The following is a 72,089-nucleotide window of genomic DNA, read 5'->3' as shown; positions in this document are numbered from 1 at the left end:
GGCCTCCGATATGGCATATGCTTTGTTCGGAGACCCCTTTTAAGGTGTTCACGGACATGGAGTTCAAGCTACCATTGGAGAGGCACAAGGAGCACAACATGGTGGTCCACGGGTGGACAGATTTTATCTACGACAAAGGAAGTTGGACGAGCCTGAACACGGGCGCATTCCTCATTGAACAAGCTCTTCCCGGAAAGCATCCACTTTGATGGATTTGATAGACTCTCTTCCTCCGGCTGAAAATCAGAACAACTCCCTATTTTGCTTTTAGATCTGTCTCCGACTTCCCCTCCCATTCCCAGAATCCTTCAGAAACAACTTCCCCACCAGTGCATAGTGCTCCATCACCTTCACAGCATGTCACCTTCTCAACCCTCGTATCTATTTCTCCATTCCTACGTAGTTGTCGGTTATGTTGTTCAGATTCCCAACGATCTCCAACCATCATCCTTCGAAGTAGTACTTCTCCTCCAAGCAAATCTTGTCCGCCCTTTTCTCCTTCTCCTCCAGCAGCAAGTACTCAAGGGAGAGATCAGAGTTGAACGCCATGGTATTAGTGTGTTCAATTGAACGAGAGGGAGGAGGGGGGAGGCAGCAGAGGAGAGAAAGACGAACTAGGGCTTTTGCAAAATTCATTCAAATATCTAACAAACGACATCTGTGTAGTTGGGGCGGTTCTGGAGAAAAGAACAAGAGGGACGCCATTGTTAGGTGGGAATAAGCTACTGTGAAGTTCGGCCAACGTCAGTTGCTGCTGTAGTGACAGTGATGTCGAAGAGAACAGAGGAGAGGTCTTCTCTGTTTTAAAACTCAAACGAATCGACAGTGATTTGGATTTAGCACCTAAAGCGGACGTGGGGGAAGCCAAAGCTAAACCATAAGGTTTACAGGGTTCTGAGAGAGTGCTCAGATTTTACAGTCGTCTTTAGACCATTCTTCTGATTAACTCAAAATTTGATGCAGAAGAGAGAGCGCTCTGAATTCGTCTGTAGACCGTCTTTGTTTTTCCAACTAATGTTATAAATTCTGAATTAACCCTGTAAATAGGTTTCAAGGTTTTATTTTGAAAATTTGAAAGAAAATAAAGGGTAAAATGGTCTTTTTAGTCTTTAGTCAATTTTTTAAGAAATTTACCCTTCTTTTTATTGCTTGCTATCCTTTAACAAATGAATATGTTTGTTAAATAACGTTTCTAGTTTGTGTTTTCATTCCAATTAACGGAATCTTATATGCACATCTTAAACGAGGCTCACTCAAGGGGTGTTCTAAAACATGAATGTTTTTGTTTTCCTTTATTTATAAAATCATAACATCAGCAATAAAAAAAACAAAACAAAATAAAACAAAAATATATTCCTGAATAGTACTGCTTTTGTTTTTCAAAATGAAAGAAAAAAAGTTAGTTTTGTTTCAAAAAAACAATATATGTTTTAGAAACCGAAAAAATATTGGTTTTTAAGACGAAAACAAATTTTTTAATAGTTCAACTTCAAATCCCTTGTGCTTAAAAATATCCAACTCACAGTTGAATGAGTAAAATCTGATACAAATTTGAAAATTTCATTTTCCCCCACCTAACAAATTATAACTTAATTTTACTATACAGTTAAGGAAGAAGAATTGAGTGGGTCTTGCTGTCTTGCTGCAAAATCCGAACTGCGTCAAAATATTAATGTAAATAAGAATTCCAACTCTGTGATGGTGAGGGTCACAAAGTATTTGTTGTGCCAAATAAATGAGTTTACATATGCTGCGCTGCTGCAATGTAGCTGGGGAGATTCGAAGTATTTGTTGCTGAATAACAAGTTCGCCACGAAATTCTGAAGTACTTCTACAACATTGCAAGAACATTAAGAGATAATTTAAAGAGTTAGGTCGACGTTTGTTTACATTTTTCAAACATCTAACGTTTGAAAAACTTACTTTCTAAGCATTGGAGGCATATATTTGATGTCTAATTACAATTAGATGCATTTGAAAGATGATTAAATGATGTCATTCTCCCACTAATATAGTTTCATAATAATATTTTTATTTAAATATTATCTTTAATATTATCGAATAATGTATTTCAAGGGTAAAATTGTAAATTTCATAGATGTTGGAGAATTACTCCAACTTAAATAATCTTATCTTTTCAAAGCCTATAAAAGGTAAAACTGTGAAATTTACTATTTTACCCTTGAAATAGATTATTTGATAATATTAAAAATAATATTTAAATAAAAATATTTTTAAATAATAAAAATATAATTTAAATAAATAATACAATTATATTATTATTATTATTATTATTATTATTCATACTTGGTCTTTCACATATATATACATGCTTTTAAAAAGACAATAGAATCAATAATTTTAAATTTTGTTGAATTTGTATAGGGGTAATTTTGTCTTCTTGGTTTTTCACATACTTGCAAGTTTCAAACATGCAACTTATCCAAAATGATTTGAAATGGTTTTCTAATTTTAATTTAAATTTTAAATGACCTTTGATCACTAATTTACTCTAAATGACTTTTCTCTTTAAAGTGCCTTTTCACTTAATGTTTCTTTAAACATGTCTTTAATTTAAATTAGTAACCCTTAATTGCTTCATTTAAAAATGTCCTTCAAACATGTCTTTTATTTTAAAATAGTGATTTTCCATTTCAAAATTTGCAACCTTTTATTTATAACCTTTTTTTACGGAGTGTCGTTTGATTTTAAACTTGGGGTGTCTTTTCTCACGAAATACCATTGAGTCTATATATATACTTAGACATTTGAAATTCAACACATATAGACACAATTATTCTTCTCACTTACTTTTTCTACAATTGTTTTGGGCATTTGCTCATTCTCATGTATTACATCAATCGGTCTAAAATATTGTTGTAGTTCATGTAACCCAGTATTTTCAAGTGCACGGTTATTGGGACTCACCAAGGTTGTTGAATCCTAAAGAAAAATGCCTACATACCTGTATGCATGCACTAGATTTAATCTAGATGAGGTGAAATTTTGCTTAAGGACAATGGCCTAGACACTTGTAAGCCTATAAGCCCATTTTTTCTTATTTTTTTGTTACTTTTTTAACCTTTCATGTTCTTAGTTGTTTCTTTACTATATTTTCAATCAAATTCAACTTGATTTATTGTGATTAAATTATTCTCTCTTAAATTCTACATTTATGTCTTTACTTTGTTATTAGTAGTATCCATATACATTCCTCACAAACGACTTAGCAAAACTTCAGTCTTTTTCCTTCTTTCAAACCCATGGATATTGATGATGCTCAATTCGACCACTCCTAGCTGGAAGTGACGAGGCTTCTAGCTGGCGACGAGCAAGAGATACCTATAGGAAGAACGAAGGAACACAGGGTGGCTCACCCGATGAGAACTCTCCGATGCTTAAGTTAATACTCGGTTGATAGATGGGGAAGAAATCAGTATGCAAGAAGATAAGAGAGCTAGAGAGCGGTGAATATGCGATACCTTTGCCCCTGAGGGATCGAAGTGCTTATATACTGGCGTCTGATATATTTGGTGGGGCTGACTCCAAATCCCTGCTGTGGTGATACGTTGCCAGGTGGTGCCTCGGAGTGATTGATTGTTTCCGTCAGGACCGGGGGGTAGGTGAGCCAATGTGATTGTTGTAGGGTACGGTCCCGCTAGGGAGGAGACAACCTCTGGAGTCGGTAGGCATGGCGCCGCCAGGCAGGAGACCATGAGTGCAGTCTTAGAACTGGTAGGTGTCGCACCGTCAAACGAGATGTGGGAGCGGTGTGGCAGGTACGGTCCTGTTAGATAAGAAGCTTCTTGCGGGGCATCGAGCTACTCCGTAGCGAGCTAATCCGTAATGAGCTACTGGTGGTGGGACGGGGTGATTCTTCTTGAGGTGAGTTGTCTTCGAGGTGGCCCACTTGCTCGGGCCTAGAGAGAGCTCGTTGCTCTAGTCCGCGAACTGGGATGAAAACTTGGAGTGCATCTCGGGACACCGGTGTACTCGAGCCCGCTCTAGGGCGAGCTGATACTTGCTGAGTTGTCGCCCACGTCGAGTCATGTCCACGTGCCGGTCTACTTAAGCCGAGCTGTCGTATATGCTGAATCACGTACACGTGTCACCTAGTTAAGAGGTCGGGTCAAATCGCCCTTCATCAATTGTCCCCCACTCCTCGAGCTAGGGGTCTTGTCCTAGTGCGGGGAGTTCATGAAGTGACGGGGTGGATTTGACCCGTAATTCAAACTGTCTTGTCAGACCATGTGAGGTGTACGCACGGACGTTACGCGATTTATAGATCCTGCGAGCGCCAAAAAATGCGCTAAACTGCCTTCAGTCTCGGAGGATGTGCAACCGGTTTTACTGTGAGCCGTCGGATTGCTTTAATCGGGGCCATTGTTTCTCGAGCATAGTGGCTATAATTAGGGGGGGCCAGGCCTCATTTTTCACATCAACCAGCTCTGCTTTCGTCCCTGAGATCGTGCCTTCGCCTCGCTTGCACAAGTTTCTCTCCATTCGTGTCGTTTTTTTCAGCTCGTCTTCTTTGGTTAGTCCTTGTTGCTCAGCCAATCTGTTACTGGACTCAGGAGCCTCTCTCCTCTGCTTCCCCTGTCGATCCGCCTGACTTTTATTACTCTTCTGTACAAGTTCTTTAAGTACTCGCAATAGATGAGTTCCTCAATCTCGTCGCGGAGACTTTTACAGTTTTCGGTACTATGACTGTGGTCTTTGTGAAAATGGCAATATACATTCTTATTCCTTGTGGCGGGGTCCCCCATCATCCAGGGTGGCCACCTTACAAACGGTGCATCTTTAATTGTCATTAAGATTTCCCCTCGCCTTGCGTTAAGAGGGGTGTAGTTCATCCTCTCAACTAGGGAAGCTCGGAGGTGCCAACCTGACTTGTCTCCCTTGGCCGAGGACTTGCTCTTCTTCCTCTTACTGTCTCCATGGCGCGCCTTGTCGTCATCTCTCCTTCTCTTCTCCATTGTGGCTCCGGCTTTCTGGTTCATTTCCTCTTCAATCTCGATTAATTGGTCAGCGAGCTTGAGGAAGGCGGTGATGTCCTTGCGCTTGTTTGCTACCACGTGCCACTTGAACTCCCGGTGAGTGGAGAGTGGAGAGTGCAGCACTGTTCCTTGTAGCCGAGGGAGAGGTCCACTCTTGTCGGGCAGTGCTTGATCATTAAGGGCTGAGAGGTTAAGTGTAAGACCATTTATGATAGTACCTGATGGGCTAATCTTGCACCTGCCCACAGTCCCTGGGTTTTTATAAGATGGCTTGGCCCAGGGACCACTTAATGTAAGTGTTGGGCTCATAGGGTCCATGTGATGGGCTCAGGGGTTCACTGAGCTTTTCAGTGAATTTGGCTAGGCCTTGTGATAAAGGCTGGGCCGAACCCATGTGACTGGTGTGTAGATCAATGCTTGGGTCCCACGCCATACAAAGAAGCCCAACTGGGCAGTAGATTGGAAACTAGTTAAGCACTGAACACTTAATGGGCCAAAAGCCCATTTTGAGTTGGGCTGATATGATCACCCATCTATGGGGAGAATCTGGGATTAAAGTTAGCAAAAGGATTGGGCCTTTAACCTTATCCACTCTGGGAGACCAAATTCAAATCGGATTTGAATCTGGTAACCTCCTGATAAGATCAGGAGTAAGTTCACTTAATCTGCAGATAGGATTAAGATCATCCCCTATCCAAATACTGATTTGGATTGGGGAACTCCTAATTAGGAGGTTTCTTAATCAAGAAGAAAAGAGGAGAAACCCTAAGAGATAAAAAAAATCAGATTTCGAACCTAGGGTTGTGTGCAAGAAAACATCCTACGAATTGAGATTGCATCTCATACACACTCCAGAGAGAAGAGAAGCAATTCAGCCATCTTCGTATCAGGAGTTCTCCTCCAGCCGCCCCCAATCTTACTGACAACATTTGATCTTTAAAGAAGAAAGAAATCTAGAAATCAGTTCTTGACATCAGTTTAGCAAAAAAACTGAAAAGGATTTGGTGCTCAGAGTTTCTAGTGGATTCTTGTGAAGGATCTAGTGTGTAGGATGCACTCTGCTGGTTCCATTCCACATACAGCTGTGTCATCTTCAGCAGGAGCAGATCTTGGTGTCCTCTTTGGGCGTGAACACCAACTTTGGGAGATACTGCTTCTCTGGATCAGGTATAATTCCTCCCTTCCCTTTTGGTTCAGATCTGGTTCGATTATGGTTCAAGTAGGATCCTTGAATATTGTATTCTAAATTTAGGGAATACGATTCCCAGTTGGAAGAAGGTAGGAAAATTTTTGAAATTCGCCCACCCATTCTGCAATCTTCATGGCGTCCATTAGATGAATCCTACCATTCTTTCAGTGGTATCAGAGCCACAGGTTCGAATCTTGAACCAAAAGAAAATCATATCTGAACCTGCGCAGATGAACAGAAGATGTTCTGCCAAGATTTGCGCAGATTGTTTTCTTTATTTCAAGAAATTGTTTCTTGTTAAGGGCGATTGATCTGAAATTAATTTTTGTTAAATCCAAAATTTATTTAGAACTGTTCTTTATTTATTTTTATTTAATGGACTGTTCAAACCTGGAGATCGCAGTGCAGATTTGGCGCAGATGGTCTGCGCACCCTTTTTCCTTTTTATTCATTTATTTTATTCAATTCGGTTTGTAAATATTTTTTTTTATTTTCTAGACTGAATGTATAGGATTTGATCAAGAATGTAATTAATTAATAGAAACAGGATTTCTGTAATTTTTATTTTCTTGATTGAAGAAGAAGGAAGAAGAAGGCGGCGTTGGAGATTTGCAGATGGAGAATTCGCTTTCTGCGATTTGCAGTTTGTGAAACTACAACCCTAGTGATTAACCTCTGTTTTGCAGGTGGTGTGAATAGTCCATATTTGATTTGTGATTGTCTAAAATTAAAAATGTTAATTTCAGATATTTCATGAATTAACTCTTGAATTGAAAATCAGTTTCGGACAATTTCGAACTAGATTGGACCAAAACTGTTTGGACCGAATCTAGGGTTTGAAGGGGAGTGTTTTCAGTCCATTTTTCCTCACACTTGCTGTTCCAAATCTGATGTTCAATTACAGGGATTAATTCGGCCCACCTGTAAAGCCCAGTTTTAAATGGTTAAAACTGCAAAAGCCCACTCTCGTGAGAAAAGTTGTATGGGCCGAACTGCTAACTGCAATTCAGCCCATATACCTAGTCAACATTAATTGTTAATGTTATGGATTTTAAATGGGTTGTTCAATGGGCTTTACAGCAGTTAATTGATTGGATCAATTCTTCCTTTACATTGATGTTTGGATGATTGATGTGTTGCGACCAAGGGCCATAAGCACTTGGCCCATGATGACTCATTAGTGGCTCTTGCGCACACCATGGCTGAATGCACATCATTGCCATAGTGTCCCTTAAGATCATTGGATGACCCCTCCTTACTTGGTGGGCCCCACAACCCTGAAAAGGGATGCGTGCGGAAACTCTAGCCGATTAAGGCCCACCAGAAATCTGACTTTATGAAAGTCAGTGGGAGCCACTGTGATTTGACCTAAAATTAGAACTAGGGCGTAATTTTTGTTCCCTCCAGCAAATATGAGTGCATGTGATAGGGAGATCCATATGATAGACTCTCTAAAGGCCTTCCGTCATTAGCACAATGATGGGTCCTTCAATAATGAGGAAATGCGCCATAAAATTGGGCTATCCATTTGCTGTTGGACCTGTCAGAGTGTTTCATAAGATGATAGGGGCGTCATAGACCGATGTGGGAGGGGATTCACCAGAAAATGGGAACTCTCTCACGGTACCTTGGCGTAACCTGAATATGATGGGTGAGCACTCACTGGACAGAAAGGTTTACCTGAAAATGGCTCTGAACCTTGTCTGACAGAGACGAAAGGGAAACTCATTTGATGAGTGGATATGATCCGTCACAGAAAGGTGGCGGGGTTATGCAGCTAAAACAGTTGGCTCCACGCACCCTATGTGATTTCCCACATTTCCAGAGACATTTCACCGTCTCTGTCACTGAGAAAGGAGGGAAATCTCAAAGATGAACAAATGGGAATGGAACATAGATTAAAAACCATATCTATGTAGGTAACATGAATCAAACTAAGGTTGTGGACTAACATCTTTGTTGTTTTATCAGAAAATGGAAAGCGGTCAAGTCGCAAAGCTTCTAGACAATAACAAGCTTAAGGGCCCAAACTATTCCGACTGATACAGAAATCTTATGTTGGTCCTAACTTCTGAAAAGTTAGATAAGGTGGTGAAAAATCCTGCTCCAGAGCGTCCGGGTGATAGGGCTTCTGAGGCCCGTAGGAGGGATTACCAAGATTGGGAGGATAAGAACTCCCTAGCCCGTTGCTTTGTCATTGCCTCACTGGACAACTCAATACAGAGGCAGTTCGATCAGATCGAACTAGCCAAGGACATATTGGACAGTCTAAAGAGAATGTATGAAGAGCAGAACCGTTCTACTCGACAGAAGGTCTTGAAACTGTTCATGACCGCGTAGATGTCCAAAGGGCAAAAAGTTCATGACCATTGTCTTCGGATGATGGGCTACATTAACGAACTTGAAGCTCTTGGATCCGGGCTAGATTTTGGCACGCAAGTGGATGCCATCCTGAATTCTTTGCCCTCTTCCTTCAATGCGTTCACAATGAACTACAACTTGAATAAGCTGAATGTCAGCGTCCAGGAACTCAGCAATATGTTGTAGAGGGCCGAGGATCTACTCAAGAAGGATGAGCCTGTGGTTATGCTTGCTGAAACTAACAAATCGGGCAAAAAAAAGAGAAAAGCAAAGAAGCCCTAGAAGAAAGCTGCCAAGCCCAAGAAGTAGAAGAAGAACAAGGCATCTGATGTCAGTCACTTCTGCAAGCAGACCGACCACTGGAAGATGAACTGTCCTGCCTACCTGGAATCTAAGAAAGGTAATGTCGAAACTTGTGTCATAGAAACTAATATGTTAGTTACTTCTGTGTCCTGGTGTGTTGACTCCAGGGCTTCAACTCATGCGTATAACTCACTACAGGGGTTCAAAGTTAGCAGAAGGTTGAGTGAAGGCGAAGTGACACTATTCTTGGGAACGACTGCAAGTGTTGCAGCTGCGGCAATAGGAACCGTAGAATTAGTCTTTAGAGAAGGAGTGCTTGTACTTAAAGATTGTCTTTATGTACAGAACTTGAGAAGAAATTTAATTTCTGTTTCTAAATTGTATGCTGATGGATATACTGTTTATTTTAGTAATATGATTACTGTTAAACGTAATACTAAATTCATCGCATGCGGGGAACTGGAGAACGGTCTCTATGTTCTACATCCTTCTCTGGAAACTAACTTAATCGAAACTACGTCGGTCAAAAATCCCAAGAAAAGGACTTGTGATACAGTAAATCCCACGTGCCTCTGGCATTACTGACTTGGCCATATCGGTGTTGACCGAATCACAAAGCTGGTAAAGGATGGTCCTTTGGATTTTCTAACCGTAGAAAATCTTCCCACTTGTGAGCCTTGCCTCCAAGGTAAGATGACTAAGCGACCATTTGGCGGTAAGCCTGAAAGATCTACAGGCACATTTGACCTAATACATACTGATGTATGTGGTCCCTTAAGTGTTAGGACACGGAATCAACACATTATTTCATCACCTTTACAGATGATTTTTCACGATATGGTTACGTGTACCTAATGAGACACAAGTCTGAATCCTTTGAAAAGTTCAAAGAGTTCAGACAGGAAGTCGAGAAACAGTTAGGGAGAGAAATTAAGGCCCTTCGATCGGATCGAGGTGGCGAGTATCTCTCTGACGAATTCAGGGACTACTTAAAGGTCAATAGGATAGTGTCACAATTAGCTCCTCCTGCTACACCTCAACTCAACGGTGTTTCAGAGAGGAGGAATAAGACCTTGTTGGACATGGTCCAATCACTTCTCGTACGCTCAGAATTACCCACATCCTTTTGGGGATATGCATTAGAGACTACTATCTATGTGCTAAATCGAGTTCCAACCAAATCGGTTCTGAAGACTCCATATGAATTATGGACCGGAAGGAAGCCAAGTGTGAGACACTTTAAGATTTGGGGTTATCCTGCTCACGTTAAAAGAATGAGTGCGGACAAGTTGGAATCCAAAACCAGTCATTGCCTATTTGTAGGCTACCCAAAAGATTTGGTGGGTTATCTATTCTATGACCCAAGTGAGCAGAAAGTGTTTTGCAGTCGAAATGCCCAATTCTTAGAAACCGAATACATCCTGGACACCCATCGTGAGGAAATAGTTCTTGATGAGGAGAGCTCAAGAGCTCAGGAAATGTCCTACAAGTTCCAGGTAGTGACCAACCTAGAAGATCCACTCGGGTATCCAGGTCACCAGTCCGATATGGTTATGACCAGGATAGCTACCTGGTGGAAGCCTTGACTAGTGAGGAGGATCCCGTAACTTACGCGGAAGCTATGTTAGACATAGATTCCTAGAAGTGGGTGGAGGCCATGAGAGCTGAGATGGACTCGATGGAGACCAATGGGGTCTGGACTCTAGTAGATCCGCCCTCTGGGGTAAAAGCTATTGGTTGCAAATGGATCTACAAGAGGAAGAAGGGCCCCGATGGCAGGATTGAGACCTACAAAGCTCGTTTGATGGCGAAAGGGTATACTCAGAAAGAAGGCATCGATTATGAAGAAACCTTTTCGTCTGTGGCCATGCTTAAATTCATTAGGATCTTGCTAGCTGTAGCAACATACCATGATTACGAGATTTGGCAGATGGATGTCAAAACCGCGTTCCTGAATGGAGATCTTAGTGAAGATATCTAAATGCAGCAGGCGCAAGGCTCCATTGCTGCTGGTCAGGAACACATGGTATGTAAACTTAATAGATCCATATATGGACTTAAGCAGGCTTCTAGGAGTTGGAACATCCGTTTTGATTCTGCAGTCAAAACGTTTGACTTTGAGCAGAATCCGGATGAGCCCTGTGTTTACAGGAAGTCCAGTGGGGATAAGATCACTTTTTTGGTGTTGTACGTGGACGATATCCTACTCATTGGGAATGATGTAGGAATGTTGAGTTCGGTCAAGGTATAGCTATCATAGCAGTTCTCCATGAAAGATCTTGGAGAAGCTTCATATATACTGGGTCTTTGACTCTATAGAGATAGATCGAAGCGGATAATTGGATTATCCCAGGCTGCTTACATTAACAAAATTGTCAAAAGATACAGCATGGAGAACTCCAAGAAAGGAAACATTCCTTTCAGGCACGGAGTCACTCTCTCCAAGAAGATGTCTCCCAAGACTTCTGAGGAGATTGAGGGCATGAGAAACGTTCCCTATGCCTTAGCCGTAGGGAGCATCATGTATGCCATGCTATGCACTCGCCCGGACATTGCTCAAGCGGTGAGTGTGGTAAGCAGATTCCAGGCCAACCCAGGGCAGGAGCATTGGACTGCTATGAAGAACATACTCAAATACCTTCGAAGAACAAAAGAGTTTTGTCTGGTGTGCGATGGTAGTTCACTACAAGTTCTAGGGTATACTGATGCCGATTTCCAGTCGGATCCAAATGATAGAAAGTCTACATCTGGGTATGTTTTCATGATAGGATCGTGTGCTGTTTGCTGGAGGGGTCCACTACAAATTCCACAACCGAGGCTGAGTACATTACCGCAAGTGAAGTTGCCAAGGAAGCTGTGTGGATGAAGAAATTCTTACTCGAATTGGGAGTGATTCGGTTCAGCACATCATCCATCCCGTTGTTGTGTGACAACAATGGAGCGATCGCCCAGGCTAAAGAGCCTCGGCCCCACTCGAAGTCAAAGCACATCGAGAGGAAGTATCATGTACTGCGGGAGATCGTTGGTAGAGGGGATGTCCTAATTCAGAAGGTAGCATCAGCGGATAATGTGGCAGACCCATTGACTACGCCACTGACACAGAAGGTGTTTGAGAAACACGTGGAAAGTATGGGACTCCGGCTTGTACTAGATTGGACCTAAGTGCAAGTGGGAGCTGTTAGACAGTTTTGTATGCCCTTAGCTTCAACCCGATTTGATGTACTTTTGATATTTAGTGTAAATAAATAAAGTGCATGTTTGATTCATGTTGTTTGGTATAATTCTGTGTAAGACCCTAAAACTGGACACTTGATGAGACATGTGTTAGTTTTAAATGTTCACAGCCATTGGATAAGTCTGGGGAGATTTATCCTGCCAAGGCTAATACTGGTGTGTCGCCAAGTGTTGGGATGGCCTGTCTCGGCCACCAGGGTAAGACCCAAGGCACATGCAGTATGGGATTACTCGAATCCTTGAACCGGACCAGATTTCCAGTATTGCCCTGGACCTTGGAGACAGATGGGCAAAACTGGAAAGTTACACCTGACCCCTAGACTCGATTATGATACTTCACTAGGTGTCAGATCGGGCTGTCTTTGATATGCCAATCAGTGAGATCCTTAGTGAGGGTCAAAACCTGGGCATGTTGGGGCAGTCTGAGAATTCATCTGAGTGGGTGATCATAGTGACAGGGTCAGCCCCTTTGTTGGACAAAGGTAATGATTGGGAATGCACTCTCTCTGATTGAAACCAAACTGCCAGCAGTTGATTTCAATCGTTGGAATTTTGTTTTGCAAAATTTATATATGAAATATATATATGTACGGTTTCAAAGTGTTTGCAAATGGTTTTAATTCCTGGGATCCATGTGAGTGGAGAGTGCGGCACTATTCTTTGCAATCGAGGGAGAGGTCCTCTCTTGTCGGGCAGTGCTTGATCATTATGGGCTGAGAGGTTAAATGTAAGACCATTTAGGATAGTATTTGATGGGCTAATCTTGCACCTGCCCACAGTCCATGGGTTTTTATAAGATGGCTTGGCCCAGGGACCACTTAATGTAAGTGTTGGGCCCATAGGGTCCATGTGATGGGCTCAGGGGTTCATTGAGCTTTTCAGTGAATTCGGCTGGGCCTTGTGATAAAGGCTGGGCCGAACCCATGTGGCTGGTGTGTAGATCAATGCTTGGGTCCCACGCCATACAAAGAAGCCCAACTGGGCAGCAGATTGGAAACTAGTTAAGCACTGAACACTTAATGGGCCAAAAGCCCATTTTGAGTTGGGCTAATATGATCACCCATCTATGGGGCGAATCTGGGATTAAAGTTAGCAAAAGGATTGGGCCTTTAACCTTATCCACTCTGGGAGACCAAATTCAAGTTGGATTTGAATCTGGTAACCTCCTGATAAGATCAGGAGTAAGCTCACTTAATCTGCAAATAGGATTAAGATCATCCCCTATCCAAATACTGATTTGGATTGGGATAACTCCTAATTAGGAGGTTTCTTAATCAAGAAGAAAAGAGGAGAAACCCTAAGAGATAAAAAAAATCAGATTTTAAACCTAGGGTTGTGTGCAAGAAAACATCCTGCGAATTGAGATTGCATCTCATACACACTCCGGAGAGAAGAGAAGCAATTCAGCCATCTTCGTCTCAAGAGTTCTCCTGCAGCCGCCGCCAATCTTTCTGACAAGATTCGATCTTTGAAGAAGAAAGAAATCAAGAAATCGGTTCTTGACATCAGTTTAGCAGAAAAGACTGAAAAGGATTTGGTGCTCAAAGTTTCCAGTGGATTCTTGCGAAGGATTCAGTGTGTAGGACGCACTCTGCTAATTCCGTTCCACATACAGTTGTATCATCTTCAGCAGGAGCGGATCTTGGTGTCCTCTTTGGGTGTGAACACCAACTTTGGGAGATACTGCTTCTCTGGATCAGGTATAATTCCTCCCTTCCCTTTTGGTTCAGATCTGGTTCGTTTATGGTTCAAGTAGGATCCTTGAATATTGTATTCTGAATTTAGGGAATACGATTCCCAGTTGGAAGAAGGTAGGAAAATTTTTGAAATTCGCCCACCCATTCCGCAATCTTCATGGCGTCCATTAGATGGATCCTACCATTCTTTCATCGGCTGCGACGAGTCTCAACGTGGGGTCCAAGTTTGGAATCAGGTGGCTGGTGTCATTAAAGCGCCTGATGTAGCTCTGGATGGACTCTCCCTCTTTCTAGATGATGTTGAAAAGGCTTTCCTGTGACCTCGGACACTTCTTGCTGGTGACGAAGTGCGAGGTGAATGCTTGCACGAACTGCGCCCAACTTCGGATTGTTCCGGATGGGAGATTTTTGTACCATGTGCGCGCTACTCCTCTAAAGGTCGTGGAGAAGGCGATGCACATGCAGGCTTCGCTAGCTCCGGCGAGGTGCATCTGGGACTGAAAGGAGTCCACATGGTCATTCGGATTGAACGACCCATTGTACTTGTCTAGAGGGGGAATTTTAAAGCCTTTTGGCATGGGGTCCGTCAGGAGGTCAGGGGAGAGGGAAGCGGCCTTTGCGACTCCCAGGCTTGCCTTCATCTTACCTTTTGGCCACTTGGGCTGGTCGAGCTCCGTGAGCTGTTCAGGGATTATTGCACGGCGGGCTTTGGGACGTCACCTCCACTACCTTTTGGCTGAGTTCACGTTGGCACTGGTTGTTTCGGTATTGTCGGGTTGGTCTTTGGCCTGGTGAGAGTCTGACTAGAACTGGCTTTCGCGAGCTGAAGGATCTCGTTCAGAGTTTGCTGCCAGGACTTCGAACCGATTGCCCGTTAACGAGGCTTCCGGTTGTACGTGCTGGGACTGGCCGGCCTTGGTAGGGCGAGCGCTTTCCGATCTGCCTCGTCGTTGTGAGGCGGTGGGAGTTGTTGGTCCTCTCCTGCTATGGGATGAGGCCTGGGAGGTTTCTCCCCCACGGGGAGGACAACTACTTCGGAGGCGGTTGAATGGTTACGGGTTCAACGTTGTTATCGGGCACCGCGGTTGGGCTGGTTGCTGGCTCTGTTAAAGCATCGGGAATTGTTGCTGGTAGAAGTGACACAAGACTTGTTGTTGATAGTGTTGGAGCTGTTGGACTTGTTGCATTTGGGCTTGCATGACTCGCACGCACTGCATTAGGTCACCAAGTTGGCTCTGTTGCACTGTGGGGGGAGCCACAGCGTGCTCGGCGAAGGTGGGGTTCATCGCAGGAGGGAGTGGGGAACTCACTGCTTCAGCGGTCTGGTGTAGGTCTAGCGTGGGGACTCCGAAGGTGTTGAGGAGTTCAGTGAACTGTCCTATATGTACAGTGGGAGCTTGGAGGGGCCCCCCGGAGGTGTTTGTTCCATTGTTCTGCCTGACATTGCTAGAAGGCGCCATTGATGTTGGTGAAAGTTTTGGTAGAGAAAGCTTTTCGAAATGTTTCCCACAGATGGCGCCAATTGATGATGCACAATTTGGCCACTCCTAGTTGGAAGTGACGAGGCTTCTAGCTAGCGACGGGCGAGAGATACCTGCAGGAAGAACGAAGGAACCCGGGGTGGCTCACCCGGCGGGAACTCTCCGATGCTTAAGTTAGTACTCGGTTGATAAATGGGGAACAGATCAGTATGCAAGAAGATAAGAGAGCTAGAGAGTGGTGAATATGCGATACCTTTGCCCCTGAAGTTTCGGAGTGCTTATATACTAGCATCTGATAGATTTGGTGGGGCTGACCCCAAATCCTTGCTGTGGTGATACGTTGCCAGGTGGTGCCTCGGAGTGATTGGTTGTTGCCGTTAGGACCACGGGGTAGGTGAGCCAATGTGACCGTTGTAGGGTACGGTCCCGCCAGGGAGGAGACAACCTCTGGAGTCGGCAGGCATGGCGCCGCCAGGCAGGAGACCATGAGTGCAGTCTCAGAACTGGCAGGTGTCGCGCCGTCAGACGAGATGTGGGAGCAATGTGGCAGGTACAGTCCAGTCAAATAAGAAGCTTCTTGCGGGGCATCAAGCTACTCTGTAGCGAGCTACTAGTGGCGTGCCGGGGTGATTCTTCTAGAGGTGAGTTGTCTTTGAGGCGGCACACTTGCTCGGGCCTGGAGCGAGCTCATTGTTCTAGTGTGCGAACTGGGATGAAAACTTGGAGTGCAACTCGGGACACCGGTGTACTCGAGCTCGCTCTGGGGCGAGTTGATACTTGCTGAGCTGTCACCCGCATCGAGTCATGTCCACGTGCCAGTCCGCTTAAGCCGAGCTATCGTATATGCTGAGTCACGTACATGTGTCACCTAGTTAAGAGGTCGGGTCAAATTGCCCTTCATAAGATATTCTTAAATTAGTAATACCTTATGATTTTGAATAGAGCCTTTTAATGGGGATTCTTTATATAACTATATATATATATATATATATAATAGAGAGAGAGAGAGAGAGAGAGAGAGAGAGAGAAGAGAGAGAGAGAGAGAGAGAGAGAAAGAGAGATGTACTCCTTTTTTTGAAATTTTTATTCTTTTATGCTGTGTCATTTTTGAAACAACCAATGAGATGTTTTCCTTCCCCATAAAAAATTACCTAAAATCTTTGTCTCTCACTCTCTCTCTCTCACACATAGACATTCCTAATAACATAAATAATCTTCTCTCCTAAAAGTTCTCCTAAACTACCCCCCCCCCCCACTTTATTCTAAGTTATCTCTAATGCCTATTTATTCTCTACCCCACTTTTTATCTATATTTATCTAAAGAAAGTTTGAATTAAAAAAATTAAGAATTATTTAAATATTCTAACAAAATTATACGTAAATTTAAAATAATTATTAAAAACACAAGATAATTATAATACATTTAATAATATTCATATTACTGATAACTTTATATTTTTAAAAAACTCATCATGAAATTATGTACAAACAATATAAATTATGATGTTCTAGATCATTCAATTTAAATGTTATTCAAATAATAAAAATTTAACATTAAAAAATGAAATATTATTTAAATATCTCAATAACTAAATATCTTAAATAATAAAGTATTAAAAATATCTAAATAAATATATAACAAAATATTTAATATTATATAATAACTTTAAAATAAATAAAATTCAAACAACAAAAATTTTAAATATTTTACAGATTATGTAAATATTTAAATAACTATATTTTAGTAGACTAAATAAAAAAATTTATGTAATGATAGTATAAATTATAATTTTATGGATTATTAAATTTAATAAATAATTAATATTTTAAAATTTAAATAATTATATTATTTAAATAATTAAATAATATTGTTAGTAAAAAATTTCACTTATATCAATTAATAATTATAGAAAATAACTTTAAAAAAATTAATATTTATTAATAATAATTTTAAATCTTAATCTATATTTATTATATATTTATTTATACAAAAATTAATGTTTATTATATTTTTGTAATTATTTTATGTATTATATTTTTATTAATTATTTATAGTATTGTCTTTACCAATATATTTTCAATAATTATTAGATATTAAACTATTGTTATTAATAGAGATTAGACTATTACTTTAGCCGAAATCATGAGCGTTCACCGGTTGGTTCAGTCCGGTTGTAAGCTATATGGACAACCAAATCAACTTGGTCAAGTTGGGGAATTGGTCAGTCGAAAGCGACTAATCATTAGTGAAAACTGACCAACTTACGTTGGGGAATTGGGTTGGTTTTTGGTTTGCTCGATTAGTTCAAAAGATTTAAACTTAAAAGATTAAATTTAAAAATTAAGTTTAGATTAAAAAATTATAGTGGCATTATTAAAAAATAAATTTATGATATAAAATATTTTAGACTATGAAATATGGGAATATTCCCACCTTCTCGTATTAAAAATATTAATATAAATCTACAGTTGGATCGTTCGATTTTGATTGGTTTGCAAATGGCCAAAGCAAAACAAATCCAACCAAGTTGAGTTCGGAAATTGTTGAACTGAAGCCGACTAGAAATAGTAGAAAACCGACCATCGAGTTGGTCAATTTCATTAGTTTGATAAACAACCCTACCTGAAAGTAATTATTGTTATTTTTGTATTGTAAAAAAATTATTAAAAATAGTGTATAAAATATAAATAGTTATTAATTATTTAAAAATTTAAAAATATAAAATAATTATATACTCTTATGTGTTTCTATTTATCTTTTGTTTAACAAATCTCGTGCATCGCATTGGTTCTCATTTATATATATTGGTAATGTATTATCTTTTAGACATTTATTATGTTGATTATGCATTGTATGATCTTAGTTTGAAAAACTAATATGAACATGCTAAAAATTATTGTTTTAAAGAATGTGTCATCATGTTTGTTTAATGCTATGATTAATCAATTGTTTAATATCCCATAATTTCTAAAGTTTAGAAAATCCACTTAACACCGCTTATCAAAAAAAAAAAAAAAAGAAAATCCACTTAAGACCCAATACTTTTTGAGAATGGTAAGACAAGGAATATGCTATCAATAATTTTCTTTTTCCTTTGGCCTTTGCCATGATAAAGGGGAACTTTGTGTTATTACATATTTATAGTTAACATATAATTTTAATTATCAGGAGTAAGGTTGCACACATCGTCCCTCCCTAAACCCTGCATTGGTGGGAGCTTAATACACTAGGTTGCCCTTTTTCATATGGCTTACAAATGAGAGGTCATGCTTAATTTTATTTCATTCTAATATGTTCTATGTCCCTAAGATCCATAGAAATTTCAAATTTGGTTTTGGGTTCTTTACTAACAAATTGAGAGTTAAATTCTCTTTTAAATACTAAAATTGAGGTATTTGTTGGAAATGATTTTGCAATAGTGATTTGTTTGCATTAAATGTAATTATATACATAAATGTTTCTAATTTGCTTACATTATTGACTCTATTAGAATACAACATCGTAGACAATCATTTCATCATCTTCAACTCCTTTTCCCCAAGTTCTACATCCAAAGATGATTGATATTCCAATTTGTACTCCCACTCTCAAATGGGGGAACCTGCAATCTTGTTCTCAGACGAAGAGATTGAAAAATCATTAGATCATCTGCAATTTACCCTCGTAGGAAAATGTGTGTATGGTCATCCATCTATGGAAGAGATTAAGGAGTTTCTTGTAAGGATGTTTGCTCTCTAAACTGCAATAGCTGTTACATCCCTAGATTTGAAACATGTGCTATTTTGGTTTCAAGATGAAGGTGAGTTTCTCCAGGTTTGGTTGTGTGAAGTGGTAATGATTATAGATTTTTTGTTTCATTTTCTTCGATGGATGCCATGATTGGAGTTGGATTGGGAGCCTTCTGTAGTTCCCATTTGGATCAGTTTCCCAGGATTGCTGGTCAATCTTTACAATAATCAATTATTTTCTCTATCGCCTACGTTGTAGGGAGAGTTTTAAAGGTTGATCTGGCAATTGTTCGACTTACTCATACAACAACTGCTAAGGTTTGTGTGGAAGTTGATTTGTTGAAGGAAAACCTAAATAATATTTGGATTGATGTTGGCAAGGAAGGATTTTGGTAGAAGATTGTGTATGAGTATCTTCTCAAATATTGTAGTTTTTTCTATAAACATGGCAATGATTAGGATGAATGCCATTAGAGGATCAAGAAGGAAGGAAAAGAGTTAAAGGGAGAGAAGATGACTCTAACTTCCAAAGGTAAAAAGTTTGTCGAACCAAAGAATATGGAAATCAATCGACTATAGGTAAGCAGATCTTTCAGCATACAAGTCGTTTAGTTCAAATGGATGTAACTCCAATGTAGATGGATATAGCTCCAAAAGTTCCTACCAATATACCAATTCGGATCCAAATGAAGTCGAAGATGTAAATAATGGAGGTATTCATAGTGATCAACTTACTACTATTGTACTAGATTTAGTTATTCAAACCTACTGGAAGAGCAAAAGTCAAGATTTACAGGTAAATCCTTGGACAATATCCCTAAGGATTAACTTGTTATGCATGGCACTAGATTTAGTTATTCAAACCTACTGGAAGAGCAAAAGTCAAGATTTACAGGTAAATCCTTGGACAATATCCCTAAGGATTAACTTGTTATGCATGGCATGATAGGTGTTCGGGAAAATGAAGGTATGAGTAATGGTGCAAATTAGGGCACAACAAAAACCTTGATACAATGCAAAACAAAACCAAATATTAGTACAAAATGTATTCGACAAAATTCTGATAAGGACATAAAGAAGGAATAAGAAGACCAAACAAGGGAAGGTAATCATATGCTTTCTATCATGGACGAGCAAGAGATGATGTGAACAACACAACCAATTGAAGAAGGCCACGTTGATGAAAGGCCATATTTTCCTTGGCTAAGGGTTAATTAATAGAGTCATGACAATCAAGAGATTGGAATCCATGATAATGACCACTTTCCTTTTAGTAGATCTTGTCGTTATAGAGTTGAGGGTGTTCTTGAAATATGGGTGCAATGACCTTAGTTCATGTGGCCATTTCTTAAAAGAAAGGCGATCTTATGGATGAGAATCCAATTATAACTGCTATACCCAAGGAGACAATGGTTCAAATCAAGATTGGGTGATAGTGGAAAGCAAGAAGAAAAAGAACTCTAAGTCCAAGAAGACCCTAGAAACATCTCGGTGAGGAAATGTTTGCGGATCCTCTAGAATAAACAAAGGTTACCACCCCCATTATTCTTAAATTACTTTTCTTTCTATTATTTTTAGTTTATCCTTTGTATTGAGCTCTGACTCCTAGTTTTGTTTTGAGGGTAAGGTCTCTTTCTCCCCTCTCCTTTTAATTATTAAAAAATTTTCTTTTTCTTTAAAAAATTCACAAGCATTTTGTATGAATCAACCTAGGATCTCTTTGTTAGTTTGTTAAGGCTCACAACAACTACCTATAGGATAAAATCACAAAGTATTTAAAATGAAATAGAAACTAATAAAATTCAATAGCAAAAGAATAAGCAAATCCAAGCAAAGACAAATAAAAACAAAGACTACCAAAAACACAAAGGATTTACATGGTTTGACCTTGTTGCAAATGTCCATGAGAGAAATGAAAACTATGAAAAATAGTACAAACACCTTGTGACTTGCAGTCCAAACAAACTCTTAACCCTTGTAAACTCATTCTTCCTATCCTCTCTCAACCCGAAGAACAAAATAAGAGGAAAAAAACCCACTCTTACACTAAGGACATCCTCTTTCTCTCAACCTATTTTATACTTTTTCTTCTCCAACAAGAAAAAGAACACATTGTTCCTTCTAAACCTAATATACCAAAGAGGCCTTTTATATGTAAAATCCACCTAAACTAAGGAAGGGACTGCACCAACCATTAAATTAAAGCATAATCCAATGGTTAAAAAATAAGATACAGTCCCATGATAGGTTAGGAAAAAGAGGGAAGATTTACTAGAACCTCATTCCCTATGTTTTAATGTGGGTAATTTGGGGTGAGAGAAATAATAGTATCTATGAAAATATCTCAAGATCTATTGATTTTAGTCTTACCTTATGTTCTTGTGTTTTCTTTGGTTTTGGGTTTTTTGAAGTTTACCTCTAAGATCTAAATAGATGCCTCAAAGAGATTTCTCAATCACATCCTCCTTTGAATTGGCCTTACTTAGTTACAAGACTTCAACTTGGATTAGACTTTAGATTGCTTTATATGGAAGTTCTTTTGGCAACCTAAGGAATGTAGTAGGGTTGATCATTCTTGGCTCATTCCAACCCAAAAAATTCTAGGCCAGAGTCTAGGTTTTTGTGTGCAAGCTCGACCAAGCCCGCTCTAGGCCCAACCCAACATGCAATATAATATGATATATTTTTAAGGGGATAGACTGGTATAATACCATGGTATTATTTACAAATTAACCGTAGCCATAGACTCCAAATACTTGTGGGCATCCATCCCACAACAACAAGCAAACTCAAGATGAGAGTTGCAGATTCTCTCATGATAGACACTATCGTGGTTGCCTCTTTCCATGAGAGATAGGGTCGTAGTCCCCAACCACAAGCCATGTAAAGAACCATAAGTGAGACTAGTACAAAAATGTGATCATCTAAAAAAAGAAAAAAGACTAAGCATATGGGCCGACTTGCATGATTTTAAACTTTGTGACGCAGCGTGGAAGCAATAAACCGGGCTGGCTATGCAAGCACCGGACGAACACAAGCTTCGTAGCGAAACTAGACGTGAATCTCTAGAGGAGAGAGAAAAGTTGGCAAAAAACTTGAAAATGTCTTTATTAACTGGTAATGACAGTATTTATAATACATCTGGAAATTGTAGAGTAACTAGGAAAGAAAATTGTGATAGATCTTAAACATCTAATCTTCTAGCTAGGATCGAACTCTTCTTTGATGTTGCCTTGATCTCCACCATTTGATCTCCCTGGGTCTATCCATGCATGAGTTATCCTGTCTTCTTGGAATTACTTTGAATCTTGGGATTATCTTGAATTATCTTGAATCTTGATTTATCTTGAATTCTTGAATTATCCTAAATCTTGAATTATCTTGAATTATCTTGGATCTTGAATTCTTGAATTATCTTATCCTGCATGTGCTTCCTATCTTATGAGCTGTCGCCCATATGATGAGATGGGCCTCCATCATTCTCCCCTACTTGGAAAGAACTCGACCCCAAGTCGTGACTGGGATATGCAAGTGTCGTCTCTGGTAGGTAGAAATGAAGGTTAGCAACATTAAATGTCTTAGAGACACCCATACGAAGTGGTAAGTCCACGACATAAGCATTGTCGTTGATTTTCTTCATGATCTTGTATGGACCGTACTTCCGAGGCTGCAGCTTGTTATACTTTTCCACGGGAATCCGTTCCTTCCTCAAGAACACCATAACTTCATCACCAACGTAAAACACTTGGTGCCAACAATGCTTGTCTGCCGCCATCTTGTACTTTGCATTGGTTTGCTCCAGTTTCTGTTTTACGGCGTCTTGGACGGACTGGATCTGGTCTGTCATTTGTTTTGTAGAGCTATGGACTGCATTATTGTATGCGAACTCGGCCTGTGCTATGGCGAAATCCCACTGCTTCGGTCTCTCCCGATAGATACTGCGAATCAAATTACCAAGGGTCTGACTCACCACTTATGTCTGTCCATCCGTCTGCGGATGGGCTGTACTGTTGAAATTCAATGACGAGTCAAATAGCCTCTACAGGGTCATCCAAAAGTGACTTAAGAACCTAGTATCTCGGTCCGATGTGATAGTCTTAGGTACCCCATGTAAACAGACAATTTCTCTGAAAAATAGCCTGGCTGTCGTTGATGCGTCTGTTGTCTTCTTGCAAGGGAGGAAGTGAGCCATCTTAGAGAACCTATCAACCACTACGAAGATGAAGTCCATATTTCTTGGGGTTTTTGGCAAGCCTAGCATGAAATCCATGGACAAGTCTTCCCAAATTGCAGTAGGGATAGGTAGCGGCATGTAGAGGCCAATGTTCTGGGTTTGTCCCTTAGCTGCCTGATAGATATAGCATCTACTCACAATAGTGGTCACATCCCTTCTTAATTTCGGCCAGTAGTAATGCCCCTTGACTGCTTCAATTGTCTTGTCTCTTCCAAGGTGTCCTGCTAATCCACTCCCATGCAGATCCCTGATGATCTTTTCATGGAGGGAGGTGCAAGAAATGCACAGCTGTTCCCCTTTCATAGGAACCCATCATGAATGTAAAAACCATCTGCTGGCTGTCGATTCATACATTTTTCCCATACCTGTTGGAAGTTCTCATCTTGGGCATATAGGTCTTTCAAGCACTCAAAACCCACAATTTCAACACTGAGGGTCTTGATGAGGGCTACATGTCTACTAAGGGCATCGGGCACTGTATTTTGCTATCCAGCCTTATACATAATTTTGTATGGGAATTTATCAAGAAAGGCAGACCATCTTGCATGCAGATCACTCCTCAATTGTTTTTTCCTACTGAGGTACTTGAGAGCTTGGTGGTCGGTGTAGAAAACAAATCCTTTTGCAATTAAATAATGTTCCCATGTTTTCAATGCTCTAACTACAACATATTATTCTTTGTCATAAGTTGACCACTTTCTCCTGGATTCACATAACTTTTCACTAAAGAAGGCAATGGGTCTCTTTTCTTGGGACAATACAGCCCCTATTCCAACTCCACTAGCATCACATTCAACTTCAAATAATTTATCAAAACTTGGTAAGGCAAGGACAGGAGCAGTGCATAATTTTTCTTTTATAAGGGCAAAACTTTGTTCTTGTTCTTCTTCCCATTGAAACTTTCCCTTTTCCAAACACTCAGTAATGGGAGCTACAATACTACTAAAGTGTTTGATAAATCGCTTGTATAAAGTTGCTAACCCATGAAAGCGTCTTACATCCGTGATGTTTGATGGAAGTGTCTTCATCTACCTTAATTCCATCCTTACTTACAATGAATCCCGGGAACAACAAATTATCGCTCATGAAAGTGCATTTCTTTAAATTAGCATATAATTTGTTTTCCCTTAATGCTTTTAATACCTCCCTGATATGTCCAATGTGCTCAGTGATAGATTTGCTGTAAATCAAAATGTCATCAAAATATACCACAACAAATTTACCAATAAAGGGACGCAGTACCTGATTCATTAGCCTCATGAAGGTGCTGGGTGCGTTGGTTAGTCCAAAGGGCATGACTAACCATTCGAACAGTCCATCTCTAGTCTTGAAGGTTGTCTTCCATTCGTCTCTGGGATGGATTCTGATCTGATGGTATCCACTCCTGAGATCGATTTTTGAGAATACTACAGCTCCATCAAGCTGATCTAGCATGTCGTCCAGCCTGGGAATGGGGAATTTGTAGCCAATAGTAATTTTATTAATAGCCCTGCTATCAACACACATCCTCCAACTTCCATCCTTTTTTGGTGTTAACAATGCTGGCACTGCGCAAGGACTCATACTGACTTGAATATACCCCTTTTTTAACAATTCTTCTACCTTTTCCCGTAAGATTTCATTTTCTTTAGGACTCATCCTGTAATGTGGGAGATTAGGGAGACTAGCACCAGGAACAAAGTCAATGTGATGTTGTATATCCCGCATGGGTGGGAGTTCATTAGGTAACTCGTCTGGAACTACATCATGGAACTCATCAAGTAGTCCCTGCACTTTCACTGGAATTTTATTTTCTTCCCGTGTCTCATTCATGCTTTCTCCCTTCACTACCAACAACTGTACCTCACGGGTATCCTTACATTCTTTTACAAATTCAGCATGGTGATGTGTAATAGTAAGGAAATTTTTCTAATCTATTTTCAGGAACAAAGTCAATGTGATGTTGTATATCCCGCATGGGTGGGAGTTCATTAGGTAACTCGTCTGGAACTACATCATGGAACTCATCAAGTAGTCCCTGCACTTCCACTGGAATTTTATTTTCTTCCCGTGTCTCATTCATACTTTCTCCCTTCACTACCAACAACTGTACCTCACGGGTATCCTTACATTCTTTTACAAATTCAGCATGGTGATGTGTAATAGTAAGGAAATTTTTCTAATCTATTTTTGGAGCCTTTGGGGAATTCTTTTCAGCCATGGGTAATAAGGTGTAGCGTACACCCTCTTTTTCAAGTTGGTAGGTATTCTTCCTACCCATGTGTCTTGCATCTATATCAAACTGCCAAGGTCTCCCTAGTAAAATATGGCAAGCATCCATGTCTACAATATCACAATATACCTCATCATTGTATTTACCAATGGAGAATGGAACCTTGCAGCGTTCCTCCACCCGTACGCCGCCGCCTTCCTTGATCCACCCAATTGTGTATGGGTTTGGATGTTTTTCAGGAAGTAGTTGTAATTTTTGTATCACATCCCTGCAAATAATATTTTCTTGACTGCCACTATCAATAATTAAATCAAATAATTTACCCTTTACAGTACATCTAGTGCGGAATAGTCGGTGTCATTGAGTGGTATCTTTATTTCTTTGGGACAACATTAATTTTCTCACAACACATGTATATTCTTTATGTTCGTATGGACCTTCTTCGTCCTTCCCATCAGTTCCACAATATACTTCCTCTTCAACATCTTCTTCCTCCTCCCTCTCTATCATATTAACTGCCTTCCTTCTGGGACAGTCACTGGATCTATGCCCAACTTCATTGCACTTAAAGCATTTAAAAGAAGTAGGTTTTGCATAGGGATTACTGGGTTTAGGAGGGTTGGAGGGGTTACCTCGAGTATTTTCTCCCGTGATGGCTTTACCGGCGTTAGCTGTACTCGCCGGGTGAGAAGGTTGTACTCCTGGGGCTGATTTGTTCCTTTCGACAGTTGCCGGTCTGTTGTCGCTTCCACTGTACCTGCGGTAATTATCACCACGGGTCTTTTCTTGGAACATTAATTCAGCTTCTAAAGCTAGGTTCCTTGCTTCCTGCACACTAAGAACCATATGGACGCCAATTTTATCTCTAATAGCCGGTCTCAAACCGCTTAGATAACGGGTTGCCTGCTAGTTATCACTTTCAGATAGCTGATTTCTTTCAGCCAATCTTAGAAATTCAGTGTATATTCATTGACACTTCTTGAACCCTGCGCACATCGTTGATATGATTCAAACATATATTGCTCATAATCTGGGGGTAAAAATCTACCTCTTATTAGCTGTTTCATGCGCCTCCAGGTTCGAACAGGACCTCTTCCTTCTCTGATTCGGGTCTCTCTCATCCGTTCCCACCAAACAGATGCGCCTCCTTTCAGTTGGAAAGCTACTAGTTTCACTCTTCGTTCTTCCGGGATCTCCATGTACTTGAAGAAACGGTCGACCTCTGTGATCCAATCTAGAAGGCCCTCTATACCCAGATCCCCACTAAAAGTAGGAATGTCTACCTTGAGTTTAAATTCATCATTATTCCGATGGGGGTTGAAATTACCTAGGTTGCGCCAATTCCTGCCGTTTCTGCCGTTGCCAGGAATAACTTGAGCAACACCGAACTCTAACTCGTCGTCACTATCATCATCAAGAACTAGATGTCGGGATACAGGATTGACGAGTGGTCTGTCGTGGTCGTCTCCTTCGATTGGATACGGATTCTCCTGGTTCCGTGGAACATCCTCCCGTAACAAGGTTCGCAGTTGTCCAGCTAGCTCTGCCAACTGCTGCTCGATGTTACGTACGGTTGTGCGCTACTCTTTGTTGCTCTCCAAACAGCTTGTAACCCCTGATCTCCGTCACAGGGTGGGTTGCGACTGCTACCGTCTTGGTTGGCCATTTGACTGGGCGAACTCCCTGCTCTGATACCACCTGACGCAACGTGGAAGCAATAAACCGGGCCGGCTATGCAAGCACCGGACGAACACAAGCTTCGTAGCGAAGCTAGACGTGAATCTCTAGAGGAGAGAGAAAAGTTGGCGAAAAACTTGAAAATGTCTTTATTAACTGGTAATGACAGTATTTATAATACATCTAGAAATTGTAGAGTAACTAGGAAAGAAAATTGTGATAGATCTTAAACATCTAATCTTCTAGCTAGGATCGAACTCTTCTTTGATGTTGCCTTGATCTCCACCATCCGATCTCCCTGGGTCTATCCATGCATGAGTTATCCTGTCTTCTTGGAATTACCTTGAATCTTGGACTTCCTTGAATCTTGGGATTATCTTGAATTATCTTGAATCTTGAATTCTTGAATTATCTTGAATCTTGAATTTTCTTGAATTATCTTGGATCTTGAATTCTTGAATTATCTTGTCCTGCATGTGCTTCCTATCTTATGAGTTGTCGCCCATATGATGAGATGGGCCTCCATCACTTTGTCACCAAGTGCAACACGTGGTAGGATCTTATGAGAGTGGTGGTTAATCCATTCAGTGATCTCCACTCCTAACTCCATAATCTAACACATATCCCCCTTCAAATCAAAATAGAAACTTGAGCCAGTAACCACCTGAAGAAGATTTTAGAATTCTTGCATATGCCAGGGCCCTCTCTTCGTCCAAAAATAGCATGACTTGGGCCAATAACCCATCTCTAGTTCCCACTCTTAGAATCTAGACCACAAACACAATACCTACAAGTATATTTTGCTTTATACTAAATATTTATTATTTTATATAAAATATAAAGTTTAAGTTTTAAAATAAAAATAATTAAAAATAAGTTGACAAGTGTCAATACCTAAGCCAACACAAGTATGAGAGTTGTACTTCTACGCAAAGCCTTATATAAATACAGATGAAGGCAAGGCCTTCATATTCATTCCTTAAGTAATGTAGGACTTAGAAAAACACTCAACAGTAGTATTCACTATTTAGTGTTATTCCAAGTTCCATACTACTCAAGAATGGGATTGAAGGCCTTGCCTTCATCTATAAAATGATAGGTGTCAACACCTAATTTTTGCTTGATCCCTTCAACCCACCTCCTTATGCCCTCTTTTAAGAGTCCAAAGCTTGAAAACATAATTAGATTAACTTGAGACTTGTCGAAATCCAAAATTCCCTCTTTTGGCACAATCCACACGTTAAATAAGAACATTGACATTAACATTTGACAACCAATCAAACACCAATTATATACTCAAGAAACTACAACTAAGTTACAGGTTAAATTTCATAACCAAACTCCAAATTAAGATCCATCATTTATCACACAAACTTTCTTTCTAATGGTCCCAATCAAAACAATATTTAAACCATAACAAAATCAAATCCAATGCATCCATTGCCTCAAAAACACTAAGATACAATCAACCCCCCTAATCCCTCTTCAAAACTATGATGATCAACCTAAAAATGCCAAGATTCCATTTTGACAGTCTAAGATGAATAATACTAGACAACCAAGATCAACAAGCCCTTTCGTAGATCTGAACCTTACACATATTTTCTTATCTTAATCTATGTCTACATGTCCAATTTTAACTCAAAATTCCCTTGGTTCATTGTTTGATCAACAAAGATTCTAATTTGATTCTTATGATTAAAGCACATGAGGACTCATAGCCCAACTAACCAAGCACCATTCATTAAGTCCAAAATCCTCAAAATAACCCCCTATCCAATTTTAGTCTTAAATTCCTCCATTTCATTCCAAAACAAGCAAGGTTCCTTTTTAAGCTTCCTTATTGATTAATGAACCATAAGTTAAAATCTTGATTTAAACCAAATCATTTAATTCACATCACTAACCATAGATTTGTCTCTTCTTTTAGATCCAAGATGTCAAAAAATGCCTAGCCATTAAAATTCATCTCAAAATTCCCTTGTTTAACCTACTATTAAGCCAAGATTTTATTTTAATAAATCTCATTTATTAGAGGCTACCAGCCATAGGTTTTCATCATCAAAGCTTTATTTTACTAATCATACCTCACCACCATTTTTAAAGAGTAAAAAAACCCTTATACGTCAAATATCATGACCTGATTCATCCACTTGACCATTAAATTAGAAAGATTCTATTTTGACACACCATATCAAATTGCCCTTTCATTTGTCACAACCTAGGACCTTAGGAGGGTAGGGGCTGTTGTCAGTTTTGTGCTTGATCTGTTAAAACACATTGACCAATAAATTGAGCCTAGTAGGCTTAAAAACACAAAAGCCCAAATATACCCCACTTAAAGCTAATAAAAGACAAAATATCATTTGTAGGTGAATTAAAATCAAGTTTTATGCCATTAGGGGCCCCAAATAGAAGACTGCAATGACAAACATGCCTAAGACTCTCATTGGACACACAAAACCCATGAAATCAACCCTAAATTGAGGAAAAATATTGCATCAAGAAGGAAAGATTTACTACAAGCCCTTTCCATTTGAAAATTCTTATCATTTCCATGAAAACACCTTTTTGAGAAATAAATTTTTTTATTAGTTGAAAGTTTCAAATATGTTTTTCCCTTTTAACATTATAAATAGAGACCCAACTTGAACTCAGATAAGGAAGAGATATCCAAGGAACATTTCCAACTCTTGTGGATGTCTCATTTGTAAGGAATTTTCAAGTCTTTGAGCTTTACGATCCAAATACGCCTCGCTATATTTCATATTTCAGATTTGCAAGAACTCTCTAAACCATTGATAGACCTAGATTTTCTTGATGGTAGAAGGTCGTATAGAAGCACTCTACTAGCTCAATAATTCATTCAAACAATATTTTAACTTGGTACAGCTATTGGAAACATCTATATACGAGAGGTAAGCTTCTCACTCCATCTTTCATCTCCCCAAGCTTATTGTTTGTGAGTCATTCTGGTTTGGGGTTGCATGAAGTCCCAAAAACTTAGGGAACTTGCATTTCAATCTTCTTCTATGTTATGATAGAAAGGTAGAAATGCAAGAGTCTTAGGGAAATCAGTATCTAAGGCCCAATAGCATTTCCTTAAACCAGTTTTAGAGAAAGTTGGAAGCATTTTACATAAGATTTTGAGAATCCTTTGTAATCTTTCTATTGGTGTTTGCTAAAAATTAAGTTTAAACAACTCCCATATCAAGCTTTCTTTTACAACTTGGAGAGAGGGGTACCTAACACCTTCCCTCTCCTAAGCTAAATGAATTTAGAATCTCCTGGTTAAGTACCTTTCTCATGAAAATTGGAATCACTATTTTAAAGATAAATCAAAATTTCAAAGCTGAAATGAAGGTTCATTTCCTCTAAAAAATTAGTGGTGATTCCTTATTTGAATTGGCATGAGTTTCCTCAAGCTCATAATAGATAAGCTAAACCAAACCAACCCCAGGAATTAAATGAGGCACATGCCTTTCTTGTACCATAGTGTCTAAGCCTAACCAAGCCCAATTTAACTTGCGCTTATGCAATATATATATATATAGATAGATAGATAGATAGATAGATATTACATGTTATTTAATTTAGAAACTTTAAATAATTAAATTTTTATTATTAGATTTCATTGGTCCAAAATCATTATTCATTGGTTCTAAAGAGTCTGTAAGCCCAACATAGGTCCAAACTTGCAATCTAAGCCCAGGGTGTGGGCCAGTCATTGGTGCTAAACCCAGCCCATGACCACCCCTAGAATGAGGGTACTTATGGCTTAATCAAGGCAAAGTAACAAAAACAAAGTTTATGCTTACAATGGGCTTATCAGGATAACTGACTAAGGCCATGTTTGGGAGTGCTTAAAAATAAGTGTTTATTTGAAATAAGTGCGTATTTGGGCTATTAAGCACTTATTGGTATTTGGGAAATAAGCCCGAAATAAGTGCTTATTCTAAAAATAAGAGCTTATTTTTTAAGCCCAAATTCCTATCTTTTTTTAAGTGCTATACAATAAGCACTTGATAATTTTTTTCTTCCAAAACTATCCCTCTTTGAATTTTAAATTACCACTTGTAAAATTATGCCTAGTTGAATTTTATAAAAGTACTTTCATAAAAGTGATTTCATAAAAGTACTTTTATAAAAGTATTTTTGTAAAAGTAATTTCATAAAAATACTTTCATAAAAGCACTTTCGTAAAAGTACCTTTATAAAAGTGCTTTCACAAAAATGCTTTTATAAAAGTGATTTCATAAAAGTACTTTCAAAAAAGTGCTTTCATAAAAGTACTTTCGTAAAAATATTTTCATAAAAGTACTTTCACAAAAGCACTTTTATAAAAATAATTTAGTAAAAGTACTTTCATAAGGGTATATTTTCAAAATTTGAAAAGAAAAATGAAGGACAAAATAAAACAAATACTTATTTAAGGGCTTATTAAAGAAAAAGACTACCAAACATGTCAAATGTAAATAAGTATATATTTCAATAAACAATTGTTTTTAAGCACTTATTTTTAATTTAAACACTCCCAAACATAGCCGAACTCTACCAAGGCTGAAATCATGGCAGTTATTTATGGCCTCTCTCACTTATGCTTAGAGGGAGATTTGGCGAATAATCAAATGGCTAGGGGAACCAAACTCGGGTCCCTGGACCTGGGATCAAAACCTGGCTGAAGCTAGAGATCTGTTAGGCTTTTTCTTTTCTTTTCTTAAACCTTGCCTGGTTAAACCTGTGAAAGAAAAGAAAAAGGGGAAAGCGACTGAACTTAAAAGCTTTATTGCTTTTGTCTTTTACTGAATAAAATTTTAAAGAGGTCGTAGGCTCCTTGATTGGTGAAGCTGAAAGTAAGTTATGTAGATTATTATAGTCTTGAATGTTTTACCATTTAACCGTCTCCTACCCACTAACAAGTAATAAGTCATTCTCTTAAGCAATTTCAGCCATGAATTCATTAGCCATGCCTAGGACCCACTGGCCATCCCACACCTACTAATGGGAGGAGGTGCCAAGTGATTATCTCAACTACTGAATCATTGGCAGTGTTGTTTGTTTGTTTAAATTCATAAATAATTAAATATGCATATGAAAATATAGTCCAATTTGCAGCCCAGGCCTAGAAAAAGCCCAATCCAGGTTGATCCCCCAATTCATCCTTCAGAATTATTTTATTACCAAACCCACTAGCAAGATTGTCCAAATACAATAAATAAATTTATAAAATTCAGATCAATCCACTACAAATTTTGAGACCCTCTTTGGCCTACATAGCATGGGCAAGCGGATTTAATCTGCCCTCTCCTAGGTAATATGCCATGCCTGAAAAACTCTCAGATCTTGTTATAGTTGCTGCAATTACATTTCATCATTCACAGGCTTCGTCTTTCCTGACATTAATGAATTTGACCGTCTTCTGGTATACCTTCCCTTTATTATTAATAATCTGTTTTTTGATCTATTGTTATTAATTAATTTAAGTTTATGCTAATTGCTAAACGACATTCGTAAGTGTTTGTTGCTTTTTATTTTTTATTTGGGAAATTGTTAAGAATTCACCATCAGTTTTCAGCATTTCTTTTAAACTCATCATAATTTTTTAAAATGTCTAAAACTCATAATGTCACTAATTTGACATTAAAGAGATTAACAGCTGGTAATATATTACCATTTTAACCTTCATAGAAAAATATAAAATATATACATATATTTTAATATTTAGATATAAAAAAGGAAAAAGTTCAAAAAATATTTTCAAATATATACATAAAAATACAGAAAATGAAAAAAAATATAAACAAATTATAGAAATTGCATACAAAATAAAAAATTATTTTCAAATTATAGAAACTATACAAATTGAAAATCAAAATTAGAAAATAAAAATTGTAGATAAAACACCAAAAATTATAGAAAAAAAGAAATTACAAATAAACGAAAAATACAGAAAATTTTATAGATTGTAGAAAATAGAAAAATGTAAAAAACAGAAATTATAAAAAAACATTATAAATTATAACAAAACACTAAAATGTAAAAAAAAATAAAAAAAAAAATTGAAAAATGAAAAAGACCCTTTTCCTCTAACTCACCATTCAAGGGTGATTTGGTCATAAGAATTGTTATTTATGCTGACATGGATACCTCTGTTAAGAAACATTAACGGTGTACTAACGAATGTGGGTTTTGGAAAATAAAAACTTGATGACATGGTGAGTTTTAGACGTTTTGAAAAGTTGTGGTGAGTTTAAAAAAAATGCTGAAAATTCATGGTGAGTTTTAGACAATTTCCCCGTTGTTTTTTTTTTTTTTTTTGACGACATTCTTAAATTTTTAAGTCGCGCTTCTGTTCTCTTTGTATTAAGAATTTCAAACCTTTCTCCATCACAAGGAATATTAGAAACATTATAGGCATGAAAAGATTTTAATTAACCCTTAACGTGGCAAAACATGAGAAATAGTCGCCACATCTACAGAACAATTGACAGATGAAGATTGATTTGCTTTAACAACAATTCTTCCCAAAGCAAATGCAGGTTTTGTAGGTTGAGGGAGAGCTAAAGACTCATTTCCCAACATCACAACAACAGTTGACATGGTGGGTCTGTCAGCTGCATCTTGTTGAACACATAGAAGCCCAATCTGGATGCATCTCAACACCTCTGTTGTCAAGCATGTGTCTACTAACAGTGGGTCTACAAATTCCAAACATTTGCCTTCGACCCACAGTCCCCATGCCTGAAATTTACAGTTTATTGGATTGATACGTTAGAATTCGATATGGAATGTATACATGACTCTTAACTAACAATGAAAGTAGAGTTCTAATGCGAGTAGGTGAAAATTAACTTACATAAGCAAGAAAGCTCCGTGCGTGCTTGGTGAGGCAGAAGCCACTGTTTCTCTTCCCACTTATGATCTCAAGCAAGATAACACCAAAGCTAAAAACATCAGATTTCACAGAAAATAACCCCTCCATTGCATACTCGGGAGCCATGTATCCACTGTTCATTATTAGTTATTGACATTAGAAACCAAATTGTCAACTGAATTTATGGTGAAAAAAACACTAGAAAATCTGAGTTGCCTACTAGCTGTTTGTATGATGCATCTTCTGCTTTGCTAAGCGTGTCTACTGGGTTAGGATTATGTAAAAAAGTCACAAAAAAAAAAGAAAGATCTAGTAATAACAGTTAACAGAGGAATCGAGGAAGGAGCAAACATACAATGTCCCAACAACTCTTCTGGTATTAGCTGCATTTTGATTTTCACAGAAAATCCTTGCCATGCCAAAGTCTGAGATTTTTGCAGTCATATCACTGTCCAACAATACATTACTGGGTTTCAGATCCCTGTGAATGATTTTAAGCCGAGAGTCCTCATGAAGATAAAGCAGGCCTCGCGCAATCCCACAAATGATATCAAAGCGTGTTCTCCAGTCAAGCTGTGCACGTCGTATTGGATCTGAAAGCGAACGCAGTTGAAATTGTTTTCAATGAGGACAACAATTAATAAATTAAATATGCAAATTCATTTCTTAATTCTTGTATGATTCTAATTGATTGGTGAAAAGCAATTAAAGAAACGATCATATATACCAAAGATAAAGACATCGAGGCTAGTATTAGGCATGAACTCGTATACGAGTAATTTTTCTTCTCCTTCGATGCCGCAACCCAAAAGCCTAACGAGATTCCTGTGTTGAAGCTTTGCTATTAGTATAACCTCATTCTTGAACTCTTCTAGACCTTGCCATGATTTTCTTGAAAGCCTTTTAACTGCTATTTCCCTTCCATTTGATAGCATACCCTGATCAAAAAATAATCTTTCAAACATTTCTCAACAGCAGAATGAAAAGAAAAGAAATTTAAGGGACCAAGAACATTGTTCAATGTCAACCACTTCTATTGCTTGGAAAAGCTTTGTTACCTTGTAAACAGTGCCAAACCCACCTTGTCCTAGCTTATTTGAATCTGCAAAATCGTCTGTAGCTGCTTTTATAGCTTCAAAATCCATCAAGGGCAACTCTGAAGTATCCATTTGGTTTCCACCCTGTATGTTGCTTTCTGGGAAACCAATGCTGATTGGAGTACTCTCTAAATTTTGTCGTAACGGTGCAAGTTGAATTTTGACTTCATCTACAAAATGAATGAGAGGTTGATTTTTCTATTAATTTTGAACTGCTCTTGAAATCTTAAAATCTTACCTACTGGTCTTCCCTTCCTCCTCCGAAGGCAATGTGCACCGCAAATGCAGAGGGCTATTAATACAACTACTAGTACAGTACTGACAAATATTACAATCATCCATGTCTTCCTTCCACTACCTGCTTTCAACAAATTTATGCAGATCGATCAATTGATACATATATACTTCAACAATTGGCTAAATATTCAACTTTTTAATTGTAAAAGAAAAATGAAATATTGTTGTTAGAATTCAGGCTGTCAGATTAACTTAAACCATTGGATTAGGAGTTTCAGACAAATTAAAGGGATAGCAGCATGATGTCTTTTTTATTTATTTATTTTTTTTCATTGATCTTGACTATCTCCCATTGGCTCTAACTTTTATCACTCCTACACAGAAACCAAGACAAATGTATAGTATAGAAGAAGGTTTGGCATTTAGTTCACAATAAATGAGCAATATATTAAAATATAATATTTAATTATGTATCTTATATAATGAATTATGATGGGACGGTGTAAAGGCTATACAACTAAATTTTTATGCAAAAATGAAACCATGATTTTATTCTCCTAAAATGAAATCTTAAAATGGTGGTTCAGTTGGAGATTGGCTTCAGTGCTTAAGACTGTTTATATTGTTTCGCACAGCTTTTTACAATTGTACATAAGAATATTTTTATATTTGTATTTTTTTTTAATAAGGAGATATTTCTAATATAAAGTTGCAAGGGACTTTGCAAAGGGTATGAACAAAGTCTTGTGAGGATCAAATCCTTTGATTGTTCTTTTGGAGAAAAAAATATATAGGAGATCCAAATTTTATATTGTAAAGAAAAAAATGCTGACCTTTAAGAAAATAGTGAGGGCCCACCAAAAGAGTATTAGAATAATAGAATGTCCTATCCATACATCACTACAGTGGCACATTGAGAGTATTTTCCATATTTACTTTGTAGTCATTTACATAAAGATATTCTCCATGTTAAGCTGTTAAGCTGTAGCATCATCATGTGGTAGGCGTGGGTATTATGTGGGTAGGAGAGTTTGCATAAATGCTTTTTTCATAAATATAAAAATAAAAAACTCGTGAAATTATTCCTATAAATATAAACATGATGGGAGCAATAAAAAGCGTAGGTTTGGATGAGATGGGCATAAAGTACTTAAAAGGTTTTTTGTCACCTGTCCCTTAAAATACTCTCACCTCACCCTTGAAGAAGATTAATACTCGTTATTAAAATATTTATCAAATGTTCATTTAACTGTTTACTTTGATGTACTTACTAGATGTGGTCCCGTGGAATGGAGGTGTATGGGTCAAGTCAACACTGGAGGATGACAACGATGACTTAACAAGAGCAAAACTGTGTTTGGTTTGACAGAAAAGAAAGAGAAAAAGTTGAGGAAAACTGGCCGTCTAAATGAGTCATTAGAATGCTTTGTAACCCTGTAATAGTGTCTCTGCTTTTGGTCTAGGAACGTACTGAGGTCTTAGCAGAGAAGGACATCATTGATAGTGATGTCGGGCTGGAGACGCGAGATGCATGATAGTTGGTAGTAACCTATGAAGGGCATTAATGTCATTTTATATTCTTCATTTATTTAAAATAATAAAAAATTATAGGGAAAATCTATGATACGAAAAAGATATGATATGAAAAAAGTTTCGACCAATCAAAATTCATTATCACGTTTATTACCGTTTTTCTGAAAAATAACATTAATTTAGTGCAATATAGGCTTTTTTTTTAAATAAAGTTCGTAAAGCTGTTGGATTAGACCATTTATAAAAAAAGTTTTGCTTCAATTTGTATTATCAAAAAATATAGGGAAGGTTTAAGCAATTTATACAAAAGATAAAACAAATATATATGCACACATGAAATTGGAGTTTCATTTGATCTTAAATCCCTATTAATAGAATCTATTCCTCATAAATCACTCCAAATCACATTACACCGCATATTGAGAATATCCCCATAAATAATGACAACACAACCATGGGAGATGTTTTGGTGTGCAGCTGAAGCATGCTGCGACGTTGGTGTTTATTGCAACGCTAGAGACCCGAAAATGTCCCACAGCACATCCCCACAGTGTCTCATCATCTCCTGTACTTATTACCGATGGATTTCCCAATACAAGGTGGGATGTAATGTGGGGCATAGTGGGGCGCAGATGTGAACTCCAGGTAAGCCTTCACACTAGTTTTTTTTAACTATTTTTTAGTATTAGCTTTTTGAACATTTGAGGCACTAAAGAAACCACTTTAGATTACAGCCACTAAAAAACATACCCCTTTAGCTAAAGACACACATAGCATGTTCCATGATTGGATTGGATTAAAAAATCAATTTTATGTTCCACGGAGTCACGGACGAACGGGATCATGTGGAGCACTGAGACTCAGAGCAAGAGAAAGAGAGAGAGAGAGAATTGAATACAAAAACGGAGCATACACGCACACAGAAGAGCGGTCGGACTAAAACACGAGACGGAGCTCCTATTCTGCCTCGTAGAAACGAAAACAGAGCACCTGTTTCCCTCTTGCAACAAAAACAGAGTGCACAAAATGAATAGATTTCGGTTCTGCATACACAGAAACAGAGCAAAATACAGACGTAGACAATGAAGAGACGGCCGTCTTGCATACCCACTCGAACGCAGTTGAGTTTGGACATAATCAGAGATGTGAAAGGGTCGTAAATCAGGCCTAGTCCTGGGTTATCAGGTTAGGGATGAACAGATTCTGTTTTCACTCTTAAACCAGGCCATGCCATAAGAACGTTTACTTCATTTCTTGAATAATAAGATTCCCCAGAGACTTATGGGGGAACGAATCGGATGTACAACACTGGATCTGGTTTCTGCTAACCTTAATATCCCAACCTATACTCGCTGAATTCTAAGAGACGACAACACAATCAAACATCTTCCAAGTTGGTCAAAACTCAAAACAACCCCCTTATCAATAAATTTTTCGAATTAGAAAAGAATAAAATAAATAGACTAGCCGGATTTTGAAGAACAAATTCACTTTTGTGCTCAGATTTGGAGTAAATTGGAATCAATGGATGTATTAAAGAGGGCATCCAAGATCTGAAGTACTTACCTTTGGAAGTCGAAGAAGCACTTGAGCCATTATAGAAGGGGGATGATTCGTACCTCAAATTACAACTCGTGTCGAGAATCATTCCCCCACTACGAGAAGAGCAGCATCCTTGAATATCTCCCATTTCGTATGTCAGGCAATTCTTACATTCACTCCTATCTATGTCCCTTGTACACTGCACCAGACCATATATCTTCTCAGTTTCTGAAACGCTGGCATCTCCCGTCGCGAACATAGGCTTAGATGTATTATCATATGCCGCCTGGTTAATGAGTTTCCTCATCAAGTTAGTCAAGATAGTAGAATATTGGTCTGGGTCTGTGGCATTCTGCTGTTGCTCGTTCCATGGTGGAAACTTTCCGGCGTACACCATCGAAGAGAAGAACATCGAGGAGGAGTAACGCAGCTGGCAGTACTGGTACCATACAATTGCTTCTTGCTTATTTGGGCATTCTCGTAGGATTTCTTGACTTGCAGTCTGGACGCAACTCTGACAAACATCAGCGGCTACATCGCCTCTGCAGAGTGCAAGCCCGTAGACTTGGTCGGAGTTAGAACCCACAGATGTGTTATAGAACCCAGATGAGGCAGAAGTGTTGGAAGATAGAGAGAGGAGAAGAAATTTGAGGTTAGATTCGAACGTGCTATTCGAAACATAGTCACTGGTAGTACTGCTATTGCAAAATGAATAGAGAAACTGTGCTCTGCTGGGACTACAGAGCAAGATGGTAAACACAAGGAAGATGATCATGGTTGAAGGTGCATATCCCTTTTTTCCGAACTTCGGAGCGAGATCTATTCCTGGTTTACCAGAAAAAACCACATTTACAAATGACTTTAGGCATGATCAGATGCTTATGTGACTTGAGTTCCATCAGTCTGAACCCTGAAAAGTTGTTTATCCTTTTCTTATTCTTTATCTTTTTATCCTTTTTTTAACTTTTTTTTCTTTGCTTTGTCTGGCTGAGGAATAAAATATTGTAAATACCAATTTGAATTTTGACTTTATCATCTGGAATGGGTCCTTTTGACCGGCAGGGCAACCGACCCGAACCGCGGCTTTGAGTCGCGGAAGAGAGGACTGGACTCATGGACTGGACTGGAGTTCTAACAAGTAATAAGATACAAGGACCCAATTGGCGGACCAAAAAACAAAGGACCCAATTAGAAGTTTCCATGGCCTGTGAGTTCTAGTGCTGTCATCGGTCTACCCGACAGAATCAAACCGATCGAACCATATAAACGAAGAATAGACATATAGTAGTAGCTTCTAATCGGACAATAAAGAAATAAAGAAGAATTGAATTGTTTTCACGAAAAAATAAGGTTGATCAACTTGAAATTTGAAACATAATCATATTTTTTTTCAGAGAAGTAAGGACAGGCCCAATACAGATTTTTAATTTTCATTATAGAACTATAGATATTCAAAATATCAGAAACCCCCATTTTATACATCAATACTCAGCCATGAATTGACGTCAATTCCAAGTTAACAATCACCTCAAACATACTTTGAGCCTAAAAATTTTAACTCTGAGCTGAACCATAATTTTGCCTTTCATGGTTTATATCCAAATCGTGGTCAAAAGTGGCATTATAGCGACAAAAATGAAAAAAATAAAAACAAAAAAGCGGTATTCTATCTTCTTTTTCTTTGTCAGAAGCCAAAAAAAAAAAAAAAAAACTTTTTCATTGTATGTGTAAAGGCTAAAGAGAAGAATTTATTGATAAAGGAAACAAAAGGCCATTACGGTGGGTCGGTGGCTACAGGTTGTAAGTTGGATTTTTATAATCCAATTCCTCCTTATTCTTAACCTGGGTCGGTCAGGTGATTGGTGAGTTGGGTCTAAAATTTTTATCTATTTTTTATTTTTTTTATTATATATAAACAATAAATAAGTAAAATATCATAATCAGACATAAAAATTCTGATTAATTAATTAAGATTATATAGAAAATATATAAACTACCAATTGTCTTTTACATAAAATTCAAAATTTTATTAAATTCAACACTTAACATACACAAGTTCATATGCCTTCCAATAATATACAGATCGGGGGGAGTCAAGTTAAACCTATTACCATACTCAACCATGCTCATACATAAAATCCCAAAACCCATCCCTACTCTAAAATCTATTTTTAAACCTAAAAGGTAAAAAGAAAAGACCACCGAGATGAATTCTCATCAGATAGGAAAGAAATTGCTATCCCCAAACCCAATCTAGAAGGAGAGATGGGCTTGGACCATCCAAGTTCGTCCGTATTATATTAGTGCAAAAATATGGAGTCGGAATGAGTTGTACGCAAATTTTGGTTTATTTTGTGTTTCAAACTTCATATTGTTTATTTTCAGTATAATGAAACTTAAATTACACTCTTTTGATTTACAGTCCTATGCATTCGTAATCGTAGGGTCGAGTGCAAATGAAACTACATGACAATCAAACATCTCCAAATGGTTTGATGAATGTGGGTTCTTTTTGGTGCAGATGGTCCACAGGTTCCAGGCTATCTGGTGCGTTGGGACTTGGGACGGGTTTGGAAGGGTAGATGGGATCATCCCATGTTTGACACATTAATGTAGTTGGCAATAATGTGGCCGCTCATAATTTAGTGATATATGCAGTTTGGAATTAATAAAATTATAACATAATGAATGTTAAAGAAATTAATAAATAATAATTTCATTGAGGATTGAAACTTGAACTTGATCCTACCAGGTGACAATTTATATTACAAATATAAATATTTTTAGCTTATCCAGAAAAAAATATATAAATTTTTTATAGGCAAATATGTAAATATTTGTGGCCAGTTAGTATCATTAGGTTTGAAAATCGAGAGGTAATGTTCTATACTTCCATTCCAAAGACAAGAAACACCTTTTTCTTTTTAATTGATAGTTGTTAACATTCAATACTAATTTCTGCCTTTCTGGAGCAGCAAAGGTATTTCGACTCAGAATTAGTCAATATTATTCAATACTAATTTCTTCCACCTCTTTTTGCTGAGCTTGAGTTTATGTAGACTCATTTCAACTGCTTAACTTTAATTAATTCTCTTAAACTCTTTTACTTAGGATGCTACGACTTCTTTAATCTGAACTTTAGATAAGACCTTTTTCTAAGCATAGAAATATTATGAAATTCTTTATTCCATCTAAGGTTTCCTTCTATTGGGTGGCCCCCTTCTATACCCAATCTGAGCTTTAGATAGTATTTGTTTTAGCATCATAGAAATATTATGAAATACTTTATTCCCTCTATTGGGTGGCTCTTCTATTACCCAATCTGGGCCAACCAGCCTTAGGCTATCTCTTATTTTCTATCCAACAGCTCAATTTCTTTGATAAGTCCAACCACGTAAGGCTGTAAATTTTGGTCAACTAGTTCTTCGAAATTTCATGGAAGAAGGGTCCAAAATAGCCAAAATTTTCTGAAATTTAGGCCGTCTCATCTGAAATTCTGTTTTAGGTTTAATTAGCTAGGCACTCTGAAGTCTGAAGTTTGATTTCAATCAACGCAACAGTGGTTTTTCCAGTCTTCCAAGTTATTGAATTAATTGTTTACGGAGGGAAAGTCAACACTCAACAATTCTTCCTAACGCGGGTAGTCCAGTACATAGCAAGAATACAAGTGGGATGTTGTGGGCTGTATCTAGCAATTAAGAGTACAATATTACAATGGATATGTATCATCTTGCTTACTTCATATATTTCTATTATTACTTAATTCTTTTATGTTGTTTAATTTTTAATTTCTTTTACATGGTAGGGTTGATGCTATGAAATTTAAAATTGACATCAGATGTGAATATCATAACAAAATTAGTCATTAATGATTTCGTTGAAGATTTTGGATGCGACATATGACCATCACGAGCAGGGGTGGAACTAAGGGGGATCCCTATGGTTTGAAAAAAATAATAAACTGTAATATACCTTTGTTGTATGCGAAACTGGATGTCTAATGAGATATGGGATTTGGTTTTGGTAAATATATTTATATTATATTATATTATATTATATAATAAGTTTATTAGTTATATAATATATTTTGTATACTGATTATCGAGAGTAAAATAGTGGAACTCTTTTGGTTTTTGAATCTCTTCCATTTTCTAAAGTTTTTTATACAATTGATTAATTAGAGAAATTTAAAAATAATTTTATTTTAACTTTTTTAATTTTTTATTGCTATTTTGTCATTTGTGTGCAAATTGAAATTGTTTTTTTTCTTTTTTGTTTTATTTATGGTTGTCTTCTTTCATTATTTTTCCTTTACATGATCACCAGGAGGAGAATGAATGGGAGGGGAGGGGTTCGAAATAGGCAAGGGTTTTAATGAATCCCCTGCCCATTGCCCAGTTCACCCACCTAGTGCACTATGCACCTGTCCCTGCCTTGTTGCTTAGTGTCAATTTGCCCCAGCACTCTACTAGGGGTGATAATTTCAGTCTAACCTGCATAAGCCTAGTCAGAAAATTTCAGGCTTAGGCCTAGGGTTTGTGTTTAGGCCCAACCCCAGCATAAGCCTGCAAACCATAAATTTCATGGTCGGCCCTAGGCCTAATACTTCTAATCCGGCTCCAGCACATATATTTTTTATATATAAATATTATAATATGACACTTATAATATGTATTATATAATATATAAAAATTTATATGTATATTGTATATTATTTAATATAAATTATTATATATATGTAATATTTTATATAAAAGAAATAGGCCTGAAACCCAGGTATCTAATATTTTATTGCATACCATAAAATAAACCATTGACCTGTTGACCCATTTAATGTTTTTTGGGCATTTTTTATTTTTTTATTGGGAACCATTCAGGCAATCGATTCTATTTTATCATAATCTCGGTTTCTAGCCAAAAATTGTTGAATCGATCAATGACCTATTGACACAGGCAATCAAATCGTTGATCCGTTCAATGGTTTTTTGTCATTTATTTATTTTTTAATTTTTGTTGTCAGAACAGGCCATCCGTTCAAACCGAATAGTCGAACTATCGACCCGAAAACTGGTAGCCAGAACGGTTCCGTCTTCAAGTCATATGAGTCCGCTCGAATGACATAACATGTATGGTACTACTTAATAGACTTCAGACACTCAATTTTTTGTTTGTAATTTTGTTTGGCATAATGGGTCATTCGTTTTTTTTTTTTTTTTTAATTGGGTATTGATCTCGACTATGAGAGAGTGAAGTGGAGAGCGATTTGACTACTCCTAGATGGAGGGCGATCTGGTTTCCAATCGAGCAGTGAGCTGGATCAATCTGCAAGACAGTGGATCAGAGAACCCGGGGTGGCTAACCCGGTGAGGTCGCTCCGATGCTTAAGTTAGCATACTGTAATGTGAATTGAATGCTTGAAAGTTTGAGAGCTTGAGAGCTAGAGAGTAGAGTAATCACACGTACTTTTGCCTTGAGGTTCCCGTCTTTATATACTGGAGTAATCATGAGTCTCACGAAAGAGCTCTGGGATCCTTGGCGTGTTGAGATAGGGTTCGTTCTACTTCCGAAGGAGTAGTACATAGATGAGGCTTATCGTTTCACTTTTGACTCTGACGGAGCTGGGATGAGTTCTCATCGTGATCTCGAGAAATTCAGGATTTGTTAGCTCATCATGATCTCGAGAGATTCGGGATCTGTTGGAGAGACCTCTAGAGTCGGTTACGTAGCGATTCGGGTTGTTAGGCTCAAGCTGATACTTCAATTCTTCAGTTCCGAACTGGATTGGATGTCGAGGTGCCCCGATGCCGATGAGCTGTCATCCCTTAGTCAGGTCATGTCCATGTGTCCCCTTCTCGCTAGGTCAGGCCAAATCACCCTTCATCAAGTACCGTCCAGGCAACCTAAAAACCGGTGTCTAGAACAGTTCAATTTTTGGGTCGTATGAGTCACACACTTGAATGACGTAACACGTATGATATTGCTTAATGGACCTCACACACTCAATTTTTTGCCTGTAATTTTTGTTGTCAGAATGGATCATCCGTTCGAACCATCGACCCAAAAATTGGTGGCCAGAATGGTTATGTAATTTTTTGTTTGTAATTGTTTGTTGTCAAAATGGGTCGTCTGTTCGAACAAAATGGTTGAACCGTCAACCCAAAAACTAGTGGCCAGAACGGTTCCATTTTCGAGTTGTATGAGTCACATGTTCGAATGACATAACACGTATGATATTATTTAATGGACCTCACAAACTCAATTTTTTTCCTTTAATTTTTGTTGTTAGAACATATCGTCTGTTGAATCGTCAATTCGAAAACTGATGGCCAGAATGGTTTCGTAATTTTTTGCTTATAATTTTTGTTGTTAGAACGGGCCATCCGTTCGAATTGGACGGTAGAACAGTTGGTTGTCAGAACATTATTAACAACATTTATCAATAATAGTAAGTAATTATACTATTTAATTAAATAATCATTAATGATAGTTTTAATAATATTATTTAGTAAATATCTATTTATTAACAATATTTATAATAACAGTAATTACTGTTATAAATAACAGTAATTAATAACAGATTATAGTAATTAATATAACAGACTTTAGTGGGATGCTCTCACGTGAAAATTGCACGAATAGATTTCATTTCCTGGAAGGAGAGAGCACCCCTATCCTATTAATATATATATATAAACAAAATAACAATATAAATTCCTTTCTTTTGTGGCGGGGAAAGAAGGAAATCATGCGCATTTGATTTACGTGGCAAGATAGGATTTTGATGCCAGCAACCAGAAAATTAACAGCCATCACTAACATCAAACCAGCATACAAACTTCAGTAGTATGCATGGCATCTAATCTACAGTGCATTTTAAAACCAGCTGGAATGATTAAATTTTGACTTGCTTGTTTGTAATCACGTCTCACTCAGGTAGGGTCATGTAATTGGTCGGTGGCAGAGAATTTTTATTTATACAAGCATAAGACTATACAAGAAAAAGAAAACTCATTTTCATTTTTTTTCTTTTGCTTGGAACTTACATTCCCTGCGCTGTTAGTGTGGAAATTTTTCTACACCAACCAATCAATAACAATCTATCACATCATCTAGAAAAAAAGTACTCTAGTTTTAAAATAGGGAATTACAGATTGATATTGAATGTCACAGAGAATGTGAGTTTTAATATATAAGAAATCCAATTAATCTCAATTTATTAAATAAATAGATAAACTTTTCTCATTCAATCCTTGTAAAATTTATTAGAATTAAGGAAGTATTAAAATCAGACTCTTATCGGATTGAATTTGGATTCAAAGCAGATATAATCCGATTTACAGTATTATATAAGTTCTTGATTGGAGTTGCACCATGAGACCCTACAGCCGCACAAGCCAGAAGAATATCTTGTACCTTTATCTTACCATAAAAAGTCTAAAGTTATGTTTGGTGAAAAAGCGTAAAAACTAAAATAGTTTTTAATTCAGCTATTAAATCAACTTTTGACGAAACTAGTTTTAGTAGCATCTTCAAAGTGATTCATTCAACACAGTTAAAAAAACGCTAAAACCCTTCCAAATGGGCTCTTAATCCCAAGCAAATGAATATGATGCATGATTGACTAGCGGTACAGTCACAACAATAAAATTGCCGGGAATTTTTTTTAGTGGAGTCATACAATAACTTAAAAATGACATTACTTAAAGAGGATAAACACAATTTGGGGTTTTTTTACTCATTCATTTGGCATTTCAAAATGTCAAAAAAAGTTTTTTTTTTTATTTTTTTACATTTTCTTTCATCCAAATCATAGCTTAACTAATCTAATAGTCTAAACAAAATGCCCAATTTTACCCCTATTATATTTTCGTTTAACCTTACTGGGGTCAATATGGGAAATGGGCTGAAATAATACATATAATTCATGTTTTTGTTTAACCTGATCCCATTCAAATACATGTAACTCCGCCCCTGAAAATAGTCAAAGGGTATTTGCCAACCGTCCCTTTGGTTGCTGGAGCTTAGGTGTGCAACTCTAGTTGCCTTGAACACACCCAAGTTGCACTCCTCTCTATGAATAATGAATCCATGTAAGCGAGGGGTGCAACTTGTATTGTATTAGTCTGATCCTAATTTCGATCAGGTTGTGTTAATAAGAAAATTAAGGATGAAAATATCAATACAATGTCGAAGGTGTGGGCATAGGGCAAGAGTGGAGCAATTGATACTATTAATGACCTATGGAAGCAGTTATGACTACTTTATAGCAGGAGTTATGGCTGCCACTAAAAGCATAAAGTTTTGAAAAATATATAAATGATTTCCAATGTATATATAAGGATAATTTATATAAAAATTAAAAAATAATTTATTGTATATATTGTAAATGATTTTCATAGTAAGAGTGAACTGTAAGATGGATTTATCAATGATCTAACAACAATTTGATGTGTCTTTTAATGGTGTTTATATGTTTTAGACTCCAGGTAATCAGGTATTATTGATAATAATATATCTCTTTATATAAACTATTAAAATGTGTATTTTTTATGAATATTTCAACCTTAAATTTAGTGTTTTTGATATATTTATGGGATATAAAAGAATTTTCCTAATGTATCTAACTGTACCCTTATCTAAGCTTCCTTATATGATATGTGATGCCAATATTTTGAACCTTGATGAAAAACACTCATTTCAGTCTCATATATTATTAATGCTAATGTGTAGGGCTGCCAATAGGTCAGGTCTGAGTTGGGTTTAGGTAGAATTGGTCCCAAACCAATTATCTAACAGGACAAAATCACGAATCCAAAACTGTTCTAGTTAATAGTCAGGTCATTGGGTTTGAACCGATAGATCCAATTATATTGAAAATATATTTTTTTATTTAAATAATAATATAAAATTTAAATTTTGATAATATAACCTTAATAAAAATGATAAAAAATACTAAATTATTTACACGATAATAAATTAAATGTTTTTAACTAATATTATCTTATTTGTTATTTTTTATCAAGTCTACCACTTCAAACATAAAATATAATAAAAATTATAAGAAAATTAAGAAAAATAGTATATATAGTTAATAAAACAATTGATTTCAAGTTTGAATTAGTTCAGGATAGAAAGGAACTAGAATCAACCCAATTATTAATTGGGACATGATCATGGAAACAGAACCATTGTAATCGGTTTGGTCAATTCGAGTCCATCGGTTAGACCTGATCCATTGACAACCCTATTAACGTGGAGGGTGTTTGGATTTATTATATTGCATTTGCACTTGATTTTAGCACTAGAAAATAGGAAAACTCGATTTTTGACATGATACAGTGCTACAAATTGTTTATTGTTATTTAGTAGTACACATAAGTGCCAATAGATATGCAACATTAGGCACCATACCCAAGATGCAAATGCTCCCAATAGGAAATGTCCAAGTGTTTTTCTTGAAAAGTGGCATTCACATAACCATTGAGAGTAATGTAAACACTTGAATCAGCCCATAACCAAAATTGGGAGTTCACAAACATACTTCATGAATGACAACAGAGATATTTCCAATGTGTGGTTGTAGTGTCATATATGGTAGTATTGTGGGTAGCAGATTCAGAATCAACTGGGTATAAATTTGATTAAATTTAAACAGTTGTGACACTTATGATGTGACAGAATTTGGATCTCCTACCCATGCCCCACTACAGCTGTGTGGAAACATCTCCACATGAATGATAATATGTAAATATGGGAGATGTGCCGAACCCAGAATAGATGAGAAAGCTACAAAAACCACATTTGAAATAAATCACTTTATGGGACTTGTATTGCTAGAAAAGCACATCATGATGATGAATTTGCATGTACATATGATGCTTAGAAAGGCTTTAATTTGACCCATAAAGGAATCTTTTTAAGGTTGAACTGGAAGTTCCAGGTCTCATGCAAATCATGATGATGAATTTGCATGTACATATGATGATGAATTTGCATGTACATAATCCCCTGCCCCTTCCTCTACACACTGTTATTACCTATGAAATATATATTTTTTTTTATCTGATAGAAGATAGGTGACAGCAGGTTCCTATGGCGGGCTTCTTATTTTTCAATATAATTCTTGGTTTTGATTAGAAGGAAGGAATTGTCAATTTTCCACGGCAAGAGGTCATTTCATTGTGCGGGAAAAGGAAGATTTGGTGAAATAGGGACGGGTGGGCCAAGACGGCCAAGAATGTGTAAAATGAGTATAACTGACCATGGCCCAGTTCAGTCACCCCGATGTGAAGGACAGTCTACACTGTCTCAATTAAAAAACCCACACACATGGGCTGGCCTACAACGCCTATATGTCCTCAGCTACCTTGACTTATTCTATTGTACATCGATTCATCGAATACATCTCTGCTTTCAAATTGTGTATGCCTAATGCCTATAGTAGAAAATGTGTGTGAGAGAGAGGGGTTGTTAGGGTTGGATGCCTTCCCCAGGCTTGGACTTAGACAGGTACCACCTACATATGGCCCTTCCGTTATACATTTGCAGTCCAGTAGCTGGATGGAAGGGATTTGTTTTAAGAGAGTTGAGGTTCCAGAAAACAAGAATTTCCTTTCCGCAACTCTATTTTCATTAGGGTGTGTTTGTTTCAATGTAAAATAGGTTAAAAGCTTTTCACACTCGAATATTCCGCTCTATTTTGAACCCTTCAACAATTAAAAGTCTGCTTTCCTTTCCCTTTGTATCAAAAATAATTAGAATGAGAAGAAAGCCAAGTTTTTTTACTTTAATGGTGCAGGAGAATCTTTGGAGCATTTCATTGTTCTCACTAGAGAAGAGGTGAGTAATAAGGTTGCAACTTTTTTTTTTTTTTATTCGGTCCACCATTAATAACTTTCCCTCGACCCTTTTTTCTCAAAGTGCTGAAGGATTTGATTCGGTGTCAACACTGGAACGAACCAGCTAATCGTTAGTGTGATAAGGTTGCAACTTGGGCAAGTTCAACCACAGCCCAAGTCAACCCAACCTAGGTTTCTGCACCATTTGGGCCTGATTTTTTGGGCTGCCGCATGGGCCGGGTCAGCAAATTCAGGCCTGAGCTATATTTGTTTGGGCTTGGGTTGAAGCCTCTGGTAGCCCAAGCCTGGTCTAACCCAACCCAATCCGTATCCGCCCAAACGAATACATAAGGCCCAATAAAAGATAGTTATGCAAAAATATATATTCGTACAGTTCTTTCAAGCCCAACTACCCTGTCCAAATCTAACTAAACCCAGCCTGACCAAACACGAGTCTAAGCCTGACCCAAGTTGTATTTGGTTAAGCTGAGGCTGTATCTGGTTAATAAACTCAGATCTGACTTCAGGACGGACCAGGCCTGAGACTGAGATTTGAACATTTGGGTTGGGCCTAGGTTGATCATCAATCCGATCCAACCGGCCCTAAGTTACACCACTATGAGTAAATATTAAAGGTGCCACTATTATGCAAAGTGTATTTCATTGGACCCATGAAAATGAAACTAGGAAGCTATTGTGGTTGGGTATTTCAGCGTCCATTCTTTATTCAAACAATCGGAAGAACTATTCCCCTAAAAGCAAGTCTATGACGATACATGTTGCCTGTCAATTCCTTGGAACCCAGAACTCTAGAACTAGAATTGAGGAACCTATGAGAACGCACAACAAACAAGTTTCAAAATTGCTTCAAACGAACTCTAATCGGGCAGGAATAATCTGGTGCTTTCTAAATGTCCATGAAGTATCCTCAAGTCTTAACCACATATCATGGTTTTATGGGGAGACATTCATTGTTGGACTAGGTTGATTAAATTAACATCCCAGATTACCAACTGAAATTAGGTCATATTCAAGTCATCCAATGCTACATGAGGAATAAAATCAACTGGTTTGTCATCTCATTTCTTAAGCAAATCCACAAGCCCATTTCGGCAATGCTTAAGGTATTTTTCAACTTTCAAGTTTGAAAGTGATAAATTCATGGCCAAGTTTCATGGTATTTTGACAAATTGACATTTAGAGAGAGAGAGACATTGCAATATTTTTGCGACAAAGACCCCCCTTATAATATGACTGTGAAACAAAGACCCCCTTCCGTTAGTTTTCCGTTGAAACCCGTCATTACAATATTTTTTAATCTCCATACTACCCTTGTAATAACTATTAATTGAGAGAAAAATACTGTTCATCTTCCCTGGCCTCACAATACACGAATAACAGCGGTAGTAACTGTTACAGCGACGGCAAACTTCCATTGATGTCTTCCTCCCTCTCTCTCTCTTTCTCCCCCAATCTCTCTTCTTCCCCTTCCCCTTTCTCTCCTCCCCTTTCTTCTTTCCTATTTCATCTGTTTTCCGTTCCTTGCAGATGGAGAACAGACAGCATGGAAAATACAGTAATTTGAGGCACGCATGAGGAATCATATAATAAGGATGAAATAATCTTACAGTGCCTGACTTAAAGTCGGTTGGAGGTCATGTTTAGATTGCCGGTGATATCTTTTGCTTTAACTTCTAGAACGAAAACTGAGACCACATTTGGGAATGTGGCTAAGATCCTTAAAGAGCATAGAGCTTTTGAAATTTCTTTAAAGTTGAAAAAAAAAAAAGAAAAAAAAAGATGAGAAACTAATAACTATTTATGTCAAGGGAGATATTATCTTCAGGAATAGAGATTTGTTACGTTTCTGCAAGAAAAAAAAAACAAAACAAAAAAACAAAAAAAAAAAAAAACAGTCGCTATATTAGATAGTCTAAATTCTAATACAAATGATTCTTGAAATACGATTTGAATGGTTTTGAGTGCGACCATATGCACCTGCCTTGTTAGTTTCCCCCTCTAACCTCTACTGCCGGGGCCTCAAAGTTAGACTGGTTTTGTAAATTCAGCTATCACATCGATGTTTGACTTCTTTGTAACTCTTGGGGATCCTATGCTTAGTCTGACAACAGGCTCTATATGAGGAAGAAAAAGAAATTTCCGTCCATTAGCTTCCTAATCAAGTTGGGAATGAATCCCTTTGAACCAACTCGGAAATCACAAAAACAATTCTATAGGCTCTGTAGATTCTACAAGGAACGGAAACGGAAGTCCGCCATTGCTGCAACAGCTAACACCGCTGCTGTTTGTGTATCATGAGGTTGGGTAAGATAAATATATAGTGTTTTTCTTTCAATTAATAGTTATTACTGTTGGGTAGAAATCAATTTTATCCACAAATTATTTCTCTCCCAAATAACCAAATTTGTAGATATTCAATTAACACAATCCCAAACAAGATATCAATAAAAAACAATCATAAGCCAAGCAAAGAGAGATACACGATATTTAACGTGAAAACCCCCTCCAATGTGAAGGGTAAAAACCACGGAGCCAAGGAGACCCAACCAAAATCTCTATTAATAACTTGAAGTAACAATTATAGCAAGTCAAATACCACAATATGCTCACAAACTTAGATCAAAAGTAACAATTATAGCAACTCAATTCTCCCCCTCCAGCCCATGAGAGAAGGGAGACACTTCAAAAACAACTATCCAAATTTAAGGCCGGCTACTCCGACACACAGTTCAAACTTCTCTCGAGGCACCACTTTTGTCATCATGTCAACAACATTTTTGTCAGTGTGAATCTTTTCAAGTTCAATCAACTTGGAGTTTAAAACATCTCGAATCCAATGATATTTTACATCAATATGCTTCGATCTATTATGAAATGTTAGATTCTTACCAAGATGAATGGCACTCTGATTGTCACAATGTAGAATGTACATTTCTTGACTGAAGCCAAGTTCTTGCATGAATTTCTTCATCCAAAGAAGCTCTTTACAAGCTTCTATAATAGCAATAAACTCTGTCTCGGTGGTGGATAATGCAATACATTTTTGCAATCTAAATTGTCACACCACAGCTCCCCCTACAAAAATAATCAAATAGCCTGATGTAGATTTCCTTGAGTCCAAATCTCCGACCATGTTGAATCTGTATAACCAACAAGCATAGGTTTTTTAGATCCAAAACAAAGTTTCAAACCACTAGTACCACGGAGATATCTCATAATCCATTTCACAGCATTCCAATGTTCTTTATCTGGATTAGCCAGAAATCTACTAACCACACCAACTGCATGAGCCAAATCTAGTATTGTGCAAATCATAGCATACATTAAGCTTACAATTACAGATGCATAAGGAACACTTTGCATGCCTCTCTTGTCTTCATCACTAGAGGGAGACTGTCCATTACATAACTTAAAGTGTGCAGAAAGAGGTGTACCTACTACTTTAGCATTTTTCATGTGAAAACGCTAAAATACCTTTTCAATGTACTTTTCCTGAAACAACCACAATTTTTTAGTTTTTTTGCCACGTGAAATTCTCATGCCAAGAATCTGCTTTGCATGCCCTAAGTCTTTCATTGCAAAAGACTTGCTCAATTCATGCTTTAACTTGTCAATTCTGAAAGCACTGTGACCAACAATGAGCATATCATCAACATACAACAATAAAATAATGAAATCATTATCAGAGAATTTCTGAACAAATACACAATGGTCAGAAATAGTCTTCCTATAGCCTTGTTGAATCATGACAGACTCGAACTTCCTGTACCATTGTCTAGGAGCCTGTTTCAGACCATACAAGCTCTTCTTCAACCTGCAAACAAAATTCTCCTTTCCTTTAACCACAAAACCCTCAGGCTGTTCCATATAAATTTCTTCCTCCAAGTCACCATGGAGAAATGTCGTCTTCACATCCATCTGCTCAACTTCCAAATCAAGAGTAGTAGCTAAACTCAACACAGTCCTGATAGATGACATTTTCACAATAGGTGAATTTTTTTTTCAAAATCAATACATTTCTTTTGACTGAAGCCCTTGACAACCAATCTAGCCTTAAATCGTGGTATGTTTTCCTCTGTCTTCAACCTATAAACCCATCGATTCTTTAAAGCTCGTTTGCCCTTAAGTAACTCTACCAATTCAAAGGTGTTGTTGTCATACAAAGACTTCATCTCATCTTCCATAGCATTAAGCCACTCATTTTTGTTCTCACTTTCAATAGCCTCATCATAGCATTCTGGTTCCCCACAATCAGCCAAAATAACATATTGGTCAGAATGATACCTGGTGGAAGGTTGTCGGTCTCTAGTAGACCTCCGAAGTGAAACATCAGATGGAACAGTAGAAGTCAGGTGTTGTTCAACTGCATCATCATCTAAGGAAACATGAAAATCCTCAATACCATGTTGATCATTAGCTTCCACATCATTCTCAATCACATCTGACACAGGTGTTAAAGGAACTGGGTCAACATCAGTCAAATCACCACTGCTCTGAGAGGTACTTGCTTTCTCTGCCTTATTGATGTCTTCAATGGTTTGGTCCTCCATGAAGACCACATCTTTGCTTCTAACGAGTTTCTTTTCAACTGGATCATAAAACCTGTAAACAAACTCATCTTGACCATACCCAATAAAGATGCACTCTCTTGTCTTAATATCTAACTTAGGCCTCTCATCTTTTGGCACATGTACGAAAGTCTTGCATCCAAATACACGCAAGTGATTATAAGAAACATTCTTCCCATACCAAACTCTATCAGGAACATCACCCTGCAATGCAACAGTAGAGGACAAATTAACAACATGCACAACAATGAGTAATGCCTCACCCCAAAATGATCCGGGTAATTTTGCCTCTGAAAGCAAGCATCTGACTCTTTCCATTAGTGTTCTGTTCATCATTTCTGCAAGACCATTTAGTTGAGGAGTCTTAGGAGGTATTTTCTAATGTCTAATGCCCTACTGTCTGCAATACACATCAAATGGACCACAATATTTACCACCATTATCAGTGCGAATGCATTTAAGTTTCATTATTGTTTCTCGTTCAACTGAAGCCTGAAAAACTTTAAACACGTCAAGCACCTGATCTTTGGATTTCAAAACATAAACCCAAAGTTTTCTTGAATGGTCATCAATAAAAATAATAAAATAAAGTGCACCACCATGTGTCTTTACCTTTAATAGAACACAAACGTCTGAGTGTACTAATTCAATAAACATGCTTTTCTTGGACGGAGGGTGACTCTTGAAAGAAACCCTTTTTTCAAGTGGATGCCATCCTAAATTCTTTTCCCTCTTCCTTCAATGCGTTCACAATGAACTCCAACATGAATAAGCTGAATGTTAGCATCTAGGAACTCAGCAATATGTTGTAGAGGGCCGAGGATCTATTCAAGAAGTATGAGCCTGTGGTTATGCTTGCTGAAACTAACAAATCAGGCAAGAAAAAGAGAAAGGCAAAGAAGCCCCAGAAGAAAGCTGCCAAACCCAAGAAGCAGAAGAAGAACAAGGCATCTGATGTCTGTCACTTCTATAAGCAGACCGGCCACTGGAAGAGGAACTGTACTGCCAACCTGGAATCTAAGAAAGGTTACGTGTAACTAATGAGACACAAGTCTGAATCCTTTGAAAAGTTCAAAGAGTTCAGACAGGAAGTCGAGAAACAGTTAGGGAGAGAAATTAAGGCCCTTCGATCAGATCGAGGTGGCGAGTATCTCTCTGACGAATTCAGGGACTACTTAAAGGTCAATGGGATAGTGTCACAATTAACTCCTCCTGCCACACCTCAACTCAATGGTGTTTCAGAGAAGAGGAATAAGACCTTGTTGGACATGGTCCGATCACTTCTCGTACGCTCAAAATTACCTACATCCTTTTGGGGATATGCATTAGAGACTAATATTTATGTACTGAATCGGGTTCCAACCAAATCAGTTCCGAAGACTCCACATGAACAATGGACCAGAACCAAGCCAAGTGTAAGACACTTGAAGATTTGGGATTGTCCTACACACATTAAAAGAACAAGTGCAGACAAGTTGGAATCCAAAACCAGTCGTTGCCTATTTATAGGCTACCCAAAAGATTCGGTGGGTTATCTATTCTATGACCCAAGTGATCAAAAAGTATTTTGCAGTCGAAACGCCCAATTCTTAGAAACCGAATACATCCTGGACACCCACCGTCAGGAAATAGTTCTTGATGATGAGAGCTCAAGAGCAGTGGGAGATGTCCCACAGGTTCCAGGTAGTGACCAACCTAGAAGATCCACTCGGGTATCCAGGCCACCAGTCCGATATGGTTATGACTAGGATAGTTACCTGCTGGAAATCTTGACTAGTGAGGAGGATCCTGTAACTTACGCGGAGGTTATGTTAGACATAGATTCCCAAAAGTGGGTGGAGGCCATGAAAGCTGAGATGAACTCGACCAATGGGGTCTGGACTCCAGTAGATCCGCCCTCCGGGGTAAAAGCAATTGGTTGCAAATGGATCTACAAGAGGAAGAAGGGCCTCGATGGCAGGATTGATACTTACAAAGCTCGTTTGGTGGCGAAAGGGTATAGTAAAAAAGAAGGCATCGATTATGAGGAAACCTTTTCGCCCGTGGCCATGCTTAAATCCATTAGGATCCTGCTAGCTGTAGCAGCGTACCATGACTATGAGATTTGGTAGATGGATGTTAAAACCACGTTTCTAAATGGAGATCTTAGTGAAGATATCTACATGCAGCAGCCGCAGGGCTTCATTGCTACTGGTCAGGAACACATGGTATGTAAACTTAATAGATCCATATATGGACTTAAGTAGGCTTCTAGGAGTTGAAAAATCCATTTTGATTCTGTTGTCAAAACGTTTGACTTTGAGCAGAATCCGGATGAGCCCTGTATTTACAGGAAGTCCAGTGGGGATAAGATCACCTTTTTGGTATTGTACGTGGACGATATCCTACTCATGGGGAATGATTTAGAAATGTTGACTTTGGTCAAAGTATGGTTATCATAGCAGTTCTCCATGAAAGATCTTGGAGAAGCTTCATATATACTGGGTCTTCGACTCTATAGAGATAGATCGAAGCGGATAATTGGATTATCCCAGGCTACTTACATTGACAAAATTGTCAAAAGATACAGCATGGAGAACTCCAAGAAAGGAAATGTTCTTTTCAGGCATGGAGTCACTCTCTCCAAGAAGATGTCTCCCAAGACTTCTGAGGAGATTAAGGGCAAGAGAGTCGTTCCCTATGCCTCAGCCGTAGGGAGCATCATGTATGCCATGCTGTGCACTCGCCCGGACATTGCTCATGTGGTGAGTGTGGTAAGCAGATTCCAAGCCAACCCAGGGCAGGAGCATTGGACTGTTGTGAAGAACATCATCAAATACCTTCGAAGGACAAAAGAGTTTTGTCTGGTATTCGATGGTAGTTCACTACAAGTTCTAGGGTATACCGATGCCGATTTCCAGTCGGATCCGGATGATAGAAAGTCTACATCTGGGTATGTTTTCACGATAGGATCGTGTGCTATTTTTTGGAAAAGCAGCAAACAGGGGTCCACTGCAGATTCCACAACCAAGGCCGAGTACATTGCCGCAAGTGAAGCTGCCAAGGAAGTCGTGTGGATAAAGAAATTCATACATGAATTGGGAGTGATTCCGTCCAGCACATCACACATCCCGTTGTTGTGTGACAACAATGGAGCGACCGCCAGGCTAAAGAGCCTGGGGCTCAGTCAAAGTCAAAGCACATCGAGAGGAAGTACCATGTACTGCGGGAGATCGTTGGTAGAGGGGACGTCCTAATTCAGAAGGTAGCATCAGCAGATAATGTGGCAGACCCATTGACTAAGCCACTGACACAGAAGGTGTTTGAGAAACAAGTGGAAAGTATGGGACTCCGGCTTATACCAGATTGGACCTAAGTGCAAGTGAGATCTGTTAGACAATTTTGTATGCCCTTAGCTTCAATCCAATTTGATGTACTTTTGACATTAAGTATAAATAAATAAAGTGCATGTTTGATTCATGTTGTTTGGTATAATTCTGTGTAAGACCCTAAAACTGGACACTTGTAGAGACTCGTGTTAGTTTTAAATGTTCACAGCCATTATATAAGTCTGGGGAGATTTATCCTGCCAAGGCTGATACTAATGTGCCACCAAGTGTAGGAATGGCTTGTCTCGGCCACCAGGGTAAGACCCAAGGCACATGCAGTATGGGATTACTTTAATCCTTGAACCGGACCAGATTTCTAGTATTGCACTGGACCTTGGAGACAGATGGGCAAAACTGGAAATTTACACCTGACCCCTAGACTCGATTATGACACTTCACTAGGTGTCAGATCAGGTTGTTTTTTATATGTCAATCAGTGAAATCCTTAGCGGGGGTCAAAACCTAGGCATGTTGGGGTAGTTTGAGAATTCATCTGAGTGAGTGATCATAGTGGTAGGATCAGCCCCTTTGTCGGACAATGGTAATGATCGGGAATGCACTCTCTCTTATGAAAACCAAACTATCGGTAGTTGATTTCAATCGTTGGAATTTTGTTTTGCAAAATTAATATATATATGTATATGTACAATTTCAAAAAGATTGCAAATGGTTTTAATTCCCGGGATCCATGTGAGTAAAGTGTGTGGCACAGTTCCTTGCAACCGAGAGAGAGGTCCTTTCTTGTCGGGCAGTGTTTGATCATTAAGGGTTGAGAGGTTAAGTGTAAGACCATTTAGGATAATACGTGATGGGCTAATCTTGCACCTGCCCACAGTCCCTGGGTTTTTATAAGATGGCTTGGCTCAGGGACCACTTAATGTAAGTGTTGGGCCCATAGGGTCCATGTGATGCTTGGGTCCCATGCCATACAAAGAAGCCCAACTGGGCAGCAAATTGGAAACTAGTTAAACACTGAACACTTAATGGGCCAAAAGCCCATTACGAGCTGGGCTGATATGATCACCCATCTATGAGGCGAATCTGAGATTAATGTTAGTAAAAGGATTGGGCCTTTAACCTTATCCACTCTAGGAGACCAAATAAAATCATATTTGAATCTGGTAACATTCTGATAAGATCAGGAGTAAACTAACTTAATCTGCAGATAGGATTAAGATAATCCCCTATCCAAATATTGATTTGGATAGGGATAACTCCTAATTAGGAGGTTTTCTTAATCAAGAAGAAAAGAGGAGAAACCCAAGAGAGAGATATCAGATTTCGACCTAGAGGTTTTTGAGTAAGCAAGAAGACTTTCTGCGAACAGAGATTAGATCTCACAAAACTCCAGAGAGAAGAAAAGCTGTTCAGCCATCTTCATCCCAGGAGTTCTCCTCTAGTTGCCGCCATTCACCCTTGAAAAATCCGATCTTTGTAGAAGAAAGAAGTCAAGAAATCAGTTCTTGACATCAGTCTTGCAGAAAAGACTGAAAAGGATTCGGTGTTCAGAGTTTCCAGTGGGTTCTTGCAAATGATGCAGTGTGTAGGATGCTCCCTACTGGTTTCGTTCCACCCTTAGTTGTGTCATCTTCTGCAGGAGCGGATCTTGGTGTCTTCTTTGAGCGTGAACACCAACTTTGGAAGATACTGTTTCTCCGGATCAGATATAATCCTCCCTTTTTCTTTTGGTTCAGATCTGGTTCGATTATGGTTCCAATAGAATCCTTGAATATTGTATTCTAAATTTAGGGAATATGATTCCTAGGTGAGAGAAGTTAAGAAAATTTTTGAAATTCGCCCACCCATTCCGCACCCTTCATGGCATCCATTAGATGGATTCTACCATTCTTTCAAGAACAATATCATCATTAGTGGCAGTAGCAACATGATCATTATTTTCATGTTCCTTTTTCCCTTGCTTATTATTAGCACTCTTATTTTCTCTTTTCCACTTGTAACAATATTTTCTTATATGTCCCATATTTCCACAATAATGGCACTTAAGATTTTTGTGTCTTGATCTTGACTTGCTTCTACTTTTATCTTTACCCCTTTCATTTTTATGTTTGCTTCTCCCCCTATTTTATGTGACAAGAACCTCAGACTGTGTAGATGAAGCCTGAGACCTTCTCATTTCTTCATTCAAAACACTAATTTTAACATGTTCCAAAGTCACATTACCATCAGAGGTAGAATTAATAAGTGAAACACGAAAATTTTCCCAAGAATCCGGTAAAGTGGCAAGCAACAAGAGACCCAAAATCTCATTATCGAATTTTATGCCCATACCTGACAATTGATCAATCACTCCTTGAAATTGATTCAAATAATCACCCATGGAGTTTCCTTCCTTATGTTTGAGCTACATCATTTTCTTAAGAAAAAACAACTTATTATTGCCAGTCTTAGAGGCATATAAATTCTCAAGTTTACTCTACAATGATCTTGAATGTGTCTCATGTTGAATATGATTATACACATTTTCATAAACAAAATGATGAATAAATCCATATACTTGTTCATGCTCAAATGTCCATTCTTTATCACATTTGGATTCAGGCTTTTTAGAAGAAAATACAGGCAAATGCAAACTTCTAACAAACAAAAGATCATTCGTCTTGCTCTTCTACAAATGATAATTTGTGCCATTCAAATTTATCATTCTACTTGTGCTAATATCCATAGATACACAAAATCAATCAACCAAGCTCTGATACCACTCTGTTGAGTAGAAACCAAGTTTATCCACTAACTATTTTTCTCCAAAATAATCAAACTTGTAGATATTCAGCTAACACAATCCCAAGCAAGATATCAACCAAAAACAATCATAAGTCAAACAAAGAGAGGCACACGATATTTAATGTGGAAAACCCCTCCAATGTGAAGGGTAAAAACCACGGGGCCAAGGAGACCCAACCAAAATCTCCACTAATAACTTGAGGTAACAATTACAGCAACTCAAACACCACAATATGCTCACAAACTTAGAACAAATACAGATTCTCAAACATATACACACGAATATCAAAAGCTGTGAAAAGAACAGTAAGAAAATCTCACAAACGTGGCAACTGTTCAGACCATAAAATGGAGACATCCAGTGCTTCAAATCCGATCTCCACCGTTCAGATCGTAGCTCCGTGAGTTGTTTTCAGCCAAACCGGACCACAAATGACCCTTGATCAAAGTGTTTGATTAAGACTGCCGCGAGCTGTTTTCTTTTCTTTTCCCGACCAACTGCGAGGTGTTTCTGTTCGAACGCAAATAACTGACGATTTAGAACTCCGATCAAAGATCCAACCGTTGAGAATGAAGAAAAATGATTCATCCACCTGTTGTCCAATTTCAGCTCGATCGAGCGGTGGATCAGAAAGTTCCGACCGTTTGATGAACGCTGCATACTGAAAATCTGCAGCATAGTTTTTTCGATTTCTCTCTTTTTGCTCTCTGTTTTCAACACACTACACAAATCAGATATAATCTTAGTTTTGAAGATAAAAACAATGGAACGAAGGAATATGGGCTGTAACATGAGTCAATGTCTCATAATGGGCTGCACCCAACAATTCCAAGTGTAGTATGGGGATTAAAAAATATTGTAATGATAGATTTCAATGAAAATCTAACAGAAGGGAGTCTTTGTGTCATGGTCATAATAAAGGGTGCCTTTACCGCAAAACAAAGTATAGGGGGGTCTTTGTCACAGACCCCATAATACAGAGGGGTCTTTATAATTTATCCAAGAAAATATCAACTTACGTTCAAAACCAATAGAAATAGTAAAAGAGAAAGCAAACAATGGAAAGGCAATAAATAGAGAGAACAAAAGTGATGAAGTGGAATGAAGGAAATACCAAGACAGAGCAACCTTTATATAATAACCTTCGATTGCGAGAAAACTATTGGAAACCTGTATATTGTATAAGTTGTGTTGCAGGAGTCAAACTCACTTATGTTCCCTGACTTCTTTCACAAGAACCACTCGTCGCTTTTGACTAGAAGTTTTTCCGAACTATTGCGCTATTAATCTATTATTTTCTAGTAATTTTACCAAAGTTAGGAAGTGCCATCGGAAGTACTGTCAGAGTTGGGGGAATATTGTCGGAGAGAAAACCTTCTTTGTTGTTTGTTTAATCGCAGGAGGTTAGAGGTTGGAGAGGTAGAGCCCTAATCTTCGAAGAAATTTTTGAAGCTTCAAACCTTCAAAGCTCGATCATTTCAAACTTCTAGATTTTTAGGGTTTTCCTTACTCGGAAACTTGAAGTGTTGAATAGGATTTTAGGAGTTTTCGATTTATTGATCTATCATGGGAGATTTGACTTAGGTCCAAATCAAACCGATAGTACAGGGGTGTCAATTGGATTGGATTTGGTCCAACCCAATAATTATATCAGACTGTTCAAATTCGATTTGATTAGCTTCGGTTCAAATTGGATCCAATCCAAAATCGGTCCATTGACACCCTTAGGCTATGTTTAGTTTGAAGGAAAATGTAGAGAAAGGAAGGAAAAGGTAGGGAAACCTTTACAAACCTTGTATTGGTTTTCCTGTCTTTCTCTTCCTTTTCCTACCTTTTCCTTCAAACCAAACATAGCCTTAGTATTTGGTGCCATTGCTGTTTCTACCGAAACTGTTTTGGGTTGATCAATATAAACTAGAAGAATTTTGTTATTTGAGACTATTCATAAAATACAATAAACATAAATGCATGTGTGAGAGACTGCTTGTAGAAACATCAAATTGGTGTTTCTTGCTCTAGGGATTGAACTTTGACAATTTTTGCTGAAGTAACTCTCACATACAATGTGACAATTATAAGGATGTCAATGAACCAGTTTGGGTTGGGCCCTGTTTAAATCCAAATTAATTTGGACTAATTGAATAGATCAAATAAGACATATTAAATTGAATCAGTCCAAACTTAATTGTCTAAATATTTATTGGATTGGATTGGACAAGGCCCATTCATAATGGAATTATATTGGATTGGGTAATATTGAATCAAGATAGAGAATATAGTAAACCAATCTAAATTAAACTGGTCCAAAATAATTCTGAGTATTTATTAGATTGTATTGAACCTGCTCTATCTACCGTGGATTCATATTAGATGGGACCGGATTGGACCAATTCCGGTACAACTGACACGTAAAAGTGATACATATCTCTCACCCAAGAGGAATGAATACTTCACCAAGGTTACAGGACACCAACTTTGATTTTCACTTTATTTATTGCTTGTAGTCACGTCTCACTTTTAATTTACTTTTAATTTGATGTGATATCATCGTAAGAGTTCACATCATTGCCCAACGGCGCATCCTATTGGAAATATTTCCTTCCCAATTCACATGTGTGGCGCTGATGTGATTTCATTGATTGATGCTAACATGTGCCCTGCGTTATTAACGCAAAAATTATGATTGGACTCATCTGGGTGAGTGACTCGGTTTTTATCACAGCACACGTGAAGGATAACCATAATATTGAAGCTTATTCTGTAAAATTGGCATCGATGAAGACACATTACCCAAAACTCTAAAAATATGTTCGACTATGATATATAGGAGAAAAATATGATATCGAAAATTTTCAAAACAATGAACTGGTCAATCAAAGATCTACAGGTATCGTCATATATTTCTGGTGGCATAGATTTTTATGCTTTTGAGTTTACTTCTTTTTCCCTTAGATCCATCAACGCATCAAGCTTAAGATTTGTGACCTATGGTGATTGGATCGAGTAGTCAATTCATGGTAAGGCGTGTATCAAAAGCAAAGAACTGTTTCAGTGTTTCTGTTTTGTGTGACAGAGACATACTCGCAGACAAATAAATCTATTGAAAATTCTTTTATATGCACAATTACTGGTGAAATCTACCAGCAAGACTACACTAGAAATGAGGTTCAATTCCAACACGTCTCTACTAAAGACCCAGAGCCATGATTAGGATTGCACCTTTAATTTTGTATGTTCCTAATATGGGCAGAGATTGAGCTTTTCATGATAATTGCCGCATGTTAGCTTGATTGGTAGATAGTAGTTCACGTTGGATTGGTAGATAGTAGTTAGCTTGATTGGTAGAATGGAGAGTAAAAGGGATGATCATCTTCTCGGAAGGTGGTTAAGAATTGAGTTTTTTACGATTTATTTGAGTTTGGCTGATGGAAAGTTTGATTTAGTTCGGTATAAATCGAGTTTCAAGCTGAGTTTTAAACCAATATACAGATTCATTTGTTAATCAAGTCGAATTTGAGCTCAATAAAGCTTGGTTCGTGAGGTTTGTGAATCTAATCAAATTTCTACATACATACATATATATAATTATTTTTATGTTATATAATAATAATTATAACTAATTTTTATAATTTTTTATTTTTTATATGCCAAAAAAAATAATTTATATATATAATCTTTTATTTTACTAAAACATTTTCATATAGTTAAATTCAAGCCAAACCAAGCTCCAACTTATGAGCTTTTAATTGAACTTAATTATGAGCTTTTGAATCTGAATTTAAACTCAAATCTCTAATTAGAATCGAACTTGAACTTGAGCTCAAGCCTAATAATGTATTGGGGAGCCGAATATTTGACTTGGCCCGACTCGAATCCATTGTTAGCTCTGATATCATGTAATTATAACTAACAACGCTGTAGACCCAATAAATATGAAAAAACTTTGCTGTTGGGGGCCAACAGCCTAGCTGTTAAGAGCGTTTCTGGGAATGCCAGCGATGACAGACTGACAGAAGGTAAATTAGTAACTGTAGCCCACTGCCCACGTATATTCCTTATCTCGTGTTACCCTTCCTTTCTGTGAAAGAAAACAATAATCCCTCTCCAGCTCTCCTCCCTTCCCTCACAAGAATGATTTTTGAGCAAAAGATATGGTTCAGTGATGGTGGAATCTCTGTACGTCCTTCTTGAGGCAAGGAGCTTGTAGGTGAGGTTAAAAATTCTCACTTCATGTTTGTTGTCATAAGAAGCTTTGAAAATATATAGATGGAGATTGGGTGTCACACCTAAGAACTTGATGTATGAGCAGAGAGGTTTAATGAAATTAAATTTGTTGGGGCTCTGTAGAAGTAATGAAAATAGAATTTGTTGATCACCATGAAGCTTTGAAGCATTGGTAGAGATGGATGCTTGAACGAGGGATCACCTGAAATATAAAAAAGGACTATCACGCAATAAATATCACACGCAAAAGAATGCTCACATGAAAGTGGGAAGACGTCAAGAGTTCTATTTGATCTAACGCAATAGCCACAGCATGGAGGCTACAGCAGATCCCGAAAAACAATGGTGAATATACATACCCAGAAAAACAATGGGATTGAGGCGAAATGCTTGTCTATCAATAATACAAAACCAAGGCCATTTTGTTTTTGATGCAAAATCTTTGCCCGATCGAATTACATTAAACTTCTAACATTTTAGTTTTAAAGCGATCAGGTTCAAATCCAGCAGAGCTGATCATGGAGAAGTCCTGATCGGGATCCCATCTGCTTGCTTACCTGGGTGAGACATTAGAAACAGTTACCTCATTAACTGAACAGAATTGAGCAGTTTCTGAAGATTGCTTTGATGCACCAACAGTATTTCGGCCCACAGAAAATGCAGGTTGTGTAGGCCTGGGAAGAGTTGTGGAGTCGCTTCTCAACATAAGAACCACAGACGACATTGTGGGTCTGTCTGCTGCATCCTCTTGAACACACAATAATCCTACGTGAATACATTTTATTACTTCATTTGGTGCACATGCGCCAACCAGTAATGGATCCATGAATTCCAAGCCTTTACTCTCACTCCAGAGTCTCCATGCCTACAGTTTCAGTTCATCGTCTTTTCTAATTTATTTTTTCATTTGTTAAAATGAATGTCCAACCATGAAGATAAGTTGTTTGAATGCAAAAGCTTACATATGTGAGGAGGCTCTGAGCATTCTCTGAGAGATGGAAGCCGCTATTTCTTTTCCCACTTACAATCTCAAGCAGAATAACTCCCAAGCTGAAAACATCAGACTTCACAGAGAACAGTCCTTCCATAGCATACTCTGGGGCCATGTAGCCGCTGTTTAAAATCAATTTACCAACTCGATTAATTGAATAAAATTAATGAAATTTTTTAATGTGACCTTTCTTAGCTTTGAGTCAGTCCTAACCAAGGCAAACTGACAGAAGCTTTAATTAAAGACCTTAATTACTTTGATGTAGGTTCCATCCTTCCGGGACAGTGTTGGTTAATTACAAGTATACCTGATATAATCTCTTAAATTCTTCAAGACATATCATGTAGATAATGGTTTTCAAATAGAATACATACACATGGACCTCTTTGTGGATCCCATTTTGCACCTTAGGATAAGGGATGATGGGCCAATTGTAGCACGATCAAGGGCTGGGCCTAGGCCAGGCTTAGCACCAATAATTAGGAATTGGGATTCTTTTAGGTTATAGAGAAAATGCATATATTGGATCATGCCAGATTATAGAGAAAATGCATATATTGAGGTCCAAAAAACCCGGTTCAAAATTTATTGAATCATCACTGTTTTGGGAATTGGGATTCTTTTAGGTTAAGGACTTCTGTGAGGATATAGACCAGCTAACTATGAATATGGATCATGCCAGATTTAGGGCTGTTAATGGGTTGGGTCTATATGATGGATTTGATCCGACTGAACGATTATAACAGTTATGGTTCTATGATTTTGTTCCAATTAATAATTGGGTAAGTTTTAGTTCTTATCTGTCTCAAACCGATTCATATCCAAAACCAGTTATTTTATTAAATATATAATATTTTTTTTATTTTTTTATAATTTTTATCATATTTTTATAGAAATGATAAATTTGATAGATAATAAATATGACAATAATATTGGTTAAAAATGTTTAACTTATTAACATATAAATAATATAGTATCTTACTATCATTTTTATTAAGGTCGTATTGTCAAAATCAAAAACTTAAGTTATTATTTAAATAAACAAATATAATTTTCAATATAATTGGGTCTGTTGGATCCAAACCGGATAGACCCAACTATTAACTGGGATGGCTCTAAATGTATTATTTTGTTCCCAATTAATAATTGATTCTGCCCAACCAATTGACAGCCTTATTCAGATTTTGGGCAGCCTGGTCAGCTCCATTTCGATGTCCAACTCGTCAGGGGGTGATCATTTCTAGCCATGCCCTATCCGCAAATTTTTGTGTGCATATATCAGTGGTTGGTGCCCTCTTTAGAAACCAAGTCCAGGGCTTCCTCTGCTTTGCCTTTTGAAAGGAAACTAGAATTCTTTTATCATAAGGGTGTGTTTGGTTTGATAAAAAAATAAGAGAATCAGAAAGTTGAGCGGAAGTCGTTGATGAATTTCACAAAAATACTGAAGAACTTTCCCTCAACTTTCTATTTCTTTCAAATCAAGCATAGTCTATTAGTCTAAGAGAAATGAATAGGTTAGTTTGACTATTTCTGGTCAATTTTTTGTATTATCTGTTTTTTCTTTAATAAATTTTATTTTATTATAAAGAAAGAAAAGAGAAAAGAATAGGAAGAAACAGACATACTATGTACCCACGACTCTGTTGGTATTAGCTTGACTTTGATTTCCACCGAATATTCTTGCCATTCCAAAGTCAGATATTTTTGGGTTCATATCATTGTCAAGTAAAACATTACTTGCTTTCAGGTCCCTGTGAATAATTCTAAGTCGAGAGTCTTCGTGCAAATACAGAAGGCCCCGAGCAATTCCACTGATAATACTAAATCTCAGCTTCCAGTCCAACTGAACGCGTTTTGTAGGATCTAAGAAAAAAAAAACATAATACGTTATCATTAGAACATTTAAAAAGAATCGTTGAAAATATTAATTGAAAGAAAGAAAAACAATCATCAAGGACTGAATCAAACCGAAGAGGAAGACGTCAAGGCTGGTATTGGGCATGTATTCGTAGACAAGAAGCTTTTCATTCTTCTCTATGCAACAGCCCAACAGCCTCACCAGATTCCTATGTTGTAGCTTGGCAATTAAAACAACTTCGTTCTTGAATTCCACTAATCCTTGTCCGGAATTTCTTGAGAGCCTCTTAACTGCTATTTCTTTTCCATCTGGTAGGACTCCCTGAAAGTTAAGTAAATCCATTCACAGTTATAGAATATCAATTATATTAAAAGAAATAAAAAATAAAAAAGGGTCGTGCTATCTGCTATCTGAGGCCGGAACCCCACTTGATAATTCCTGTAATTACCCTGTAAACGGGGCCAAACCCTCCTTCTCCAAGCTTATTTGACTCAATGAAGTTGTTTGTAGCTGTCTGTACGCTATGTAAAGAGATCAAAGGCAAATCTTGAGATTCCATTTGATTGCTTGTCTCTGTATATCCTTCAGAGAAATTTGTGCCAGCTCCTACCCCGAAGTCAAGTAATGAAACTTCTTGACTGATTTCCTTCTTGCCTGAATCAAAAAGAAGTTTGTTCATAAGATGGTTCAGCATCATATACAAATGCTTCCTCTGTCCCAATTTTTACCTTTTTGAGTTCCCTTCTTCTTCTTCCATAAATAGTAGATGCATGAACTCAATAGAACAACGCCGAGAAATGTTGATACGCTTATAATGATTACATTACGTCGCCATGAGTATGACTTCCTTTCTTTCACCGGATCTGGAAAGGAGTTACAATTTATTAGACCTTTTTTTCTTCTGGAAAAGCAGGTGACCAATTATATATAAATTTGTCGAGAATATTTCCGTTCAGGAGGAGTTACTAATTAATGTCGATAGACTCACCAACTCGAAACACTTACCGTTCATGAGGGTCGTATTGGTTGAAGGAGGGAGAGAAACAGGAGCTGGTGCTTTAGCAGAAGCATTGGGCATCCTGTAAAACGGGTATATCTCATACCTTACATAACAATTCTGTCCGATAACCCTTCCCCCTTGCTTCCCATTGCAGCATACTGGAAAATATCCGATAGCAGTTAGAAGACACGTATTACAGTCGTTTGCTGATAAATCGGAAGTGCACTGCACAAGGCCATATATGCTCTGAAATTTGGTAAAATTAACTTCTCCGGTTGCAAACATGTGGGCTGCAGGATCAAAAGCAGCTCGAATAGTAAGTTGATTAAGCATATCTTCCACTTGCTGATTGAATCCATCTGCCTCGGATACGTTCTGAGTATTCCACATAAAAAACGTCGGTGAATCCAAGATGGAGAAGAAAGGGGTATCTGAGTATCGTACAAAGCATTCCTCAAACCATATAGTAGCTCGTTTCCGACCTGGGCACTGCTCTATAATTTGTTGGCTTGCAACGTCGATACAACTCGGGCAAAGATCAGAATCAACATCGCCTCTGCAAAGAAAAAGGCCATAGACTTTGTCCGGGTCTTTTCCTTCAGTACCGTTGTAGAAGCCCAACGCGCCCCCATTATAGAGTTTTCGAAGGAGGAGAACATTCAGATTTGTTTGGAATCTTCCGTAGGGAGTGAAGCTGGGTGTATTATTTGGACAAATTGAGTAGAGGAAGGTACCAATATTGGTTTCTCCAGAGGTGCGGAACATTAAAAGAAATGAAGAAAGTACGAGGAAGAACTGAAATGTTCTTGAAGCTGGGAGAAAAAGAGAAAGCATCATCTCTCTCGCTCCTGTCTTTTTCCAACTTTTGAAGAACCAGAGTGTAACTAGAGGAGGGATGGAAAGGTATTCCTTAAATCCATTTTGGCAGCAGATTCATCAACTGATTTCTACGAGATCGATCAGCTATAGAGGGTCATAAGTGAATTCGGACTTGGTCCTCACAAACCGTACTAACAGCTCTATTTTTCAATGGGTTATATCAGATAAGGGCAACTTTTTGTCCTGAATATCAATAAAAAGTAATATTTTTATAAAATAATTAAAACAGGGTAATTTTTCTAGAAAAATATCCAAAAAGGACAATAATACTGTTCATCATCTTCTTTTACTGCTCTCTCCAAAACCAGTTAGGAAAATCCAAGTTCCTCAGTCTTGAAAGTGAACTTGTACCGGAATAATAACCGGAATCCTGCGAAATGAGCCATCCTCAACTCAACCTTTTCCATTACACCGAGAAAATCTCTTACAAGAGAAAGACGTTCCTGATCAAGACAACGTGAATTATTTCTTCCACGGCGGAGGCGGAGCAACCTTGAACGGTCTCCTTGGCGGGTGTGCCGGGGATGGGAGTAGCGTGGTGTTGTCCTCTAATGAGGACTCCTTGTGCTCGTCAAAAATATATCTGTAGCGGGTGTGGCGGGAGTAGCGTTGTGCTCGTCAAAAATTTTCCGAATCTCAACACCGCCGGATTCATCGTCTTCTTTAATTAGACGTGAATAAATCCGACGTGTTGGATTATCCACTGCAAATCTGTAGTTGGTAAAGTAGTAAAAGCTCCATATAAGCAGGACTCAGGAGTCAGGAGGAAATTCTATTAATGAGGTGTGTGGGGTACTCTAATACCGACGATGTCCGGAGAAATTGCACTTTTAGCGTAGTTACAACAGTCATGTAATAGGAATATGGATCGGCCGCTGTTCCATCAGCGAGACATTAATTTTTTTTTTTTTGGTTACAATCAGAACTCTGCAACTAAAAGGGCATCCATCCATCCGGTCTTGCTCTCATCTTGCAGACGCGGATAGAGTCGTTCCATCCATCACTTATTAACTCATAGTCATGGTCTCACGGATAATGTAAGGGGTTTCTAGCAGATAAGGGCAATTTTTTACCGTTATTCAGGGCAAAAATATCATCCCATCGCAGCTTTTTTTTATATTTTTCTTAGCATGTTTTAATTATTTTATAAAATTATTACTTTTTATTGATATTCAGGGTAAAAAATTGCCCTAATCTGATATAATCCCTTTTTCAATTCGTATTTCCTATTAACCCTATTCTACTGCCTTTCCTACTAACCCAATCACTTGGTGACAATTGTCTCATTTTCATGTGACCTCAATCCTACGTGCAATAATTTACACGTGAGATATCTTCCCCTCCCAACCCCTTCTAGCGCTGGCTGGTTCAACTCCGGCTGGTGGGAAATCCCCCTCCTCCCCCTCTAGTTCAACAGTGTTCCAATAGCAAAAGTTGATAATTGTCATCATCGGCCACAAATCGACAATCTAATTAAGATCTACTTCAAAGAGAAAACACAGCCCCGAAACCATAGTTGTAAATTTCAGCTCGCCATACCCAAATTCAGACTGATCTTGTTCATCAGAAATATATGTAAGTACCGGACCAACTGATATGCAATCGTCCAGAACTGATAACATGTAAAATTCATACCTCTGCGTGAAGATTCTTGTTCTGCGCTCGGAGAGCATCATTGTCCGCTTTAACCGCCTCAAACTGTCTTTTTAATAGGAAATATGGATTGTTATTTTTTGTGTATTTTTTTTTCAATGGAAAACTATTCCCAATGCACAGGTGCACTGTTGTGGACGAAATCCAAACCAAAAATATTCACATGCCACTAGACCTGTTCATGGCCGGACCAGGTCGAATTCGGGCCAGATTTTGCCTCTTTATAACAGAAAATCATCAGCCCGAGCCTTATCGGGCCTGAGCTCGAAGCTTGAGTTTGACATATATTTTATAATATATTACATATTATATAATATTCTATACATTTCATATATATAATACTTTTCTATTATCTATTTTACTATTATATATTATTAAAATATATATAATATTTTTATTATATATTTAATATTATCAGGTTGGACTTATTTGAAAAAGCACAAATTTGACCCAAAAAATAATTAGGCCTGATTTTTAGAGCCCGAACCCAAGACCACAAACTTAAATTTTTGTTAAGCCCGATTTAAGGCGAATGAGGCGAATGAGGCTGGGGCAGTCTGTTGGCTACCCGGGCCATGAATAAATTCAATACATCACATCAATAGAATTTTTATTTGCAACTGACTAATTGGTATTTGGTAAGGTGTCTTATTAATTGTAATGGCGACTTGGGATTGAATCCCACCCACACCAGCGTTGCAAAACTGACATTTTTATTTGATGTGTTTACATTTAACTATTGATGACTTCCGATCGTTTTAGCAATAGAATCATTTTGTTGTCCAGGCAATCACATTGGTGTCACATGTATTATTAGACTTTATCAAATCATAATCCTATTTAATTGGGCTGATCAAAATATAAATAGAAGTGTTACGTAGACATTTTATCCTATGTGGCATCTAGTATATAACACCTAGTGGAGTTTTATGTATAATAAAAAATAAATAAAAAACCACGAACCAAACCCCCACTAACTGACAAATCTAATTCATTTTAGGTATCAAAATCTGTAAAGTCTATGGAGTAAGGGATGCAATACTAATTCTGTTTCAGGATAAAGGGTAACATTTTTGAACTAATAAGGGGATTTTTTGTTTGGGGAAAATTTTCAATGACCACTTCATAGTGTATTGCCATTCCCCACGATTAATTTATTCTTTTATTTTATTTTAGGAATATTATCCAAATCTCACTATGACTTTTTACATTTCTCTTAAATTCATCGTAACTTTTAAAAAAACTCCAAAGAGCTCCCTTGTCTTGTGAGTTTTAGTGATTATTAATAGAAATATGTCCACATAAGTAATGAAGTATTTTACATGATCAAACTATCCTTGAATAATCAAGTTTATTATATTAAATATATGCGGGGTTAGGTCTACTGTGGATCGAAGCTCGATTAGGGGTAATTTAATAATAAAAATATTTAATAAAGATGGTAGGTGTTAACATCCGATTTTTTCTTAGTTCCTTCTTTGACCCATCTCTTACATTCCAAATGCCCAATTGAACCACTCCAACTGCTTAAAAACATGCCAAAACCCTA

General features: G+C 37.7%; 2 protein-coding genes across 2 annotated transcripts; both read right to left on the bottom strand.

Moving 5' to 3' along the window:
- Positions 1-33,513: 33,513 nt before the first annotated feature.
- LOC148875522 (cysteine-rich receptor-like protein kinase 15) lies at positions 33,514-39,312 on the bottom strand. Its single transcript, XM_088964840.1, has 7 exons — positions 38,422-39,312; positions 35,324-35,443; positions 35,047-35,255; positions 34,716-34,926; positions 34,344-34,581; positions 33,971-34,121; positions 33,514-33,855 (listed from the first exon to the last, which is right to left on the bottom strand). The coding sequence occupies exons 1-7, from the start codon at positions 39,170-39,172 to the stop codon at positions 33,553-33,555; spliced, it is 1,983 nt and encodes a 660-aa protein (XP_088820966.1). The 5' UTR covers positions 39,173-39,312; the 3' UTR covers positions 33,514-33,552.
- A 25,107-nt stretch (positions 39,313-64,419) lies between these two features.
- Positions 64,420-69,008, bottom strand: LOC148875521 (cysteine-rich receptor-like protein kinase 15). The gene is made up of 7 exons (XM_088964839.1): positions 68,014-69,008; positions 67,737-67,871; positions 67,457-67,662; positions 67,119-67,329; positions 66,776-67,013; positions 65,122-65,272; positions 64,420-65,024 (listed from the first exon to the last, which is right to left on the bottom strand). Exons 1-7 carry the CDS (start codon positions 68,843-68,845, stop codon positions 64,713-64,715), a joined length of 2,085 nt encoding a protein of 694 aa, XP_088820965.1. The 5' UTR covers positions 68,846-69,008; the 3' UTR covers positions 64,420-64,712.
- Positions 69,009-72,089: the final 3,081 nt, after the last annotated feature.

The sequence above is a fragment of the Nelumbo lutea genome, chromosome 1, assembly GCF_056320005.1.
Source record: "Nelumbo lutea isolate HS-2025 chromosome 1, American lotus-T2T, whole genome shotgun sequence".
Lineage (NCBI taxonomy): Eukaryota > Viridiplantae > Streptophyta > Magnoliopsida > Proteales > Nelumbonaceae > Nelumbo > Nelumbo lutea.
The sequence above is the reverse complement of the archived record's forward strand: the minus strand, read 5'-3'. Positions and strand labels throughout refer to the sequence as shown.

Excerpts from the sequence above, each read along its gene's own strand:
- LOC148875522 (XM_088964840.1), bottom strand. The coding sequence starts at position 39,172 with ATGATCATCTTCCTTGTGTTTACCATCTTGCTCTGTAGTCCCAGCAGA. Across the intron at positions 34,582-34,715 it reads CCTCGATGTCTTTATCTTTG|ATCCAATACGACGTGCACAG; the intron begins GTATATATGATC and ends GTTCGCTTTCAG. Across the intron at positions 33,856-33,970 it reads CACGGAGCTTTCTTGCTTAT|GCATGGGGACTGTGGGTCGA; the intron begins GTAAGTTAATTT and ends TGTAAATTTCAG.
- LOC148875521 (XM_088964839.1), bottom strand. The coding sequence starts at position 68,845 with ATGATGCTTTCTCTTTTTCTCCCAGCTTCAAGAACATTTCAGTTCTTC. Across the intron at positions 67,872-68,013 it reads CAATACGACCCTCATGAACG|ATCCGGTGAAAGAAAGGAAG; the intron begins GTAAGTGTTTCG and ends ACTCCTTTCCAG. Across the intron at positions 65,273-66,775 it reads AACAGAGTCGTGGGTACATA|CGGCTACATGGCCCCAGAGT; the intron begins GTATGTCTGTTT and ends GATTTTAAACAG.